The sequence below is a fragment of the Callospermophilus lateralis genome, chromosome 13 (genome assembly GCF_048772815.1).
Source record: "Callospermophilus lateralis isolate mCalLat2 chromosome 13, mCalLat2.hap1, whole genome shotgun sequence".
Classification (NCBI taxonomy): Eukaryota; Metazoa; Chordata; class Mammalia; order Rodentia; family Sciuridae; genus Callospermophilus; species Callospermophilus lateralis.
Genome location: NC_135317.1, coordinates 97,096,267 through 97,157,214, shown reverse-complemented (window position 1 = coordinate 97,157,214; position 60,948 = coordinate 97,096,267). Strand labels below are relative to the sequence as shown.

At 48.0% G+C, this 60,948-nt stretch overlaps 1 protein-coding gene across 1 annotated transcript; it reads left to right on the top strand.

Moving 5' to 3' along the window:
* The first annotated feature begins 20,608 nt into the window (after positions 1 to 20,608).
* On the top strand, positions 20,609 to 23,265 carry Ier5 (immediate early response 5). The gene has a single exon (XM_076831542.2). It carries the CDS (start codon positions 20,812 to 20,814, stop codon positions 21,748 to 21,750), a length of 939 nt encoding a protein of 312 aa, XP_076687657.2. The 5' UTR covers positions 20,609 to 20,811; the 3' UTR covers positions 21,751 to 23,265.
* The last annotated feature ends 37,683 nt before the right edge of the window (positions 23,266 to 60,948 follow it).

Below are 60,948 nucleotides of genomic sequence, written 5' to 3'. Positions count from 1 at the left end.
AGCGCATAACCCAACATGGTAGCTCTAACCAAACCATTAGAAAATAGATGGAAATTGGCCGTCTGCTGTACGCTAAAATGAATGAATTATTTTGGAAGAGAGGGGAAATAGAGGAAAAACAAACAAACAGGTCAATTCATCCAAAATGGCAGAATTAGAGCCCCATGTAGTCTATACAAAGAGTTAAAATCATCTAAAAGGCCTTACATAATCCTATCACAGTGTTTATTTATGGCAATCTATTTTAAAAATGTTTATGTAATATTACACAGTCTGCATGATGCCTTGTATGTCGTAGAAACTCACTAAATACTTCTTGAATGAACCAGTACAGTATTTTAATTAGTAAGTCTTCTTGTACCAGTGCAGAAGAACAGTGTCATCTTACCGGTGAAGTCATGGAAGGGAAATAGCCCACCGGGATCATGTGTCATTCCGGGTGCCCAGGATGAACCATTCACAGACTAAGCTGAATTCTTCAAAGTTTTCAGCAGTATTAACATTTTTTTTGAGATGTTGATGGACCTTTATGTTATTCATTTATTTATATGTGGTGCTGAGAATCGATCCCAGGGCCTCACACATGCTAGGCAAGTGCTCTACCACTGAGCCATATCCCCAGCCCAGCATTAACATTTTGTTTAATAAACTTTATATGTCATTGTAGTGTCTGTGCGTGATTAAGCACCCCAAACATTCTAGGGACCTCCCACCCCACCCCCTACATATTAAGGACAAGTATATAATTCACAGATTCTTGTATGAGGCACCACTATTCTTGAGAGCTGTAAGAAGAGGTGCTGAGATATGAATTCTCAGCCATCTTGGGGGTCCAAATATCTGGTACTTTACTTATGTTTGTTATTCCCAAGGCCTCAGAGCTCTAAGTTCAGTCTGGATTTTCTTTTCTGTCATCATTGGAGTCTTTGGTTAATGAAAGTTCTTTGAATACAAATTTTACTAATTCTTATCAATCTGCTTAAGCTAGGAGGTCTATGAAGTGGCTTCTTCCAGGAAGAATTGGTTCTGTATGCTTTTTCTTTTTTCACTCCTTTACCTGAACCTAACAAGGGCTTCTGCCTTTATCTCCTGGGTGTGAGGGGATGTTTGGAGGCAGAAGGTTGAGTCCCTTGGTGCTGAGCTGAGTGGCAGCTGGAAGGCCTGGAGTCCCTGGCAAGGGGAGGCCAACCTGGGCCTGAGGCAAGAAGCAGAGCAGGTCCAGGGAGGGAACTGAGGAGAAGGAACTCCTGAGGGAACAGCCTCACCTCCAAAACTCAGTCAAGGGGAGGGGCTCCAAGGACGTCCTGGGAAGCCACCACAGGGGAGAAGGAAGTGAGAGCAAGGGAGAAATGAGACAGGCACCCCAAGGTTGAAGCTGACTCTGCTGGGTTTTTTTTTTTTCTTCCTGGGGTGCCAGAGCAGATCCTAAGGATACCTGAGCTCAGTGAAAGTTCTATATTTTTCCTTGGGGAAATGGAGAATTCCGGGAACACTGTGAGAAGACACATGCTCTAAAAGGTGACAATCCGAGGGACGTGTGAAAACCTGGAATATTAAAAAGGGCAAGATTTGGAGTCCTGTGAGCTGCTGAAATAGAAACCTCTCGTGGACTAAAGCAAAAAATACCCAGAAGCATGTACTCCGCATGTTTTGCACAGAACAGCTACAAATACACAATCTGCGCATGACACAGGGCAGGAAGTTCCAACCCAGCCCTAACCCCCAGGGGCTGCACGCCTGGCTGCCTTCCACCCTACTTTCAAAAAACGGAGTCAGTCACTGATCCCTGAGCATCCGCGAAGAGCAAAGACGAGCTGCTTTAATTCAACTCCGGCCTTCGCCACTGAAATCCAGATCACATTTCAAAGGTCTGTAAAGTAGCCCTGCTTCATAGACTTGAAACCGGTCTACAAGATGACCTGTTTATAGAGCCAATGATGACGTCTTCAAACTGCCTCCTGCCACAAGGAATTAGCAGTTTCTCTGTGTGGCTCGATTTTCATTAAAGCGGCAAAGCTTTATACTCCGATTTTTTTATTAATGATAGGCGATAGCTATTGATATTCAAATTAAGTTCTATGGCCTTTATGAGTTAATCAGCCATTTGTCAAACGCATGTTCCACGAGGTCTGAGACTGCAGAGTCTCGTGCATGGAGGATATTCAACACGTGTGCAAACCAACTGAATGAACCCCATGACACCTACCAGGAGCAGGCTGTAGAGGCATAAAGCCCAGAGGCGTTCTGAAAGTGAATAAGGGCAAAAATGGCCCAGACAGAGGCTCACATCTGAGAAAATCAACTTAGAGAAGGCAATCTAGAATATATTTCAATAAAATAAACGCTGGGTTTTGTGTTAGCAGAAGAAATAACAGTTCTGGCAGTGAGCTTTAGTGGTCATGCTAAAAAAAAAAAAAAAAACAAAACAGAGATTGATAGAGCTTTAGAGTGAAATGAGAGAGCCTGCAGGCAAATATGCCACCAATCAAAGAGGGGGTGTGTGAAGAGCTGAGCGCTGTGCCCCTCCCTGCAGCAGCTGGACTGGGCTTCCAGGACCAACAGGCAGCTGCAGTGGTGACAGCGAGGAACTCAGAGTTGTTCTGCAAAACAGTGAGCTCTAATCCTCTGTTTCCTTTTGCGCCTCCCCACCGGCAACTGCCTGATTTTCAAGAATAACTCCTTCGCTGAACTCCTAAATGCTTTTTGGCTCTGTGCCTAACTGACTTTGGCTACTCTGTGTGGGTATTCATCTGTTTCTGCACAGCTTATCTCTGGCTAGGCTGGGAACCTCTTAAGAGTGCAGCTTGAATTCCATCTCCTTCACTTAGTATCAGGGTGATCTTAAGTTATTCCACTTCTCTGAACCTCAGTTTTATCAAAACAGGACGAGTAGATGCCTGTCTCCCAAAGTTCATGGGGAACTCAGAGTGTTTGTGTGGGAAACACAAACTGGCACTTTGCACAACCGCCAGTTATTGAGTGCTCACTGTGACCTAAGCACTTCACATACATCATCACTATTGCTCATGACGACTTTGCCAGTGGATATTACTGTCCCCATATTGCAGAAGTTCAGTTAAATTGAGTTTCTTAACAAGGTCACACAGCATCATGGTTCGCAAGCTGTCTGTCCCCTAAAAGGTTCATGTGTTGGGAGCTTGTTCCCACCAAGCTGGGAGGCGGTGTAGAACTTTTAAGAGCCTGGGCCTAGCGGGAGGTTCTTTAGGTCCATGGATGCTGTATCCTTGGAAGGATTAAGGCATTTCTGATAGGGTCCTTGCTAGCTCTGGGGAGAGGGTTGTTACAGAAACTTGAGCCTGTCCCCACCCAGCCTCTCTGGCTCCCTGTTTGGCAATGTAATTCCTTGCTTCTATACATGCTCCCACCGTGACACCATGAGGTCTCCCTAGAGCCATGCTATGGGCATCAGCACCATGCCCTTGAACCTTCAGAACTAAATATACCTCTTTTCTTCAAAAGCAGCTTGCCTCAACTATTTCATTATAGTAATGACAAATGATCTAGCACACACAGTTAATAAGTGGCACAATTTGGGGGTCCAAATATCTGGTACTTATGTTTGTGGCACAAGCATGAATTAAGTCCAACTTTCTTCCTGTATACAACTGTGCTCTTTACAGAACACCATCTTATCTGCACACAGTAGGCATTCAATTGATGCTCAACCAAAATTTTGAGGTATCCACTCAAAATTATGCTCTATAGTGAACCTTGGGAACAAAGGAATTCAAATGTCTTTTCAATGAATCAGAAAATTAATAAAGTCCCTTATAATTTGTGAAAGACTTTTGCTTAGGCTTGAATGATGTGACCTGAATGCTAAATACAGCCTGGAGGGCCAAATGAAGTTACCGCACATTTCATGGAAATGTCAGTGAAGCTCCTGGATAAGATTCATTGCTTGTCAATTCTCAGCAGATGAGGATAACTGAGGTACAAAGGCAAAACTGAAAACTTCTCATCTTGCAAACAAATTCTCTCTGGACAAATCCATGGGTACATAGAGCTATAGAGCTGCAGAGCCCATTATATATCCCATATAGCTCAGTTTTCTTATTAAACACATGAGACTATTGAGGCTTGCAGGGAGTAAAATGACTTGCCAAGAGAAGCCCCGAAACCAACTGTTGTGGTTTAGATATGAGGTGTCCCCCAAAAGCTCAGGCATGAGGCAATGCAAGAACTTTCAGAAGTGAAATGATTAGATTCTGAGATCTGTAACCTAATCAGTGGATTAATCCACTAATTAGTTGATTAGTCAATTAATGTGGCTGGAAGAGGTAGGTTGCTGGGGGTGTGCCTTTGGGTCTATATTTTGTCCCTGGTGAGCGGAGCTCTCTCTGCTTCCTGTTTCCATGTCCTGAGCTGCTTTCCTCCACTGCTCCCTTCTGCCCTGATGTTCTGCCTCACTCGACGCCCAGAGCAATGGAAACTACGGACAGAGACTTCTGTAACTGGAAGGGCCAAATCAACTTTCCCTCCTCTGTGTTGTTCCTGTCGGGTCTTTTGATCACAGCAGTGAAGAAGCTGACTAAAACACCAACCATAAACTTCATAACTTGACATAGATATTTGCAATATTACTAGTCGTTAGGGAAATGAAAACTAAGACCACAATGAGTGATCATTACACATTTAGAAAAATAGCTAAAGGTAAAAAAATTAAAATAAAAGTGACCATACCAAATATGGGCAAGGACATAGAGAAATTCAATCTTTCATTCATTGTTTTGTTTTGCATTTTTTTGTGGGAGGTGGGGTACTGGCAATTGAATCTAGGTGTACTCAAACACTGAGCCTTTTACTTTTAATTTTTATCTATTTATTTCTTAAATTTTGAGACAGGATCTTGCTAAGTTTCTTGGGGCCTCACTAAGTTACTGAGGCTGGCCTAGAACTTGCCATCCTCCTCCCTCAGACTCCTAGGTCGCTGGGATTACAGGTGTGTTCACCACACCTGCCTATACATTGTTGATGGGAATATAAAATGGTGCAGCCACTCCACAGTTTGGTCATTAAAAACAAACAAACAAACAACAACAACAAAAAAAAACCCAACAACTCAATATATATTTAACCAACAATTTTCACACCTGGGCATTTATTATAAAGAAATGAAAACTTATGTCTATATAAGAATATGTACATGAATGTTCACAGTAGATTTATTTATAATAGCTCCAAACTGGAAACACCCAGTTGATAGGTGGTGAATGCTTAAACAATAGTACACCATTCTACCTCCTATCTCTTTGGGCTTGACTCTCCTAGGCACCCCATGTGGAATCACAGGGCATTTGTCTTTTTACGACTGGCTTATCCACTTAGCATCGTGTTCTCAAGGTTCATCCTGTTGCACCGTATCATGAGCAAGTTTTAAAATATCTTCAAACTCCAGTTTCCTCACATATAAGTCCCTTGCCTCCCCAAGAGTAGTTGGGGGGATTAAATACGCTGGGAATTCAGCGTGAATTAATTCCCCTTTCCCCTCCCTGGGGCCTTCCTGTGCACAAGGACTCCTTGGGCTCTTGTCCTTTAACAAATCTCTCTCAACTTTCATGACCTCCCAAGTTCATGAATTTCTCTCTCTACCAGAGAACTTTCCCCATCTCCACAGTCACAGTTCTTAAGAGACAGTTGTCTGATATCTGTCTCTCCTCACTTCCCCATCACTCTTCAATGCTCTGCAGAGATTATGGGAAACTCAATCTATGCCCCATCTATTTCTCAGTCTGACTTCACTTGCCCCCTCCTGCAAGAGATGCTGTGAATGAACATCACTGAATAGTCCTTTGTTGAGATGCCCTTCCTCGGCTTCTGACGGCACTGAGGCATTTGAAACTGGTCAAAAAGACAGTTTAAAGATGAGCATGATAGCGCACACTTGTAACCCCAGTTTTCAGGAGGCTGAGGAAAGAGGATGGAAGTTTAAGGCCAGACTCAGCAGCTAAGTGGAACCCAAGCAACGAAGTGAGACCCTGTCTCCAAATAAAAAGGGCTGGGGGTGTGACTCAGTAGTTAAGCACCCCTGGGGTCAATCTCTAGAACCAAGAAGAAAGGAAGAAAAAGAAAGAAAAAGGAAAAAAAGCAGTTCAAGGATAAGGAACAGAAGCTGTATGCCAATGTAGCATTTTTATTCATCCATTCAACAAATATCTTGGAAAGCTTATTTATTTATTTATTTATTCATGGTACTGGGATTGGACCCAGTACACTTTACCACTGAGCCACATCCCAAGTCCTTCTTATTTTGATACAGTCTGTGTAAGTTGCCCAGGCTGGCCTGAACTTGGGATCCTCCTGCCCCAGCCACTTGCATCACTAGGATTTCAGGCATGTGTCACCATGCCTAGTTTGGAGCACTGTTCTGTCAGCCGATGTCCTAGGTGCTAAAGAAACTGCAGTCAACAACTGAGCAAATGTGGTGCCCTAAGCACATTTAGGGGGACAGAGGAGATTCATCAAGATTTGGAGGCGATGGGACCTCACCCTACCTTTCTGCAGTCTCTTCTTCTGCAGCTAGAAGAAAAATAACTCAAGCCTCTTTCTTTAACAATATGAGCTGTGGGCCCAGTTCCCCTCACCCCACGGCCAGTATCACCAGAGTTTTCCCTCCCTGCCTGTGTGTGTGTGTGTATGTGTTTGTGTGTGTGTGTGTTTTGCTGGGGGTTTGAACCCAGGGCCTCACACGCAAGGCAAGCACTCTAACACGGAGCAACATCCTCAGCCCTTCTTATTTTGAGGCAGGGTCTCACTAAGTTGCCAGGCTGGCCTCAAACTTGCTATCCTCCTGCCTCAGGCTCCAAGCAGCTGGATTATAAGTGTACACCATGGTGCCTAACTTCCTTTTCCACTTTCAACTCACCCTGGTCCTGCTCACAGTCCCACTGAAGAACTGATTGCAGTGCATTTGTGTTGTATCCTTACCTTTCTGTCTCCTTTAGAAGGTGAGCTTCACGTAGGCCCCAGTGGGTGGGGCCGTGCTCCTCCTGGTATTTCCAGGGACTGGTGTAGGGCCCAGCACATGAAAAGCAATCACTGAGTCTTCATTGGATGAGTGAAGTCAAATAACCCATTTTTAAAGTTAATTAACTAGAATGTGGTGATGGACCTTTTGTCCCCTTGTATTTTGTTGGTTGAGACTCTGAACTTCAGAGATTATAATAAGCACCAGAAACACTTAGGAAGCAGCTCCTTTTTCCTTTAAATATCCGTCTACTACTTCAGAGGAGGCAAGGAACCATGATGATGCCCAGACCAAACCGCAGGTTTTCTAAGCAGGGAAGAAAGAACCAATTAAATGTTCCCGATGCATACTTTCAATCTAATTTGGCAAATAAAGTTGGACTATTCAAGGTCTTCTCCATTGGCCTTTTTTTCTAGTACATTGAACTGGGAGGAACTGGATGAACATCCTCATTTCACAGAGTAAGAACCTGAGGACCCTGAAGTGCCCTGGCTTGCACAGGGTCATACCTGACTGGCAGCAGAACCCCTTTCTAGAATCTTCTTTCTACTACCCACTATTATAACTCAAATCTTCAAAGCAACAAACTTCATTTGGTAGCATGAATTCCACTGGAGAGACAGATGTTGAAAAAGAGGTTCCTACCTGGAATCGTTTCATAATCTAGTGAGGAAGGAAGATATGCCTGCAGAACATTATAGAAATACATGCAGAAAATAAGGTACGTGCAAAATCCACACAGCCATGAGCTTTGACTCCAAGGACTGGCAGATGGCTTTGGAGTGTGAAGGTGGCATCTTAGCTGCAGGTCTCTCCCTTTTCCTCTGGGACAGTGGTGATAAATGTGTGGAGATGGGGGCTCACATCTCCTGTTCCCGGGGGGCATTTCCAGTACACCTGTCGGGGTGGATTGCTGACTGCTCACTTCTCACCCTGTGCTTATGGGAGAGGTGAGGAACCATGATGTCCAGACCAGTCGCAAGTTTTCTGAGCAGAGAAGAAAGAACCAACCTGAATATTTCACATACATATTTACAACCTGTCTTTTCTTAACCTGAAATCTTCCTGAACAAGGAACTCTGAGCCAAGAATCTCAGTTTGCAATTCTAGTCAATGTGACTTGATTTTGTAAAACCACCTCCAGGATATTAAGTGATCCGGGACTGCAGAGAACAGTCAGTAGAATCAATGTGTTAATGAGGTACTAACACAGCTTTGCTTGGGATTAACACATTCAGGAGCCAACCAATTAACTGCCCTTTCTGATACCTTCTAGGCATTTTCTGTGTTCCGAACTTGGTAAGGCTGCAGGCCTATGTAAATCTCAGCTCTCCTATACTCTTTTTTTTTTTTTTTTTTTTTTGCAGGGTGGGAGGACTGGAGGAGAGTTGAAGAATATCCTTAAATCTAGATGAAGGCTGGGGGTATAGTTCACATAGAGCACTGGCCTAACAGGTGTGAGGCCCTGGGTTTAATCCCAGGGGCAGGGCGGAGACAAGGGTCTGGGGGAAGTCAGCTGAATGACAAATCCCAGCCTGAGCTTATCTTGTCCTTCGACTAAATGTTGATCATATACATGCACAATCATGTGTCTGCTTAGGGTCACCCAAGTCCTTCACGGAGCCGCCCCCCGCCTCCCGGCCCCTACTCCCTCATTGAGGTTGCAACTGAAGCAGCGATGTCCAGGCTGCAAGTGGTCTATTCTGCCTACTGTTCTTCCTCCCTGATGAATATCCTTGGTTGTACAGAATCTTTGCCAAATAAAAAGAATATAAGCCTCTCTGGATCTCAACACCAAACAGCTGAGTCGGCCACAGACTTCTGCATAGGAGGGGACTTTGGGAATGCCACATCACACACTCCTGGCAGTAAGAGTTCTTCCAACTCCTCCCAAATAGCCCTTCTCTTCCTGAGGTTTTCTCTTCTATTAGATGTTCCTCAGAACAAGGCTGGAGAAACACTGTCATAAAATGCTCTAGATTGGCACCACTGCATACTGCCCCTTCTTTCTCCTCCCAGGAAATCTTTTCCTCAAAGGAGAATCACTATTTTTTTGTTTTTTATTTTTTTGTTTTTCTCCTGTAACTCGGTGTATACTATCTATAGCACTAGATGCTGAAGAGGATATATGAGGAGCAAGTCTTGCTGGAAAACCAAAGTTAATCATATCATTTCTCTATTATTTCTTCTGCCCCGTCAGAAGAAAGTTTGGCAATTATATATTCCCTTTTCTAGACAATTGAGAGAAAAAGAGATGATTTAGAATATTCCAAATGTCCTCCTCTGCCATCTAATCATCCACCCATTCACCCACCTCCTACCCATCCACCATCCATCCATCCATTTATCCATCCATCCATCCATTTATCCATCCATCCATCCACTCACCTTAACACTTTAAAAGCCCTTCTAACATTTGATAGCCTCCTTTGGACCAAGTGTTGTGCAGGGAACTGAGGACATACCAATTGAACAAGACCTGCCCTTTGCCCCCAGGGAAGTCCCAGTCCAGAGGGCTGCTGTCCTATGATCAGACCGGGAACTAGAACGTCACTGCTAGAGTGGGAACATGTTCCTGGTGCCAAGGAATCAAGCCCCTGGTTTGGACAGCTAAGGCTGATTGTGAGCTAATTTGTGGAACATTTTTTTTTTCATTTGCTGATTGCTTTAATTCCCCTTGGGTATATTTTCAAGGAATTTTAAAAACAGCAAAATCTAGAATCCAATTTGAGATGTATAATCTTTCAATCCCTTGGGGGCACATTTTGGTCCCTGCATTTCTCTACCTTCCTGCTTATCTCCAGGCTCCTGACAGTTCTGGAAGGCAAGCTGCTGTCGGATCCCTTTGTTCAGCTCCACATGCGCTTTCCCTTCCCAGGCACAGCCCCACCCGTGTGACAGGAGACTTTCAGGACCCCAGAGAGCCTGGGATGGCAGAACACATTGACCTGGGGGACTGTGAGAGGCAGCTATCAGAGAAAATGAAGAGGAAGAGGTCAAAGTGGCAGTCACAGAGAGCAGGACACGGAGCAAGGGGAGTGAGAAAGGGTGAGGCAGAGAAGGCAGAAGGAGGAGAAGGAGGAGAACACGGGCTCTAATCCTCCGACCTCTAGGAGACCTGGCGCTGAGCAATGGCTGTGACTGGGAATTAGGTCCAGGAAAGGGCTGGCTGTGACAGTCCTTCCAAATATGGGGTGAGGCAGAGCAGAATTACAGGAATACCAGACGACCTGGGTCATCCACTGAGCCATGTCTTGAAGAGTGATTTCCCTTCAAAATAAACTGGGGGTGTCATGGGGGGAGACAACCCTCCCAACATCCATCATGTGTTGCTTTTGAAAATTATTATTTTGGAGCACAAGCTGTTTCCTGTCTTTAAAGCCTATTATCTATTTCCCTTCCAGGTGGAGCCTGGGCTGCCTGCTAATTTAATCCCCTGGGTTTCCTCTCTGCCTTCAAGATCTCACAGATATTCAGGCTTCATGAAGAGAGCACCTTTGTGTCCCTCTCCCCTGAACGCCCCCATCGACTCTGGCAGCAGAGGAGATGCTATTTTGGGAAACAGCAGCTGAGTAGGGAGGGTTGTTAATTGTTTGTCAAACCCTTCCAGTCCAGTTAGATCCCAGGGAAAAAGCAGGGAAAGAAGAGCAGACCGAGGCCGAGCCTTCGCTGTTTTACTCCCCCATCGGTGACAGGGTGGGGGAAAGGGCTCCTTTGCCTCCTCACACAGAGACGCCTGCGCTCATTTTTCAAATAATAAACCCAATTCTTCTACCCAATTAGAAACACATAAACAAACATAGCGCAGGCCCAGGAACCAATCAAAATAGTTTAAAAAAACACTCATAAGACTCAAAAAAACGAAGCAAAACAGAAACAGAAACAACCCCACAAAATACCCTGTCATGTCTGAAAGGAGACACCAGAGGCTCTGGCATCCATTCTGGCCACAGTGTGTACTTAAACCACTGGGTTCAAACCGGTGAGCAGACCCCAGGCCCTGCCACACCACCCCAGGGACACGCTGGAGAACAGACCTGCCCAGGCACATCCCCCAGAACCTTCGTGGTGACACATCTGCTTGTCATGGCCTGGACCAACTCAAAGCAAACGGAAAATGACCCAGAAGAAGCTCCAGGGTCTTTGACCCAGGGCCTCGTTGTGACTCTGAAACTTTCTAAGCATGAGGTCAGCTTGTGAAGGGAAGGGGGGTGGGGACTGGGAACCAACACATTCTTTTTCTTAAAAGGGCAACACGTCAGTCCTTTCTTGACCAATTCTCCTATGAATGAATGTCTAGTCCCACTTGCTTTTAAAGGACACTGTTTTTATTTTTGTCGTTGTTGTAAATATATATATATATATATATATATATATATATATATATAATTTTGGTATTTTCAGGGAACACTAAAAGGAATTCTCTTATCAACAGAGAAGTTGAATTCAGAGAGCTTATAAGCGACCCTGGTGAAGGGAAGGACATGAGAGTCCTATACTTTATAATCGTACTTTCCTCAGTGGAGCTCAGGATGCCTCATAAACATAGGTTTCCTAATCCACACCCTCGCTCTGGCTAGACAGCAGATCTGAAACTCCCTTTCACACTGAGGGAAGTTCTGTATAAATACTCACTCAGAATCTGCTTAGTCAAAATGAACACCAGATGGGTTAGTGATTGATTTTTGTGTGTGTGTGGGGGGGGAGGTACCGGGGATTGAACTCAGGGACACTCAACCACTGAGTCACATCCCCAGCCCTATTTTGTATTTTATTTAGAGACAGAGTCTTACTGAGTTGCTCAGTGCCTTGCAGTCACTGAGGCTGGCTTTGAACTGGCCATCTTCCTGCCTCAGCCTCCTGAGCTGCTGGGATTACAGGCTTGTGCCACAGTGCCCTGCATGACTTGGGATTTTTGAACTGATGAGCATTCATGTTAGAATTGAGAGCCACTGCACTGATCTAGAGTGGACATGTTTTATCAGCTACAGCAGCTAGAATGAGAGAGAAAGAGGCACCAGATTTTCTTATTGGTTAGAGGTATGTTGTTTGCCCCTGGATGAGGTGCTTATACTCAGTAGGGTTTTCAGAACAGGGCAGGCAAGCCATGACGTTCTCAGTAATAAAGTCATTCATTTGTAAACAGCTTGGTAGAAAAAGCAAACTGTCTAAAATCAACTTATTTTATATGGATAGTAACTTTTATAGGGAAATGATACAGCTTAGAGTCATGACTAATTATGAGGTAGGGTAAAATAAATGTATTTGTGGTGATAGTTTGGTTAGTACACTACTAGAATAATTTATGTAATGTACTCTTTTTTTATTCTCTAGTTGGCTGTGTTTGAATAGATTAGTTTCAAATTTGGGGAACCTATTAATTAATTTATCAAGTAGTTATTTGTTGATACCCACATAGCTGAGAATAAGAGAGGTGGGATGGGAAAAAATGCCAAGTTGCCTTTCCCAGCACTTTATAATGTTTCTGGGAAGTAAGAAATTCATCCACACAAAAGTGAAGTTATATGTGAGGAAATAGAATACAAAAAAGAAACGTGAGGGATGTGGTGGGATGGTGAGTGACCTTGTAGTTTTAAATAACAATTGACTGTTGAATTAAGAGAGTGTGCATGTGTGCGAGTGAGCAGACTCAAACACCAATAGGCACAGAGGCTTCTGGAAGAAGTGATGTGCAGAGCTGGGACAGGAAGTAAGAAGGTATTTTGTTGAGGAAACAGGAGATGAGATGTATGTATACTTTGTTTTGTTTTTGTTTTCTGGTAGTGGGGATTGAACCCAGGGCCTCATGCACGCAGAGCTACAACCTTAGCCCTAGCTACAACCTTAGCCCTAGGAGATAGACTTTTTTGTTTCTCCACATTATAGTTGTACATAATATTAGTTATATGTATGTAATGAATTACATACCATTAGTACATGCACATGGCATGGCAATATAATTTGACCATTATCCATCCCTAGCACTTCTTCCCCATCTCCCTGGTCCCTTTCCTCTATTTCATAAGGTCACCCCACACACACCTTTCTTTTCCTTTTTCTAGGTATACTTTTGATGAGACCTGCCTAGCTGGGAAAGAGGTGAAGCATTTATGTTCCCCATAGTAGTCATAGACAAAGTGGAAAAGTTTGCTTAGAGTCAAAGAATAATGGAATTTTAAACCTAAAATAATTCCCACCTAGTTGGGCCACTGGTTCTCAAATATGGCTGCATAGTGTAATCACCTGTGGAGCTATTAAAAATTCTGATGCCTGAGTCTCACCCCAGAGACTCTAGGTCATCTGGTCAGGCCTGGGTGTCTGTATATTTAACGGCTCCCCAGGCAATTCCATAGTTTGAGGATTACTGATTTAGTCCAACTCCCCAAATTTACAAATAAAGACCACCTCCTGGTTTGCCCCTAGCCAGCTAGTGAGAGTGGCCAGGATGCCCACCGAGCACCTGCTCTGTTCAAGCTCCCAGCAGTCTGTCTTCGACAGTGTATTGTGTGGTACTCTGGAGAAGAGGACAGAGATTTGGATTTTTGCCATAAAGGTCATGGGAAGCCATTGAAGATACTTTTGTGTGCAAGAATATGGCACATTGAAAACAAACAGTCCTGCAACTTCCAGTTGGACATCAGAATTGACAAGAGTAACTGAACCCTAACAATCCAGGAGAAAGATGTCATCCAAGGGAGTACTGTCTCTGAAAGTGGTTTGCATGTTTATATTTTGAATTAAGATATAATATTATGATGATTTCTGTGTCATTGGATCCAGATAAGCAGAATGGTGTTTTGTTTTGTTTTATTTTTAGCTTTGTGGTGACTCAGTTCTAGAAAGAACTTTCTTCTGTCCAATTAGTTTTTTTACATTTTTCTTTGATTTTCTCCTTAACTCTACAATTAAGTATAAATTATTATTTTTATTTTGGATTTCACTTTCTATTTACTATATTTTTCCTGTCCTTCCTCTATTCTTCAATCAAGGACATTTGTTAATTGCCCACAATATGCTCATGCATATTTATATGTCTACACCTCCCTATCCCTTTATTGTCCCTAGAGCAGTTTGCCCAATAGAAATATAATTTGAGTCACATATATAAAAAGAAACTGCTAATTTCATTCAGTATATCTCAAATTACATCATTTTAATACATAAAATGATTAAGGAAATACATTACATTCTCTTTTTAATACTAAGTCTTTGAAACCTGGTATGTATTTTATACTTTTAAGCACAGATCAACTGGGACTTCAAAGATATGACCATAAAGTTGGGCTTCAGGAAGCACATTTATCCTGTTGCAATTTTTAGTTTAAATTGATTAAAGTTAAGTAAAATTAAAAGCTGAGTTCCTCATTTGTACTAGCCATATTCTTCATGTGCTGGATAGCCACAAGGGGCTAGTGGCCACCTTATTGAACAAGCAGGCCTAATGTGTTTTTTTTTTTTTTTAATTTATTTTTATTTTTATTTTGCAGTACTGGAATTGAACCCAGGGCCTATACATATGCTAGGCAAGCACTCTTCCACTGAGCTACAGCCCCCATTTTTATTTTGATAAAGGGGTCTAGCTAAGTTGTCAGGCTGGCCTTGAACTTGAGATCCTCGACCCTCAGCCTCCAGAGTAGCTGGGACTATAGGCATATGCCACAGTGCCCAGGTGGACCTGAGGTTTTATATGGGGGCGTTTTTTAATTCTACAGCTTTAGAAGATACTGGGCTCATTGTAATGAGTTTGATTGCTCATCTAATTGAGGAATCTGTTTTCTCTGTGAGTTTTAAAGAAGTCAGGGTGAAAAAAAAATGATCATTAAAAAAAACAATTTGAGGTTTTCCAAGCAAAGATAAAATTTAGGGCAAGAATGAGGCTGGGGCTGTAAGTAAAGGAAATATGGAAGAGGGAAGAGTTGTGGTGCCCATCCCAAGTCAAACACTATTTGAATATAAAGAAATTCTAGAGAAGTCAAACAACCAGAAAGATGTAAAATATTTCAGAATAGTGAGAGAGAAAAGGGATGAATTAAAACTGGACTTGTCTTTTAGAAGAGAAAGAAGATTATTACTTACATAAAGTGTGTGTATGTGTATATATGTATATATATATATATGTGTGTGAATATTTTCTTTATTTGATGATACTGGGAATTGAATCCAGGAATGCTCTACCACTGTGCTACATCCCCAGTCTTTTTATATTTTTAGTTTTCATTAGGTTGCTCAGGCTGGCTTTGAACTTGGGATCCTCTTGCCTCAATCCCCTGAGTCACTAGGAATACAGGGATGTGCCACTGTGCCCATCTAATAATGTATTTTTTTTTTAATTTTCTTTTTTTTTCTTTTATTTTTTTCATCTTTCATACATTTGATTCAAGTGAGTTATGCACTTCCATTTTTACCCCAAATACAAATTGCAGAATCACATCAGTTACACATTCACAATGTTTACATAATGCCATATTAGTGACTGTTGTATTCTGCTGCCTTTCCTATCCCCTACTATCCCCCCTCCCCTCCCCTCCCATCTTCCCTCTCTACCTCATCTGTTGTTGTTCAGTTCTTTCCCTTCCCACCCCCCTTTCCCCTCACAACCTAAATAATGTATTTTTAAAAAATATTTTTAGTTGTGGATGGACCTTAATTTTATCTATTTATTTTTTATGTGGTGCTGCTGATTGAACCCAGTGCCTCACACATGCCTGGCTCTACCACTCAGCTACACCTCCAGCTCCTAATAATGTACTCTTATAGAGCTTTTCCCTTAAGGAATATGGATGTCATATAAATGGTTATTCGATTGCACAAGGAACCTTGGCAAATTATTAAAATTAAAACTCCAAATGTCACCACATTAAAAAATAGAGACAGTGCTTTTCTCATGCACCCTCTTCACACTAACTGCAACATCTCACGTAGCTATTATGTTTATATCTATAGTGGGTTTGCATTGCTCTTATATAGACCAGACTCAATTGAAGGCAATATAAATTGCTTTATCAACTGATAATGATACTTGGCTTTCAGTTACTTGTATAAACAGGGGGGCAAGAAATAAAGTCAACGACAGTGGACAGACAGACTGGCCCTGTGCTGAAAGGAATCCTGAGGCCCAAGCACAAATAGTGTTTAAGTGCTTCAGATATTTGTGGGAACAGTGGGGCTGACACTCCCAGTACTAACCTTTCTGTGCCAGGTGGAGGAAACTGGGGCAAGTCCCTGCTACTTCCAATCCTGCTACCAATCTTTTTTTTTTTTTTTTTTTAGTTGTAGTTGGCCACAATACCTTTATTTCACTTATTTATTTTTATGTGGTGCTGAGGATCAAACCCAGGGTCTCGCACATTCGAGGCAAGCGCTCTACCGCTGAGCCACAACCCCAGCCCTACCAATTTTTTTTTAACTGAAAAAAAAATCTCAAAGATTGGTTACAGCAAATTCTAGCTTGCTTATCTGTTGCTAAAGTTTTGAAGAATCTTCTTTCTATCTTCCCGCTTTGGTAGTGGAGGTAAAGTTTTCTGATCATAAGAGCCCAGGGTCTCCAGAGATGAATTCTAAAAATTCCATTTTATTGGCTCAGAATTAGGGGAAACCCTGATTATAATTGTGGTTATTAATAATTTCAAATCAGCAGACATTTATTAGGTACCCACTATGTGGTATATTAGGAAAAGCATTCCAAATTCAACAAGTACTGACATGTACTTACCACATGTTTAGTACTGTGCTAGGTGGTGGAGTAATAATAACCACATTCATAACAACAACCAAAACAAAAACAAAGACTTAGTTAGGTGCTTAGATGGTGATAGGGACTGTATAAGCAATTTAGTATATTTATTATTTCTATCTTACGCAGTAGACTGAGGCACGGGGGGTTAAATAACCTACCCATGTCATAAAACTAGGACACAGTTTTCTCATTTTACCTAGAGGTGAAACAACTTTCCACAGATCTCACACCAAGAGGTGGAGCCAGGCAATCTAACCAAGAGCCCCAAACTTAAGCTTTAAATAAGTTTGGAATTGAATCCTACCCTCTCCATGACTTTGGGAGACTTTGGGAGACTCACGTAACCTCTCAGAGTCCTAGTTCGCTTACCTGTAAATGAAGGTAATGAGACCTCCTCCTTTCAGAACTTCATGAGGATGCTGAATAATACATGTGAAGTGACCAGCCTGGTGCTTGGTAGACACTGTCGTCACTAAGGATCCATCAGTCCCAGTGCATTATCACTCCAGATGTTAAAACACTGAAGTGCTTCCATGCCTGTTGGCAGAACTTCTTTCCCCAGCCCTTTGAATGCTCCTGTTCCTGCCTTCCAGTCCCTTCTGCAGGAACCCTCCACGATCCCTGGCACTGTACCCTGCTTTGAGGGTTAGTACCCAACTGTGCCATATTTTCACTGTCTCCTGGTGGCAGATGTGAGACAGGCTCCTGCCTTTGATGAGTGTGTGGTCCAGAAGGGCCCCTGGGAAGAACAGGAGAAAGTGGCGAGGGCAGTGATGGGTAGTGGGACAGCTGAGTTCGTGTGGTGAGAAAGGGGTCACTAAGGCAAGAGTGGGTCAATAACCTGCTTCCCAGAGCGAGTGTGTGTATGTGTGTGTGTGTGTGTGTGTTGGGGGTGATGGGGGTGGGGGGAGTCCCTGTTCATCACTAAAGTTCTTTTTGTCTCTTGGTTTTTTCATTCTTACTTCCTCCAACTAGTTCAAGCCTCATGACACTTTGCCTAAATGCTCAGAAGAGCTTTCAAATTTCAGCATTCTGAGTACCAATTGTTCTAGAATCCATTCTGTGTTCTTTCGCTCAACAACCTTCAGTAGGTCCCTGTAGCCCTAACTCCTCCCTGAGTTATCAACAATCCACATCAGCGTCCCCACCACACCTGCAAAATGAGATATTCCCTGCAAAATGAGGTAGATGTTCCCTGCACCAGATCCTTGTCCACTGCTTAAAACTTGTGGAACCTCCCTCAGGGGTTTCCAACACCCTCCTCAAATATACTTTCTTTGATAAAACTTTCCCTCATCTGTGTTTCTTCCTTTTTTGTTCTCCTCTCCCATCTCAAGTTCATGCATAGGATAACATGTTATAATAAGTAATATATATATTGATCACTTACTACATGTCAGCTGCCATTCTAAGAGTTTTGAATGTGTTACCTTGTTTGTTCTTCACAAAAACTCTTAAGAGGTAAGTGTTTGTGTTCAAGCAAGGCTGGAACAAATCTCCAAAACAGCACACAGCAAGAAAAAGGCAGAGCTGAGATTCCAACCCAGGAAGCTGGTGTTCTTAAGCATTGTTTTTATAGGGAATCAAACCTAAAGAAAGAAAACAACAAAAGAAAAAAAAATTCTCATGTGTTATGGTTTGGATCTTGAATGCCCCCGAAAAGCTCGTTTTAATTAATGCAAGAATGATCAGAGGTGTAACCTCATTAGCAGATTCATCTATTTGATAGCTTAATGAATGGTCTACTGGGTGGTAACTGTATGTAGGTGGGGTGTGGCTGGAGGAAGTAGGTCACTGGGGGTGTGCCCTCCGACTACATCTTGTCCTTGGTTCCTCTCCACCTCCTGGCTGCTGTGAGCTCACAGCTTTCCTCCACCAGGCCCTTTTGCCATGACATTCTGCCTCACCTCAGGCCTAGAGCATCAGAGTTGGCCAACCATGGACTAAGACCTCTAAACTGTGAGACCCAAATAAACTTTTCCTCTTCTAATTCGCTCTTGTTTAGGTATTTGGGGCACAGAGATGAACAGCTGACTAGCACATCATGTTATTGCTCAACATATGCTGCCAGGTTTTGTAATAATTCTTATGATTATTTATCTCCTTCTTTATGTGGACTGAAAATTCCTAGAGCAAAGGAACTCTAGGTCTCATGGTCTGTGTTTCAGTTACCAGCAATAAACTGTGGGCAAAAATAAGATTACTGGTGGGGCTTGGTGGCACAAACCTACAATGCCAGCCACTTGGGAAGCTGAGCCAAGAAGATTGAAAGTTAAGAGATCATCCTCGGCAACTTAGCCAGACCCTATCTCAAAAAAAAAAAAAAAAAAAAAAAGTGACATTATGGAGGCATCAAGTCCTCTGGAAGCATACTGATTGTGAACTGGCCGTGTTAAAGTCCACCTTTCATTAGTATTTCTCCTAAAGAAACTTGGTCAAATCCTGATGCAGGACCGGGCCAATTGTTTGTATTCCAACAAAGTTATTTTTATTCAGATTGTAGCTGAGAGTTGTCATTTGTCTTCTGCATATTAAGGTAGACATATAAGAGACATCTCAGACATATTAGATTTGAAGAAACTCAAAGGTCCTCAGGTTATTTACACAGACTCATAAGGCAGGTCTGTGATGGAGCTTAGGTGGGTCTACCTCGGACTGACTCTTCACCTTCCCAGTTCAGGACCCTGTTATAACTCTGTGGTGATTTTAACCTTATGCCATGGACTTGTAAGAATCGGTAGATGGAGTCTCCTGCAATTCCAGCGACCCAGTGGCTGAGGCAGGAGGATCCCAAGTTCAAGGCCAGTCTCAACAACTCTGAGACCCTCAGCAACTTTGTGAGACCCTGTTTCAAAATAAAGAGAACTGGGAATGCAGCTCTGTTGATAAAGTACCCCTGGGTCTAATCCCCAGGACCTAAAAAGTAAAAATAAAAAATAAATCAGTAGACAGATTTTTGTTGACTGGCCAAAAAATTCTAGAACACCCTTCCTCCACATAAATAAAAATATGACATCATTATGGGAACCCAGAGCTTCTCTATTTGTATTTTTAGAACTTGCTAGATTTTCCCAAGGGCAGATTAGTCAGTTCTTGCGTCGAAGAAAAAATCGCTGTGGAGAAATGTGTAACATCTTCCATTTAACTGGCAACTGGGTTTGTTCTACATTCTAGGGAACAAGTGACAGATGCTGACTTTAGTGGAGAACCAATAACTTTGGACCTCGACAGAATTCCTTGATAAGAGGCCAGAAAGTTGAGAACTTCTAGAATCCCCCTTTTCTTTGAGGTTAGAATCATTAGCTCCTAAGAGTGTGTGACTCCAGTGAGCAAGGGGCTCTTCCACAAATACCTGCCAAATGCCCTGTGTAACACGCTTCTATCTCCTGCCGTGTATTGCCATCATCTCCATTTTTGTCAGAGTGGCCTTGGTTTATGGGGTGTACAACTGGAAATGGTGGCAAGGCGGGGAGGGCACCGTTGACCTGGGAAGGATCAGGACTTTATGGTAGAGCAAAGTCCACCACCATACTCAGATGAAAGTTCAAAGGTTCCATTCGCTTTGGTTCTGGCAAGCCAGCACACAACCCAGAATCTTTAACTACAAACACCACTGCGAGCCCCCACGCCCCAGCACCGCCGTCGATTCCAGGCCCCACCGGCACTGCTCGGTGGCCGCCAGCCGTCGCCCCCTTTAAGAGCCTGCTCCGCGGGACTAACGTTCGAACCGGCCCTGACGCTCCTCCTCCGCCTCCGATTGGCAGCGCGCGGCGCACGAGGGCGCGCAGGCCAGCCCAGAACGGTTGGCGGCGCTTCGTGATTGGCGTTCGCGGAGTCTATATAAACCGCGGGGCGGCCCGGCAGTCTCAGTTTAGCGACCGGACCCGAAACTAGGTGGTGGTTAGATGAGGATAGAGTTAGACAGCAGCGCGCGTCCCCGGAGTGGTTTCTCTTTGGAGCCCTAAATTATCGAGGCTGTACCCCTGGGGCGGGCTTGTTTACGCTTCCCGACCCTCTCCCAGCTTCTGAACCTGAGCCGGGGCTCACCCTCGACCCCTCGGTGTCCGCCCAGTGCAGGGGAGGCAGGATGGAGTTCAAGCTGGAGGCTCACCGCATCGTCAGCATCTCCCTGGGCAAGATCTACAACTCGCGGGTCCAGCGCGGCGGCATCAAGCTGCACAAGAACCTCCTGGTCTCGCTGGTGCTGCGCAGCGCCCGCCAGGTCTACTTGAGTGACCCGTGTCCCGGCTTCTACCTGGCCGGTTCCACCGAGACCCCAGTGCCGCCGCCGCAGCAGCCCGGGGAGCCGGCGGCCGGGCCCCCTGCCGGCTGGGGGGAGCCACCTCCGCCCACCGCCCTTGCCGCCTGGCGGGAGACCCAGCCGCAGCCAGAGCGCCCAGCCATCCCAGACGCGCCGCGGGCGGGAGACGCGGAACCAGCGGGAGCGGTGGCCGGAGCTGGGGACGCTCCTCCGGGCCGAGAGGCGGACGCAACGGAGGCTACCTGGGGCCGCGTGGCAGCGGCCGGGGGAGTCTCGGACTTTCTCCCGGAGAGGCTGTGCGCTGCGCGACGCCCCTGCGGCTGCCCCGCAGGAGGGGAGGACCAGCCGGGCGCGTCCCCCGGCGCCGACTGCTGCTGCGCGCGGCGGCCCGTCGAGGAGGAGCCCCCCGCGCCGCCTGCGGTGTGCCCCAGGAAGCGCGGCGCGGCGGGGGCAGGCGGCAGCCACGCGGGCTGCCCGGCGCCGGACTCGACCCCGCTGAAGAAGCCGCGCCGGAACTTGGAGGAGCAGCCGAGCGCGGGCGAGCAGGACGGCGAGGAGGAGATGGAGACCGGGAACGTGGCTAACCTCATTAGCATCTTCGGTTCCAGCTTCTCGGGACTCTTGCGGAAAAGCCCCGGGGGCGGCCGGGAGAAAGAAGAGGCAGAGGAGAGCGGTGCGGAAGCCGCCGAGCCCGGGCAGATCTGCTGCGATAAGCCGGTGCTGAGAGACATTAACCCTTGGAGCACAGCCATCGTGGCCTTCTGAGCCCCGGCCCCGCGCGGGGTGAGGTTGAACCGCGGCGTCCCCAAAGCGAGCGCCGGGCCGCTCCGGGCCGCGGGGACGCCCCAGGGACCGCAGGCGCTGAGCGCGTTGGGGAGACTGCTGCTGCCGGGCAGCGCGCAGTGTCCCCGGCTGGGCAGCCGGGCTGTGCCGACACTCCCAAGTCTCATCCTGAGACCTGGAGTTGGAGGCTTATTGGAAGAGGACGATCGTTAATTTTTGTGTATGTGTATGTCCGTGTGTCTGTAAGTTTGTCTTGTTGAATTAAGACTTGTTTTGTCCTTCTGGAATGCACCACCCCTTCCCCGGGGGGCAGACAGGGACTTTCCTCTGCCGGCAGCACAGAGAAGGAAGCGGCTGCGAGGCTCGGGGCCGGGGAGTTCCCCACTCGTTCTCCGGGGAGGGAGGGACTTTACACACACCCCTCTCACGAAAGCTAGGACCACACCAGGGCCAGGAGTGGCGTTTCCTCCCAGGATTTCCTCAGACTAGAGGGACTTGGTCTGGAGCGGAGACGTGTAGTACTTCTCTTCCTCCCCACCATTCTCCAGCACAGAAGAAACGATTATACCCTGTGATCCCTCTGGGAAAGGGGACTATTAAGGGACCTTTGCTTCCCCACAGGGGGAGAAAGCTTGACGAACTTCACGAAAGAGTTCAAGCTTGGAAATATGGAGTTTATAAAGAAGAGATATATTTTTAAAAGCTCTAGCTCAGAACTACTACACAGTGCTTTTAAAAAGTGTTTAATGAAACAAAGTTTACAGACAAAAGCCCTAAGTGGAAAGACCTTATGGTTTTGTAGATATGGTGACTCCAGTCTTTGTTGTATAAAGGTTGGGGGAGCTGATAAGGTTTTTGTACAGTATTTTCTCCTTCGTTGTATTGATTTTTGTATAAAAAAAAAAAATGTAACTTTACGTGTCTAACACGTATTAAATATTTTGAAGCAACTTCACTGCCTCCTTTTCTAATCACCTGCCTGGGTTTTGTGGTAAGCTAAGGCCTGGGCTAGAAAATTTAAGGTGTGGTTCCTCACTATCAGTCATTCACAGACTGTGAGGACATTGTTTACTGACTTCACTGAGTATCAAAAGGGACAACCTTAAGGTTTTACGCCTCAACATCCTAGGACTGCTATTAGATACCAGCATCAGTGACAGCCAGTGGCTTGAAACCTGCCACTACAGCTGCCTTTTCTCAAGTTAATTTAGGTCAATTTGATTTTCTACAGCCCAATCTGACAGGGTCTAATATTAAGTAAGTGCTAACTTTTGAAGCCCTTCCTAACCACGTTCCATAAAAATTCTTCTAGTTTCCTGTTGCTAATGCCATGGGTCATCTTTTAGCTTTGTGTTGAAAGGGGAAAAGTTAGTAGCTTTCTCTAAAAGCCCATTAGAACCTCACAAAAGGCTAATGAGGCTGACTTGTCCAAATGGCCAGATCCATCTCAGCATTCCACTAGATGCCAGGATGGAAATTCTTTTTTTTTTTTTTTTTCCTCTTCCCTTTTTCTGGTATAGCCATAGAAAGTAAATGAATTGGTGAAAGTGAAATTGAAATTACATGTGTCAAACCAGAAAAGGAAGGAGACCAAGGAAGACTAGGTAAATTCTCATTTAGCAAAACTTGATTTGCTTTTGTCACCTAGACAATGACATCAGCATTTGGATCATGATCAACACTGAAGTGATGACAGCCAAGTCATTTTACTAAGATTACTACTTTTAAGGGAACTTTGTGTCTAAAGCAAAATGTTCAATATCTGAAAGGTATTCAGTAATCTCAGAAGCTAACCATTTAGTGAGTGATGTTTTAAAACGTGGTTCCCAGAACTTTAAAAGATGGTATTGGTTTTTAAATAAAGGTTTTGATCTTTAAGCAAAGAGAGCATATATGGATGATGCTTTGACTTTAGCTTAAGTCCCAATTATAAGAATGTCTATCATAACTGAGTAGGCTATCCCTTTGATATTTCTGCAAATCTTATTAGTGGTTCCTTAAGCATAGGGGAACTTTTACATTATGCTCCATCAGTATGCACAGAATAAAAATTGTCTAATTAGAGTTTTGTTAAATTGACTTGTTTTTCTTCCAGAGATTAGCTACTTAAGTTCTGTAATAGCCACCCAAGATCAATTGAATGCTTACTGCTTAAACTGAAGTTGTCAGATATTTCCTGTTGCTAGAAAGTAATTATTATGCTTGAACAGCTATCTCTGTATTTTTATATTTGAAAGGGGGTAACATTTGGTGTGTTAAAGAGAGCTGTATGTTTTGGATGAGTCTAAAGTTCCTGTTGATCCTTGGTATCACATTAAGATGAACCATGGGACCATGTGTCTGCTTAATTTAGAGAATGCAAATTGGCATATTTGATAGGGGAATAAATCTGTGCAGGAAATTTGAAAAAAAAATCTTTTTGTTGCAGAAGCAGTATAGTATAATGGTTAGAGCGTGGGCTCTGGAGCCTGGCTGCCTAGATTTTTGTATTTCAGCTCCAAAACCTTGGACAAGTTGCTCCATCTCTGTGCCTCAGTTTTTTCAAATGTGAAATTGAAATGATTGTACCTTCCTCATAGGGTTGTGAAAATTAATGAGTTAATGGTCTGAGAAAAGGACCTCATACATAGTAAGCACTCAATTGTTAATGTAAAAGTGAATTCAGTGTAGGAAAGGAGGGGAAGGGAAGATCTATTTTTAAATTCTATCCAGTGCTAGGTTCTTTAATTCTGTTTTGCTCTGGACACTTGGCAGTCATGAACCTTTGTTCTAGCAGCATAATTTTGTTGCTATGTATGTCTCAGACCAACCCTGTGACTCCTGGATTGTATCAAACAACTCTATTTGCAGGGAGGAGTAAGCAGGAATGAAAACTCCCAAGGAGCAAAGTTCTTGTTGACATACAAATGTGGATGAGTAAAGAAAAAAATAGCTCAGCTATTTTTTTAGCCTGAATTTCTTGGGCATAGAATGTTTCATAAGCCACGCTTACTGATAGGCCTTGGAAAAGTGCCTTCCTGATGTCAGGACTAAATTGGATGCAGTGTGACTAGAAACAAAGCCACAAGTTGTTTTGTTTTTGTTTTGTTTTTTTTAGTGGGGTTTTTTTGTTTGTTTTGCTTTTTCTTTGTTCGTTTATTATTTTATTAGAGCTTTATAGTTATATATGGTAGTTGGGTTCATCCGACAAAAAAAAGTCATAGTTTTAACATCCATTTTTGGATCACTCTGGGAATACCTGGTCTCTTGATCAAATGAACCATAGCTCTGGTCTGGAAAAAAAAATTATTTTGTGGTTCTGGACATCAAACACAAGACCTTACAAATGTTAGGCAAGCTCTCTATCCCTGAACTACTTCTTCAGCCTGAGGGAAAATTATTTTTTTGGACTGCTACATAAAAGCCAGATGTTTAATGTGCTTTTGACAAGTATTCAAGATCATATTAGTAGGAAATAAAGGTGATAGATTTTAGTATTTCTCAACCATGTGGCTTTAAACCTGTCTTCCATTTCAGAAATCATCAATTGTATTTGGGAAAAAGAACTTTTTAAGTATTGAAAGCTTGAACTGCCCATCCAAAGCGACTGGGTCTTCTCTGTGGCACCTAATAACCCTGCCATTCCCCCTGTCCATCAATGATTCGATCTGGGGAGGAGAGGTGGGAGGCAGGGGGTCATTGAACAACTTCTGCAGTTGATACTGAGAATGAAGTTAATGATGACAAAACAGCTCCCTGGTAGCATTGGGCTAATCTAAGTCTCTTCAACTCACTGGGCATGACAACCTGGCTTAGAGCCTGTAAGACCAAGTCTAAAGGCTGATACTGTGACATGGAGTTTGATGGACCTTTATTTCCTACACTTTTTTTTTTTTTTAAGCAGAGTTAGTTCAGTTCACTGAATAACCAAAGGATTTCTGATCTCTTGCCCTAAATATTTTATTCTTGTCCTGTTTGTGAATTTTTTATTCACCTAGGCTCCCTTTTATCCCAGCAGTTCCTGAAAGAAGATGGCAATGAAAAGAAATGCTGATCCAACCTTCCCGTGACTCTGAAAGAAACCCTTACCATGAGGTGCAGTGCTCTGGTGGGGAGCGAGGTCGGCTTCCCAGGATTTCTGGCACTCTTTCCAGTAATGAGCAGTTTGTCTCTCAGCCTTTGAACCATTGTTCACATTTAAAATTCTACCCAGTGCAAAGTCTTAGGAGGAAAAAAAAAAAAAAAAAAAAGGAGCAGAGTTGATGTTAGGAATTGCTGCAATCTAAACTCATGCCCTTAAGAGTTTTTCAGTAACAATTCTTGAGGGTATCATGAAGAATGAATATGAAAGAAAAGAAAGTGTAAAATACTGCTATTGAATGCCTCCTTCCTGATCCAAACAGACCCTCTGAACGCCAGCCACCACCACCACCCTCCCCCAGTGGGGATGAAGTTTTTAAACATAAAATCTCTGTAGAAATTTCTCTCTCCCAGAGGAATATAGCCCAGAGCGACTTTGCTGGACTTCAGCCTGGGGTTTGTCTCAAGCCTTTGGAATCCTGCAGGCAGGGAGGCAGAAGCCTCCAGGGACTGCATTCTTGAACTGGCCTTTCCCTCTCCCCTACCCTGCAGTTTCACAGCAGCCTCCACTGCTGGATACTGCTCACTTATGGGCAGGTGAGAAAGATAATTAGCTACCAGCTTTTGGAAACTGCAGGAAGAAAAGCTGGTTGCTACCACTGCCACTGAGCATCTCCAGCAGGTGACTGTGTTGGGGGACTGACAGTGTATGCCTATGATGCTTGTTGGCAAATCTACTTAGTTTTATATAATGAAGTGTTCTGGGACCTGGTCATAAGAAGCCCCTAGGCCTGTGATAAGCCATATCCCTAAGGAAGAGGACGGAGGTGAGAATCAGTTGCCTCTTTCCCACCCACTTAGCACCAAGTCAGCCCCTGCCCAAGCCCTCTGCTTTTTCCCTATGAACTGGGCCTCTGCCAGGTTTCCCCAGCCTGTCATTCCACCAGATGCCAAGGCAAGGCTTCTTTCCATTTTTCTAGAAACTCATGTGTTCCTACTGCTTATTCTTCAACCCATTCTACCTCTTAAGCCTTGAGGCAGGGCAGCAGCTGGTAAACAAAAACAACAAAAATCCTGTTCCCTCTGCCAGTCTTGTTCCTTCTGCTCAGAGCACAGAAGTCTGAGGTACAGAGTTTCCTGAGCAGCTCTCCACACTCCATTCCCTTCCTAAACCCATCAGAGTGTCTCTCCGAGTTGATCCTCGAGTCCTTGCTATTTCTAGTATCCCCTAGCCTTTGTAGAATAGGTGTTCCATCTGTACTCTGGCTGATTTGTCTTTCCATTTCTGTCTGGAGCTTTCTGTTTGTTTGGGGGCAGTACTGGGGATTAATCCTAGGGCCCAGCACATGCGAGGCAAGTGCTTTACTCCTGAGCTATATAACTGGCACTTATTTATTTTTCTTTCTCACTAAAGTATCCATGCCAGCTTTGAACTTGCAATCCTTCTGCCTCAGCCTTCTGACTGGCTGGGATTGCAGGTGTTCTCTGGGTTGGGCCTAAGTTTCCTTTCCACCTTCTGAGGATACTTCATTGCTTGCCTGGGGGAGAGTCTGATTGTAAGGGAAAGATCTATAGTTGGGCATAGGACAGCCCCTGAAAAGGAGTGAAGATTAAGGTTTTCCTGACCATGAGACTTGCAGAGTCTCCAGATACTCTGGACCTCAGAGATCAAGCCACATCTGTGGTAGCTTCAAGTCATCCTCTCCCTGTGCCTCGTCAGACCCCCAATTCCATGATAATGGGGCGGGCAGGGGAGGATACATACTGGAAACATGAGCAGCAGCTGGAAGCTGGCTTGGCTGGTGGCCAGATGCAGGAAGGGAGAGGCAAAGCCAGGGGAGCCCGAATGTGGGCTACACAGTATTTCTGCTCCTCCTTTCTTCACAGAACTGTATGTCCCGCTTTCTAGAACAGATAATGAATCACAGAACCACTCAAATGGAGAAATCCAAAAGTGCCTCTTTGCCTTCCTGCTCTAGCCTTTGATTAACAGAGACTTACTCCAATGAGTTACTAGAAGTGGGAGAAGGGAGCAGCTCTTTGACATTGCACAACAGAGATGACCAACAGGAGGTGAGCTGAGGGCTGAGCGGGTGGGGGAGGTCATCAGAAGGACCTGCCACTGTGGCAAGTGCTCCAGGTCAGCCCTGGGCCGAGTGCACGGAAGGGAGGACACCCCACCCACTGTTTTCTCCCCAGATTTTCTTAAGCTGTATCTCTCATTTTCTTCAGGCAATTTCCAAGTTTTATTTTTGGTTTGGAAAGGGGTGAAAGTGCCTTGGCATCTGCATTTATCAGCTCGCACTCTCTCCCTCTCGCTCTCCCCCCCTCCCTGTGTGACCTACTTTAGAGACTAGAGTGGCTTTTATTTTTATGGCCATGGGAGAAATTACTAAAAGCAAAGACTCCGTTTCAGAAGCTGAAGTTGAGGTACACGGGACGCTCTGCTGGGGTGGTTATTGCTCTATAATTTCTGTCGCTTTCTCCCCGCACCCTACTCTGTCTTCAAAATGTCTTTTAAAAGGCGCTCCTCGTCAGCACCACTGAGAGCAGCTGTAAAGATGTGGTGTGGGGGCGATTCTGGCATGGGGGCCGGCCCAGCTGTCTGCCTCCCAACCTTCCAGTCACTTCAGTGTCAGGCTCTGGCCTCCTAGCACAGAGCTTAGGGCTCCTTAGGGCTCCTGAATGCCCTCATGAGAGGAGTCAGGGAGTCTCCTACTCCTCACAGCAAGAGTACATGAGGTCCAGAGCCTGAGGGTGGACCACCTAGAGGAGGCCTTCAGAGTCACCCCCCACCTGCTTCCTTGAGACCCCTCTGAGCAAGGAGCTGTGAACTCAAATCTGAATATGTGGCTCATCACCTGGAAAGTCACTCATCTTACTTGGTTTATTTATTTTCTCTTTTCTTTTTTTTTCCCCCAAGTATTTACTTGCCTCACAATTGTGATTAGAAGATAAAGTGTTGGTAAAGCAAAGCTTAAAAATAAACTGTAAACAACTCGTCCCTGGGTCCCATTAATTATTTACAGGCACACTCAGAAGGAACTCATTAATGGAAAATACAAAGATCCAGAGGACAGAATCCTGGCCCTCAAGGCGATTATATTCCAGAGGAGATGCAAAAACAAGACAGAAACCCCCAGAAAATCTGATGGTAGATGAAATGGAGTCGAGTCCCCTGCCTCTCAAAGTATGGTACATCACTATCTGGGAGCTTATCGGAAATACAGAATCTCAGGCCCTACTCCAGACAAGATCTCTGGATGATTGGTATATACATTAAAGTTTAGAGAGAAGATATTTCCACCTATCTCAGGATCAAGTGTGAATGTCTCAGCTTTAGGTCACTGGAGGCCTAAGTCTCTCTTGACATTCCTTTTCTGTCGGCTTCTGGGCCTTTCCATATGTTCCACTGATGAGTTCAGCTGTGAGAATAAATATCCCTCCAGGGGAGAGAGAGGGCAGGAAGCTGAGACCTAGTGAGAGGGAGACCAGGTTGGGGCTGGAGTAGGAACAGTGTGTGGGAAGGCAGGAGTCCAGCCAGGTCATTGCCAAGGGACTTAGACAGCTGAAAAGTCAAGGAAACCGAGAACAAAATGTCACTGAGCAAGGAAAGAAGGGTGTGGAGGCTCTAACTATACCCCCTTCCCCAAGAAATCTGGTGTGAAGAGAATCAAGATGACAGCTAGAAAGGCTCTTGGGTCAGTTGAAAGGGCCTGCACACATCTTAAGACAGACTCAATGGGTGCAGGAACAGCGATAATGAGGGCGAATGGGGTTTGAATATATATATCTCAACTCCTAAGTATGTGACTCTTATCAGGAGAAATATACACTTTCTTTTCCTCCTTCTGTCAAATAAAAGGAGACCAGAGACACTAATAAATTACTCCAGGGACCTTGTTAGTTTCAGCAGCCTGCAATCTCTTCCTCACTCCCAGCCCACAAAGACCCTCGCAGCTTAAACTCCAACATAGCAGTTGGCAAGGTAACAAACTGCTAGAGGATCCTGGAGAATAAAAGGATCACTCCCTGAAACCCTAGTGCTGCCACTCACTCATCTTAAGATGGAGATTTCTGATGCTTCATCCCTTTTACATATTAGGAGTTTGAAACATATTGGATTGCAGGCATGTGCTATAAGGATAGCAGGATCTGGTGTTCTTGTAAGCAAAAAAAAAAAAAAACACAAAAAACACGTGTGCATGTGTGTGTGCACACACACTTGTAGTCCGTGCTCATTTGGAAAGCCAGTTATGAATGAGCACGGTTTCCTGGATTAAAAAAAAAAAAAAATTCTCTTCTTTCCCTTCCCACCAAGTCTGACCTCATCTGTCTTTTTCAGTGTTATGGAGGATTAATCTGAGGCTGAAAACAGGTTGAGACACGTCCAACAAAGAGGCTCCGGATACAGAGAGTAGAAGGAGAGCAGCCAAGCAGTTTTAGGTCTCTTAAGGCAAATGGAGAGAGGATAAGGAGATGGAAGTAGGAGTAGGAGAGAGCGGGTGGACCGAGGGGGAAGACAAGAGAGACAGATGTCTGTGAGGACTTAAAGAGAAACAGAAGACTAAAATAAACTCAGAGTCAGAAAACAGGAAGAATGTGAGAAGCAGCAAAAGGTACTGGACTGAGAACTGCAGAGTATTTGATAAAACACAACCCAGTCCAGATGGAGAAACAGCATTACCCCCAGCAACGTCCCATGGGAGAAAATGCAGAAGAATTAATACACTACTGGCTTGGGATGATTTCATGTTCAACTATGACAGTGATTTATAAACCAACATCATTAGTGGGCCTTTGTCACACTTTTCTAAAAGGATATGGTGAGGCCCTAACTTGCTGGTCTTTGCATGCCTAGACCATCCAGACACAAAACTCAGCCCAGAGCTCCAAATTCCTCCAGTCTGTTTGCTTTCGGTTCTAATTAGCCGAAGCTATTTCTGAAAACAAACAGATCATCTCTCTCCATGTTCCCTAGCAGGCCTTTCCATATTCCCATCTGCACCAGGGCCTTCTCCTGACCATGGTCTGGTCCTCCGGCTTTCACTCTGCAGCACCAGAGCTGCACATCTTGGCTTCACCTCTCCCCTCCCCCACAGCCCTCTTGCCAACACATCCCAAATTCTTGTTAAACTTGCAGCATTGCCTAGCTCATTTCCATTCTGCTCTCCAGCTTTCACTGTTATTGTCTTTGTTCTTGAGTCATGCTTGAGTCTCTTCTCCCCTTTACCCCTCCTCTCCTCTGCCCCAGCCCTACCTTATAAAGTAATAGGTCACTCATCTGACAGTACAGTTTTGGTTTTGTTATCAGTTTCTGACTCAAAAGCCTCTAATGGGGCTGGGGGTGTAGCTCAATGACATAGCACTTGCCTAGCATGCATGAGGCCCTGGATTCGATCTCTAATGATTTCCCATATTCTGCCTGCCTAGTCAAGGTTTCATTCAACCATCCTTTGTCTACTGTGTTCTAAGCACTGGGTACAAGGGTAAGTAAGAAACTTGATGTCTAGAAAGTAAAGGCATGGGAAACCAATCTAACCAGGGTTAATACCATGGTGATATAGGAATATTGACAAGGGGTATTTAACCCAGAGAGGTTACTAGGGTCCTAAGATAAGGAGACTGTTTCTAGACTGAGTTCCATTTGGAGTTAGTCAAGTTTGGAATCTGGGGGAAATCGTTCCAGATGGATGGAGCTGCTTGTGCAAAAACCCTGAGGCCAAAGAGTGAGTAGTAACTAGATATCTCAAACAACATCCACTTTATGGAATGGGGCATGGCCCTAGAATGAAGAGGGGCAGACTACATAAGGCTAGGCATGCTGTGCTGAGGTGTTTGGCTTTATCTTTAAAGATGTGGGATGGTTGGGGGGCACAGCTCAGTGTAGCTGTAGCTGAAGGCCCTGTGTTCTATCTCCAGGACTAGAAAAAAATGTGGGAGAGCCAAGGAAAGCTTTTAAGAAATGGTGGGATCCAATCAGATTTGAATTTAGATTTATCACTGGCTGAAGTACAGGACTAAGGGTGAGAGGAGAGGAAAGACTGGGGGCAAGGACAAGATGAGCAGTCAGAAGGCTAGTCAATAAACCAAGTGAAGAATTCCTGGGGCCAATAGCAGCAGGGGACTCCGGAGCCATCTACCTTATGCTGCCTCGCATTGTTATTTATGTCCATGTTGCTTAACTCCCTGAAATTACTTACCTCTCCCTTCCCCACTGAACTGCAAACTCTTTGAAGATAAGCCCAGGACCTTAATCTTATCTACATAGAGGCCTTTCCGTGCCTGGATCTGCATTGATGTCAGCAGAACCAGAGAAAGTGAAAAACACAGGGACTAACCTAGGAGCGGTAGCAGGAGGCAGCTCCAAGCCAGAGGAGGCAGGAATGGGAGGTTTCGTTCACCCGATCCCACACTTCCTGCAGCCCAGCTGGGTTCCCGCTCCAGTTTCTAAGAAGCAAATTCTGAGTCACCTCGATCTTGCTAAGCTCCCCACAGCAGGATTTGAGGGCTTAGGGTTTTGGAGCACCATCTCATTCCTTCTCCCTTCTCCCAATATAGGCAAAGCCAAGAAGAGTCTGGCCAGATATCACTGCCTGCCTCTCACCCTGGGACCTGGCCCCACCGGGATGGAATTTCACCTGGAAAGTGGGCAGAGGGAGGTGAAACCAGCCCCTGAGAAGCTGGATGGGAGGAGGGCTTGAGGGAAGGCAGACGTCCTCTCTCGGGCAGGGAATGGATCAAATGACTTCAGCCCCTTCTCTGGTTACCCGCTCGGCTCTCTTGGTAATTGCTTGTTTACTTACTTCCGGGTCCTCAGAAGCTGCTGGACTCCGGCTGCTCTGGGGGTGGTGGGTTTACCCGATCCCCTCCTTTCCCTCCTCCTCCCCCTGTGCAGAACCCGCTGGGAAGGAACAAAGACCAGAGTTCAAGTCCTAATGAGGTCTCCTGTGAGGTAGAGGCCATAGTCTTCATTCAGTCCCAGGCAGAGGGAAGCTGAAATCCCCAAGCCAGCCCTTAAATTGGCTGTTGGCCCGGTGCTCAGAATGAGTACCCTTGGGCCGTGGGGGTAGGTGGGTGGGGGTGTCTCTGGAACCTGGTTTCTGGGAGAGGAACTTTAAGAGCAAGTAGCCCTGTTGGACCTGATTCTTCCCTTCTCCAGAGGGGGTGTTTGAGTGAGTGATTTAACAAATCCCTGAAAGACAGAATGGGTTAAAGACATGATAAACACAGGTATGCAAATTGTACCCACAAAGAAAGCAGCAGAGGTGCATCCTTGTATCTGACTGTGACTGATAAGAGTTTGTATTCATGCTCTCTAAGGAGGACAGATGTTAGTCCCTTCATTAATTAAGGTCCTTATCAGCATTCCCATTGAAAGGGATGAACATGTATTTGTTTTAAGGAAGACTTTGTGCCTCTGGAGACCAGCGTTTCTGTGAAAACACTGACTAGGGGTAGGACCTTGCTAGGAAAAGCCCTAAGTATGTGATTCACATCTTCTAATTAGAGCACATTATCACTTACTTACAAATGGTTAGGGCTGTAACAAACTAACCCTTAGGAGACCCCAGGTCAAACAAAGGTAATTTACTAAAGAAGTGTCAACATGAACCTAAGTGAAGTGGTTACTGTTGTTTTCCTTAGGCACATCGGGTCCCTAAGGACTCAGCCTTGATCTCTGAGTTCTCCCCTTTGGGCCAGGGCCTGGGGGAGGCCATCAAGAGTCCTTGGCAGGGGGAGGCCTAGTCATATCTCCAATGGTGTGAGGGCATCTCTACCCCTTCCTTTTATCCACTGAACCCTAACTTCAGCAATGCCTGTGGCTGCCCCCAAAGCCGTGTTTCCCCACCTTTCCTCTGCCTGGACTGCTCTCCCTGCTGAGCCAACCTTCTGCAGTCATTCCTCCACAGTTCCTTCTCCTGACCAGACTGTGCCCTCTCCACCTGTAAATCACATTTCATCTTCCTCTTCCCATAACCTAGCCCAAAATCTGGTACTGGCTAAGGATGAGCTGTTGTCTGGGGAGACTCAAGTCCTGGTTCAGTTATTCACAGTCTGTATGACTTTCAGCAAATCATTTCATCTTTTGGAGTCCTAGCTTTTTCATTTTAAAATAAATCCTGCCAATTCCAACTCACACGGTTACGAATTAAAAATGAGACAACTGTGGAAGTGCTGAACAAAACGCCAGGTGGTGGAGGTGGTAGGAGGGGCGCTTAGCTCCAAGGGAAGACATATTTGTCTTAGTTTGCTGGAACTGCCATAATGAAATAAACTATGTGGTTTAAGCAACGGAACTTTTATTTTCTCACAGTTCTAGAGATTGGAAGTCTGAGATCAGGGTACCAGAATGGTGGGGTTCTAATCAGAGCTCTCTCCCTCACTTCTCACTACTTTCTTAGCAGATCTCTCTCACTCTCTCTCTCTTATAAGGCCACAGTTCTATCAGATTAGGGCCACACCTTTGTGACCTCACTTAATAGTCATATTCTAAAGACTATATCTCCAGATAGTCACGTGAGGTGTTAGAGCTTCAACATACGAATCTGCAGGGAAGCACAGTTCAATACATAGCAAGCACTATTAAGGGACCTTCATTAACATATAGAACACTTCTGCCCTGGCCCCACTTGCCCTGACTTGCAGATCTGGAACCCTCTTCCCTCTCCATTTTGTAGCTACAGTATATGAATCATGACTTGTCCACCAGTTTATAGATGTCCCAGTAACTAAAGTATTTGTATGACATGTCATATAGCTTATGAAGAACATTTCTTTCATACACAATCTCACCTTATCATCATAGCCACCGTTTCACAGACTAGGAAACTGAGGCCTAACTGGACCAGCCCAGACTTACTCCTAAGGGTTCTGTTTATTTCCAAACTCTTTCCATCATACCAATACAGGGCTCTAGGAACGGTAAAATTGAAGCTCTTTAAATCCCTCCACTATGGCTCTATGCCAGCTGTTGAGAAGCTTCACTTTTAATGTGCCCTCATATGAATCCTTTCTTCCTGCTTAGAACTTTATACAGTTTTAAGTCAAAAATATATAAGGAACGAGGTAACATTCTTAGAAGAACTTGCAAATACACAGTCATAATATTTTATTATGCTTGTTTGATTTGAGGCTGAATTTAAGGCACACCGCACACTAAGCTTATTCCTTTAGGATGTCCTGCCCATCCAAGACAACTGTATGAGGCACGTTCTCATTTTAATTGTACCCATTCACTAAACTTTAACTTCGTTTACCATCTTCCCTGTGTCAGAGCTTTAGCCTTGCAGGAGCTCATATTCCAAATGTCAGGTGTAGACTGCCCCTTGAGAAGGAGGGTATAAATTGAATTTTCTCTGGTCTGCTTCATGCTTCCCACTCCCCGACGCCAAAGAAGTCAATAGCCAAAGATCGACACCCTGGGAGCTGGAGACCCTCTTTTCGGGAATCTGCAATACTCTTTCCTCAACCAAACCAAACCAACACAAGGAAACGCGCGAGGGCCATGCATGGTGGAAACATTTCTCCCAGGGTGGGGGTCATCGCAGTAGAGAGACACAGGGAGCTGTGTTCAACGGGTCATTGCACGGGGCGGGAGGACTAAGGGTCCCTGGAATGCACGACCCCGGATCCCGAGAGCGATTCCTCCCGCACTTCTTCCCTCTGGCCCAGCGCCGCCTGGCCCCCGGCCCTCAAGCAGAAGGAGGTTTTATTTCCCTAGTCCCTCTTTCATCCGGCCACGCAGGCTGGGGACCCTCGGCCAAGGTCTCCTCCCATCCCTAGAGGAAGGGCGGGTGATCCGGGGAGGATTCAAAGAGGCCCGGAGGTCAGTCGGGGCCGGGAGAGGCTGCGGCACAGCGGCCGGGCCGCAGCCGGGTCTCCGCGGGGCTTCCTCCCGGCTCCCGCCTTTCCGGGCCGGGCGCGGGGGGGAGGGGAAGCTCCAGGCCCGCGGGCCCCGGGGCCGCCCCGCCCCAGCGCAGGCCGAGGCCAGGCCGAGCCGGGCGCGCCGCGGGCGGGCGGCAGGGGCGGGGCCGGGGCCGCGGTCGGAGTCGCCTCCCGCGCGCCGCAGCCGCCGTTGCCAGGGTTACCGGGGCGCTCCGGGCGGGGGGAGCGCAGCGGGCGGGGCGGGGGCGGGAGTCGCTGCCTCGTCGCCATGGGAACGGCGCAGTTATTTCCAACCCCCGGGCCGTGCCAGTGGCGCGGTGCCAGGGTGCGAGGGTATTGTAGGACAGCGGCAATCTGCTGCGGCCGGGGACGTAACAATGCGCCGCTTCTGCAGCGCGGGCCCCGCCGGCAAGAGGTCCCGGCTAATCGGAGGGGCCGCGGCCGCCCCCGCGCGCCGAGCCTCCTCCCGGGCGCTCCGCGGCGGGGAGCTGGCAGCCCGGGGCGCTCCCGGCTGCACGTGCTGCCCCCGCCGCCGCCCTCGCCAGACAAAGCGGGGCCCTCCCGGGCGCGCTTCCTAGGCCCCCTTCCCTCGGCGAACCCTTTGATTCCTCCCGGCTCCGGTCTTCATCTCGCTCTTGGTCCCACCCCTCTCAACTGCTTCCTGGAGTGCCTGCTTTGTGCTCGCCACCTCAACTTTGGCCTTCCTTCCAAGGCTTTGCCTTTAAAAGCGACTCCATCTGACCCCTCCCCCACTCGTCTCCTTTGGCAGCTCAGTCCATTTGTTGTAAGGGCGACCGCTCCCTGCTCTTGGGCATTTTTCAGCTCCACGTTACCTTTTCTATTGTCCTCTCCCCTTCTCTCAGAACCTTCTTTCTGTCCTCAGCCCTTTAAAGACTTTTCCAGAAACTCTCCTGGCATTGTCTCTTTCCCGGGTTGTGGGTCAGCTAGAGGGATTGCAAATATCCACCTAGATTGAGTCCCCTTTGTATCTCGCTGTCACCACCTTTTCCCCCGTGTCACTCTGAAGTCACATTATTGGGCACCATGATTGGGGATACGGGGGTTCCGCTGCTGTTGTGCCCATTGACCGTCTCCGCTTGTAAATTCAAGTAAAGGAAGCTACTGGGAACTGGCCAGAGACCCTTGAAATGCGACTTGAGTATTAAGCATTCTCTCTTACCCCCTCTCTGTGACGCCTTGCTTTGTTTTACCCACCACATGCATCGCCCCACCTCTGGACACCGCCACCCCTAGCAGCCACATTGTTCATCCTTTGGCACCAGCTCTGGAGTAGGAAAGGGCAGGGCCTCCTCTCCAGGAGGGAAGGTGGGGCAGAGTAGCTCCTGCAGGAAGGGAAGGAAAAAGGAGGGAAGGAAGGAAGTGGCCAACAGAAGAAGGTGGAATCCGGTGGGAGGGCTTTTCATTGTTTCAACTTCTTTCCTTTTTAGTTCTGGAAAGTCAAGCCCAAGGCCATCCCAAGAACCGAGGTTCTGCTGCCATCTCCCAGAACCCTGGCATGGACTCCCTGCCTGAGCTTGGAGCAGGCAGAGGTTTTGGTGGGCAGAGTTGAATGTATGTTGCAAATAGTAAGCACTTACATCATTAATGTATGCATTTCCTTTTTCTTTTCTGTTCAACAAAATCACTTTTATCTTGCTTTTTCTTAAAAAAGAAAAAGAAAAAAAAAAAAGGTGCCCCAGGGTTAGAACTATGCTTCAGGTGAAAAAAAAAATGTATCTCACGTTTCCTGAGGACCTTTTATGTATATCTGCTCTTATATTGGTACTACTTCACATTTACATAGGGCTTTGTAGTTATACAGAGCTCCCACCTACACTACTTCGTTTCAGCCATTATCATCACTCCTACTTTGGTTCCTTTCAGCCCCTAACTTTATTTTATTTGGTGCTGGAGATTCTACCCAGGGCCTGCTGGGCAAGTACTCTATCACTGAGCTACCCACCTCTACCTGTAAGGCCTAGGCCCAGGGCCAAATGCAGACCTCAGAAACACCAGCAAGGAAGTGCTTTGGTCATTCTAGACTTACATAGTGGAACTTTGCATACTCAAATGGGTTGGAAGTTACCAGCTACTTTTCTTTTTATTTTTTAAGATATTTATTTTTTAGTTGTAGTTGGACACAATACCTTTGTTTTATTTATTTATTTTTATGTGGTGCTGGGGATCGAACCCAGGGCCTCATACATGCCAGGCGAGCGCTCTACCGCTGAGCCACAACCCCCGCCCCTACCAGCTACTTTTCTGACTTTGTTGTCATCTTATTTCTTGAAAGCCCCAGAATGAAAAGGAAAAAAAAAAAATCTGTTTTAAAAGATTTTGTCTGAAATGAGTCCAAAGTTAACCAGTTATTTGTCTTCTCACCTTCTGAATTAGTTAACAGAATCCTGAATGCTCAGTGCAGAGGCCTGAGGAAGGGTGTCAAAGCTCACCTTTGTTCTGAGAGAGTGTGACCAACATTTCAAGAGCTGGTGGGGAGGGTGGGAATGAGAATCAAGAAGGGGGACCAACAGCACTAGATCCTTTTATTATTTTTTAATTGCTGATGTGTTGGTTGAAGAAGGTGTGAAGAAATGGACACTGGACTATATGAATTTGGGACAAAAAAGTGCACATAGAGTTATCAGGACTTGGCTTCCCTTCCTTCTGTGATCTTCCCAGTGAACAATATTGCTTTAAAGGGATTTTGCTACCACCTTCAATCAGCAGGAGGATCTCAAGTTCTAAGCTAGCCTCAGCAATTTAGTGATACCCTTAGCAACCTGCAAGTTAGTTTCTCCTGGACACAAGTCAGGTTGTTGAGTTGAGTATCTCTGGGCCTTGGACTCTACCGGAAAATACAAGCCCTGTGCATGGCTCTGTGGTTATTGTGTGTGGGATGCAGAGGTGGGGAGGGCAGATTTCTGGTAAACGGAAGAGAGGATTTTCTCATAAACAGAAATGTCAACTCTGAGAGGGTTGGGCTTCCTTAGACATTCGTGGTCATGGGGATGGCTAAGGGGCCTAGGCTAGAAGCCCACCTCTCAGGAGTTCTGCAGTTTGTGGTCCTGTGCTAGGTGGGTCATGAATTTATGACATCCAGGGTCCCTTCTGACTTTAAGATTCTGCAGTTTTGATTGCTGTGGTGGCAGGAACCTATAATCCCAGAGGCTTGGAGAGGCTGAGGCAGGAGGATTGCAAGTTCTAGGCTAGCGTCAGCAATTTAGTGAGACCCTTAGCAACTTAACAAGTCTCTGTTAAAAAAAAAAAAAAAAAAAAGGGTCTGGGATGTAGCTCAGTGGTAAAGCATCCCTGGGTTCAATCTCCAGTGCGGGGGTGGGCAGATCTGCAGTTTTGAGATATAATAATGATACTAGGCAGCATGCAATGAATAACTGCAGCTTTACTAGGGATTCCATTCGTCAAATATGTATTGAGTGTGTACTTTGTACTGTTGTTCTGCTGAATCTGGGAGATTCAGAGATGTGAATAGTGGGGTTTAAGATCTTAAACTCTACTTGGAATAAAGTGATTCAGGAAGGATTCCAGGCCACAACAAGTGGTCCTGTCCCATACTCAATCAAAGCCCAGAGGGTCAGCATCCTCTCACACCATTTCGCAGTGATTGGTTTCTTCCTGACATGCTGGATTCCAGGAATGTGTGGCTTTGATCTGTGTGGGAGGGGCCGGAGAGAGGAATGGTATTCTTAGAGAAGGGCAGAGTGTCTGCAAGGGTGAACACTGAGTGAAGATAGAGCTCACCCTGCCAGGATATGCTGGGATGGGGACAGGAATGAGAACCACAAGGACAATGAGGTGGAAATGAATGGGCCCCTATGGGAGAGGTAATGAGGTGAATCCGAAAAAATCTGTCACTGAGATCCAAGAAGAGACGGAGGGTTAATCTCTCTTGGTGCTTTGGAAAGATGAGCTGAGTTAGTTAGAGGCCTGGACTTATGAAGACAGATCTGTTGTGCTGGCTTCTAGCAGGAGTCTGGGGATGAGTAGGTGGGGGCTTGCCATGCTGCTGTGAAAGATGATAAGATCTGAGCACCCGGGCAGCGTGGAATCAGCTCCAGGGCCCTTCTCTCTTTTGGCCACCTTTGGTAAGAGGAGTCTGATAAGCCCCAAGAACTCCTGCCCTGGCCAGTGCTCACCACCTCAGCCTCCCCATCAGCAGCCACTGCAGGGTGGTGGGTGTCTGGGGAAGTGGAGAGGCTCCTGAGGATTCACATTGGCTCTTCTCTTCAGGAGTATTTCATTGGAGTCTGTAGCAACCTTGGGGATTAAAAAAAGTTTTTTGTTTTCTGTTCTCTGTGTGTCCTGGAATAACCTCCTTCTTCCACAGTCATAGACACTCAGAATCTTAGGCCTAGAATGTCCTTCAGGGGATCATTTCTAGCACCTGGAGAAGGGCTTGGGTATGCTTTGAAGGTTTTCTTTTGGGGGGGGGCCCTCACATCCCCTGGTTAGCCTGCAGCTTCTTTTGGCACTGGTCTAGGTGCTCTCTACCACTGAACCACATTCCTAGCCTTTTTTTTTTTTTTTTCCAAGGCCAGTCTCACTAAGTTGCTGAGACTGGCCTTGAACTTTCAACTTCCTCAGAATCCCAGGTTGCTGGGATTCCTGTATACCACTATGCCCAGTTTTTAATTTTTTTTAAAAAAAATTTTTAAGTGCTAGGGATTGAACCCAGGGTGTTGTACATGCTAGACAAACTCTCTCTACCTCACCCAATATCCACAGCCCTGGGTTTAGTTGCAGAGCGCCTGTGGATCACTGCCAGCTATACGGAGCAGAAGAGTAGGCATAGAAGAGAGCCTCCCGGGTCAGACCAGGAGTCTGAAGGGAAGGGACCTTGGGGCATTTTGATGAGGTGGGGATGGATCCAGGGAGAGAAGTCAGATACAAAGGTTAGGCCTAGACCCCTCTTCCCTGGTGAGCTGAAGGGCTCTGGAGTTGCCTCCGGTTCTAATTGCAGGCTAGAGATGCTCAGCCACCTTTGAAGGATAGGGCCTGTGGACCTGTGTCGCTTGAGTTATCTGAGAACCTCTGGAGGCAGGTGGGTGAGGAGTGGGATTCATTCTGCCCTGAATTTGAGAAGAAAAGACTGCTTCTGGGAGTTTTGCTCTTGTTTGCATTCAGATCCTCTCAGGGTTCTTTACTTTGAAGAATGAACAGAAGCCAGGGGCTCAGTTTGACAAGGGCTCTGCAGGGGAATGGCGGGACGCGGCTGTGAGCTGCGGGAAGCTCTTCTCCTGCCCGGATGATGGATGTGACAGGCCTCTGCGAGAGAGTCAGCCAGATGCCAGTTGCTTTTCTGGTATTAGCTCTTGCTGGTGGGGTTCAGCTGGAAAGCCCTGGCAGGTACTATATGGACGCCAAAGGGGGGCCAGAGGCAGCTTGTTTGATTCAGGGTCCTCGAGGCCCTGGACACTTGGGAGGCAGCTCTTGGAGTTCTGCCTGTACAGGACCTGGCTATAAAGAGGAGAGGTTGAGTTGGGGACTGAAGAGCCCAGGTGCAGATCAATTCAGAGGATCTGATCTTATGCCTGGTGCACTAGGCGGAGTGACCAGAGAGAGCCCTTGTGCCCAGTGGGCCTCATCAAGCTTTGAGAGCTTGGACACGTAACCCAGGCAACTCAGGTCTAGCCATTCTTGGATTCTCCAAAGCCACTGGGCCTTCCCTGTGAACCCCCCTGCACTCCCCAACCCTATCTGCCAGTCTCTGTGTTGGATTGTTTGGTTTTATCTTGATCCTTGGCTGAGATGTTCAGGAGCTAGCTGGGCTTAGAGGACTAAAAGGCAAAGAGGCTTACCTTCACTTTCAGGATCACATCCAAATCCTCCTGTAGCAGGTGTTCAAGCCTTTGTGTCTGCTCCCTGCCTGCCTTTCCCACCTCGCTTTTTGACAACATCCAGCAGATATGGCACTTCAGTTGTACTTTTCCAGAATGTGCGGTGCTCTTGTGCCTTTGTGTCTCTGCCCATGCAGAGCACACCCTTCCCTTCCCCCAATCCAGAGATGCCTGGCTCATCCTCTGAGGCCTTCCAAGCAGTTTAGGCCTCATCTGTTCTAGAGATCCTTTCCTAGCTCTCTAATCTGAAGTAAAATGTACCTTCTCTGTTCTCCCAGAGGAGTGTGCAGGTGCCCCAGTCACCATATTCAGTAGTGGTATTTTGTGCTTTGTCTTCCCAACAAGGAAACAATTTCTTCTGGGGTTTCCAAGTTCTCAACATAGTGCCCGATATGGAATCAGTACTTGTTTATTTGTTCAGTTGCTAATCTGTCTATGTCATCCCACCCCCAGTAGAATTTAAGCTTTATGAGAGCAAGGATCTTGTCTTTCGTTTATTATCCAACTCCAATGTCTAACAAAGTCTCCAGTAAATATTTGTTGAATGAATGCATGGAAGTCATGGGCTGTGATTCACATTTTGTTTTCCCCTGGCTGCCCCAGTGACCTCATGTGAGCTCCTCAGCATACCCAGCATGGTGTGGTGGGACTGTGTCCAGCACACAGCCCTAATGCAGTGCTTCTAGTCTTCGCTGCTGGCATCTTGCTCCTGTGACCAGTTCTCTCCAGGACTCCCAGCCTTGTGCCCGGGCAACTCTCAAGTACAGAGGAGTCAACTGTGGGTAGGTAAGTCTTGGGAAACCAGAACCAATGGGTAAATGCTCTTCTCCTTCTTCCCCTTGTTGATTAACCTGAGATCCACTTCAGAGTTTTCCTGTGGCACTGGTTGACCAGCTGACACTTGGTGGTAGACAGCTTCATAGGAATCGCTGGATTGGCTCTCCTCCTCTGCTTCTGCCTCCTGGGATCACATCCTCAAATGTACTTCTTGCACAAAAGCCTTTGTCCCAGGCTCTGCTTTGGGGGGGAATCCAGGTGATGGTAACTAGGTTCCCCTCCTGGCTCTGCCACTTCATAGTCCTGTCTTTGGGTAAAACTCTGTAATCTCAATGCTTCTGTTTCCTCACCTGAAAAGGGAGTATGGAAACACCACTGCAGAGGATTCTGTGATGCTGGATAACATGGTATGTGGTGGGTGAGCGTGTTGGACTCAGTACCTGCGTGTATCATCGGGCTCTCACTAAAGATTTCTTTCCTTCCTGCCTGTTTTTGTAAAAGGCAGGTTGGGGAAGTATGCTTGGCCTCCTGGCTGGCAAGGCCTGTGAACAAATGTTGCTGAGCGTGATCTCCACTCTGGTGGGAAAACCAGAGCAGAGGAGCAAAGGGTGACTAGGCCAGATGAGTCAGGGATTTGGCAACTGGGTCATTCTTCTTTGGAGCATTCTGTAAACATTGGTCAATGGACTCTTGCAACATGCCTGGCAGGTGGAAGCGGGAAGGAGTGAGGGTGTGGAGGATGTGGAGGCCGGGAGAGGCCAAACACATTGCTCACAGGGGCCAATGTCAGCATGTCTGAGATGCTTTTCCAGAACACTGGTATGAGGCATCTTCGTGGAGGGGGCTGGGATGGTGATGAGTTCTCAGGATCTCTTTTTGTCCCCACTTCCTTCCTATCAACTCTGTAGCCTCTCCCAGATGGCATTCTTTTGCTGCAAAGAACAATCCCAGACTTCTTCATGCTCCTGTGCCCAAAATAGCTGAAGACCCAAAGCAATGAAAACTTCAGAGAACGGTTTCTGGCCTTACCATAGGGATGGGAGAGGGATCTGGGGGCCGGGCTCCGCCAGGCTCCCTCTTAGCTTATGCACCGTATGCCTCCTCAGCCTGTGGGGAAGGTAGGTTCTGGGTGCATTTTGCCCCTTGGCCACTGGGATGCTCTTTGGGAAGTGACTCAGGAGGGATGGGTCAGCTTTCTTAGTGTTTAATCATTACATCTGGGAGCAGAAGCCCTCTGCTTCCCACTCTCCCTGGCAGTCACAGCAGATAGCTGAGAACAGCCTTGCTCATGGATCTGCAGAGGGATGAGACAAGGGGAGATGGGGCCGGGTGATTGGCTGGCGGATACCCCTCCACAGAAGTGGCTCCCTCTCTCAGAGCCATCCTCTTCCACCACCCAAGAGTCTAGATTCCTGCCCTCCTGGAAATCTGCAGACATCTGGTCCTGGCTGGCCCCTGCTGAAGGACCTCAGGAAGGGAAAGGGCATCCTTCAGCAAATGATGGCCTTTCCGAGGCCACACTGTTGTGTCTACTGCCCCTCTGCCTCCCTGACCTCACCCCATGCCTTCCTTTCTGACAGTGGGGACCAGAGGCCCAAGCCCCCTGGCCCTCTTGTATCTGGCCAGAGAGTCCTGCTCCCTGAGCATGCTGCACCTGCCTTCAGGCCCCTGTGCCTGGCCATCAGCTCACTTGGAGACCTGTGCTCACACACATTGCACTGCCAGTGACCTCCTTTCCTGGCCCCTAGTCAGCTGCTGGCTGTGGAGGTACTAGCAGAGTGAGCCAAAGATATGGGAACTTTCTCTACAGGGAAGTTGCTGCAAGGGGAGGGAAGAGGAAGAGTGAAAACCGGGGAGGACGCAGGCAGTGAGAACTGCCAACTAAACTGCCAGGGGATTTCATCTGGAGGCTCCTAATTCCCAAATTGCTACACTCATCTGAGGGTGAACATAGGAATGGTTACACTGGTCTACGTTGTTGCACACGCAGAAGCCAGCGTAGGTGGCTGGTCAAACAGGTTCCCAGCCCTAACCCTCCTTTCCAACTTCTGGGCCTGTCTGCACTCCATTCCCTCGTGGATTGGATTGGATGAGTTGTCTTTTATCACGGTGGTTCTCAAAGTGTGGTTCCTGGACCTGAAGCATCAGCCTCACTTGGGAACTTGAAATGCAAATTTCATAAATGGAGCCCAGGCCCACGGCATCCAGCTCTCAGGATGCAGCCCAGCCATCTGGGCTTAGCAAGCCCTCTGAGCGATTCTGAGGCTCTCTGAGCCACAAGATCTCTAGAGTTTGAGTAAAGAAATCCTTGTCCAGAGCAGAGAGGCCAAGGCAGGGGTCAGGGCCAGGCTTCCTGGAGAACAAGGCACTGGTGGCACACCCCCCACCCAAGCAATGACAACGGAGCCACCTAGCACCCAGGGTGCTGAGTGGGTACTTTTCACTTACATTTCTCCTCACAGGGAAGGGAAACCACAGAGGTAGAAAGGCTTTTCCACCAAGGATGTGGAGAAACTGGGAGAAAGGGCAGTGAAAAGAGAAAGAGAAGAAAGGAAAGAAGAGGGGAAAATGGTTTCCCTCAGAGGCAGCTCTCAGAGAACCAGTGATTGCTAAAGAAAGCAGCTCAGCATTAAAAGGCAGTGGCAGGCCAGTCATGGTGGCCCATGCCTGTAATCCCAGCTACTCAGGAGGCTGAGGCAGGAGGGTCACAAGTTCAAGGCCAGCCTGGGCAACTTGGCAAGATCCTGTCTCAAAAAAAAAAAAAAATAATAATAATAATAAAAAGGGTTGGGGTTGTAGCTCGGTGGTAGAGCATTTTCCTAGCATATGGGAGGCCCTGGATTCAATCTCCAGCACCAGATTAAAGAAGGAGAAAGAGGAGGAGAAGAAACTTACGGAGGTATGGAGCACAGCAGAAGGAACCCTGGAGAGAGGTGAGGAAAAATAACTCTTCTCCCACTTTTGACACATCCTTATTGAAACTTGAGGCAACTCCTTCTGGCCTGTTTCCCCAACTCTACAATAAAGTTCTCAATTTCATCAATTTGAAAACAATGCTATGTGTATAGGATAAGATCTTTGTAAAAATTTTGAAAAGTGCCGGGCATGGTGGATTATATGCCTATAATCCCAGCATCTCGGGAGGCTGAAGCAGGAGGATCCAAATTCAAAGCCAGCCTTAGCAACCTAGCGAGGCCCTAAGCAATTCAGCGACCCTGTTTCTAAATAAAATATAAAAAAGGGTCAGGGATGTGGCCCAGTTGTAAAGTGCTCCTGGGTTCAAACCTTGTTGGAAAAAAAAAGAAAAAACTGGAAAGATCTAAGTGTCAGGCATTTAACAATGCGAGGATTAAAAAAACAAACAAACAAAAAAAGAGGCAGGTTGGTATGTTGGAAAGAACAATTGAGTATAAGTGAGGAAGGCTGGGCCCTGATTTCAGTTCTGTTATTAACCAGCAATGCAATCATGGGTCAAGCACCTTCCCTCTCTGGGCCTCAATTTCCTTGTCTATGAAACGGGACATTAGATCATATCTAATGGCATGCTAAGATTTAACAGTCTGTGAATCCATGACTTTGATTAGTTGGTCCGTAGGGTCTGGATTCCCAGGTGGGCACCATGGTGTTCTGGCCCTTGCCTCATGGAGAGAGAGGAACCAGAGAAAAGAGGTGGGGCATCCTGTTGTTAGATGCAGGATTCAGTACCAGGGCCTGGAGGAGGGAGACGGAAAGCAGAGTGAGAAGGCTCTCCAAAAGATTGACACACCACTCGCAGAGAGACAAATGTGCTCCAAGTCTGTCTGTTTTTGTTTTGTGTTTTTATTTTCCACCCATGAAGCTCAGGTCAGCAGCTCATCACAAGGGAGTTCCCAAGAAAGAGGAGCAGGAGGACTGGCTCAAGACCTCTGTTCTTCCTCCCTGGCTTCATGACACTGGAGATTTGAATTCCCCTTTTCTCTTCCCCACCGCGGTTGACAAAGCTGGAGAGTGGAGACCAGAAGGGAGGTGGCTTGACATTCTCAACTCCTGAGTTAGCCTGGCCTTAGGGAGGCAGCTCAGAAAGGAGGCCAGAGAGCAGACCCCGGGCTTCAGGCAGGGAGAGGAAGAAAGCCAAGCATTCTTTTAACAAGACCAGCTCTCTGGCTGTCCCAAGCATCCTCTGGTTCTACTACTGGATGCCCCTGCCCCCACTCAGGCCAGGGGTGTGTGCCCTGAGCCTCACTCATCTTCTTCCTCTTTGGGGACCACGCTTAGCATTGGGGAGCAGCTTAAGTGGCAGAACCGGTATCAGGGCGCCCTGGGGCTCTATGAGGCTGTAGCTCCTACTCCTGGGAACGGCTGGAGGCTATTTCTACTCCTTAGTCAGCACAGGGTGGGAAGGGTGAGGGCCTGGGAAAGGCCAGTGGCGTGAGCTTCTGTAAGCAATTGCTCCTTCGTAAACACAGTAATAGCAGGCCTGGGATTGTGGCTGTCACCCCTGATAATTATCAGCTGCAGCGCCTTCCCCCCTAGGTGGGCCACCAAGCTCATCACTACACAGGGGTCTACAGAATAAGCTCCAGACTTCCAGATCGCTTCTTCCGGTTGCTAAGCAACTGGGAGTCTGTGCTGGAAGGGGTGGATCTCATTTAGGAAAATCTCTCCAGGTCTCCGGAATCTCTGAAGTCTAAATCAGTTGTTTTCCAAGTGGAGATAGATGACTGGCTGCTCCCCTGAGGGTCAGAGGCTGGTCCAAATGCAAAGGTAGTCCAGCCTGGTAATATGTGAGGGACCCCGCTGGCCCTGGGAAATTGGAGGAGGGGAGTCTGCTCTGGGAGCAACCCTTTTGCTGACACTCCTTAACTGTTAATTATGTAGGGCATGGGGCTGAAAATATCATGCTGGGTCAAAGTTAACAGGATCTTGGGCCAACAGTCCCTGCTGTCTCCTTTAGCAGGTTGGGATAAGAAGCAGCCCATAGGTGTCTGCCTTGGTACTGGTCACTGAAGTTCAAGAGGTGAAGAGGGTGGGAAGGCAGGTTAGTGTTAGTTGGCCTGTTTTTGGTGGCAAGAACCTGTGTTAGGGAACAGGCCCTGGTACCTTTTGCTCCTTTGCAGAGCTCCCTGGTTCAGTTGTGAGACCTTGGGGAGGAGAAAGCTCTTGGGGCTGCCTTCATTTCTTGCTGAAGGAGATGTAATTTGGGGGTTGGTGAATCCAATCTTATCTGCCTGTGAATCTACTGTGTTGTCTCAGGCAAGACTCAGGAATCCACTCCTGAGGTACTTGGTCACTGTCATAGGCTGGGACAGGTCCAGAATTGGAGGGAGAGGAGAGGGAGGAGCAGAAGGCCGTAGGGTCTATTGGCCCTGGATTCTGTTACCCTTGACCCAGTATGATGTTTTCCTATTGAGTTCTGAGGAGTGTGTCCACCTCTGCTTTCCTGGTTGGAGACCCTAACTTAAAGAGAAACCAAAGACAAAGGATTTTAATACATCCAACTAACCTTCCTTGACCATGAACTCAGATAGGAGGTGCAGGGGCCAGGAGGGAAAGGAGGATCTGTGTGACCCAGTTCCTGGTCTCAGGAAGCTCACAGTCTGGCCAGGGAGGTGTCCCATGTACTCTCACAACTCGAGGTCATTCTTCTTCCTGGGAATGAGGTTCTCAGAGCAGTCAGAGATTGAGGCTTTGCCGAAGGTGGAGGTAATAAAAACCGGTTTATCTTCCCAGAGCAAGACTTGCCTCAGGGTCCTGCTTGTAGATTGCCTGAGTCAGGGCGCTGGGGAGCACCTCCTAGTCTTTGGAATCTGGTTGAGGTGGGGCATCTGTGTAGGAGGAAGAGGGGGTGAGGTGCGTCCCTCAGGTGGGAGCTGAGGAGGTGGACGTGAAGGGCTCCCTGTGCAGCAGCTGGCTGCCTAGCAATCTTGACCACATCCTCTTCACCTTCAAGAGACAGGAGACAGCAGAGGAAAGAAAAAGCCAGCCACCACTCCTGGTCGTCCATCACGGTCACCGTCAGGTTCAACAAATATTCATGGGGTTCCCACCATGTGCCAGCTAGGGGGCTTGGTGCTTCTTGGTAGCCGTCTTATTCAGTCTACCTTCTCTCAAGAATTCCGTGAAGTAGGTATCAGCTTCACTCTACTTGACAAAAAGGAACTTGAGAGGATTAAGACTTCATGTTGAGTACACTTCAGATTTGGGCTGAGCTCAGTCTTGCTTGCAAGTTCTAGTATTTCACTCTCATTTTATCTAAAACCAAGTTCACTATCTATTCTTCCCTCCTGGCTTCCCTATCTCAGCCACTGGTCCTGCGGCCTGGGACATGGAGGTGTTCCTGGGCGTCTCCCTTTCTCTCCTTCCCACTTTCTGCACTTGTTTTTCTTAGTATCCAAACTTCTCTTGACTCCGCGTCCTCTTTTCCATTGCTGGGTCATTGGCCTGATGCAGGCGGTGATCATTTATCAGCCTGTCGTCCAGTGGCCTCTAGACTGGTCTCCCTGCCTGGAGCCTTCTCACCCTCTTTCATCCAACCTGAAACTAGAAGTGCCTCTCTGTACCTTCAAGATAAATGCAAGCCCATTATTTTCAAGAAAACTCCCTTTCCAGGTGGATCTTGATTGTCTGTAGTGCCCAGCTCCCTTCACATCTTCACACCCTCTCCTGTGCCCCCCGCACACCACCTGCCTTCAGTTCCCAAGTGTGCCACAAGCCCGTCACCGATTTTGCTCAAGCTGTTCATTCTTTCTGGGCTGCCCTTGCCGTCACTCACCTCCACTCGCCTCGCAACTCCTATCTATGTCTTCTCACCCAGCCCAGGGCTCCCTGGTTTTTGTTAGCATTTCTAGATACCCCGGTGGAAATATTGCCCCTACAAAATGCTGCCTATTCCCAGAACAGAGCTTGGGCCTCTGCTGAAGAGAAATGGAATTATCTGATGCTTGACAACAGTATTTGTTATTTTTACCTGGAGGAGATACAGCCACATCCCAATTACAAAAAGAAATTTTGTGAAGCCATATGTATATGTGACATAGTTCCTTATTCAAAGGAATGGAGTCAGCTTTTGTCAAAGCCATTGCTGCCTCCAGCCTCCACTGCTGCCTGCTGCCTTTCCTAGTTAGGGGCAGGTTGTGTAGCATGGAGATTTTCTTTGGGCTATTGGAACTGCCACAAGGAAAGGGACAAGGGATAGGGGTCCCAGGACAAGAGGATCAGCAATGGTCAGATCCCACAACTCGACACCCTCTTCACGTGGCTCTCCTCATTCCCTCTGTCCTGAAGCACAAGTCCCACAGTAGCATTGCCACAAGGCAGCCTCAAGGCTGAGGTCACTGCAACTCCTACCAGGATCAGGCATGTCTGGCCCATGCCCAGATGGCCATCATTAGCATGGAGAGAAGAGGAACAGAGCTGGGGTGTGGGGCCTCCCAGGACCCCTGGAGGAAGGCCTGTGCACTCACTGGTCTCTGCTCCAGCAGAGCACCGGGCCCCAGCTGGGCTCAGCACAGGGTTGTTGCATGAATGAAAGAGTGATCGGGCACATTCCAGAATACCACGCTTTCCCGGAAGGAGAGGGGAGTGTTTTCCCACTTTCTTGAGTATACATCCCTAAGGTCCTGGACATTTCCACCATGAGACACTCCAAGTGCCCCCTCCATCCTTCTCACCTTCCTTTTATTTTTATATTTTTGTAGTACTGGATATTGATGTGCTAGAGCCCTTGCACTGAACTATATCCTCGCCTCCAGCCCTTTTTTATTTTATTTTGAGACAGGGTCTAAATTGCCAGGTTTGTCTTGAACTTGGGATCCTCCTGCCTCAGCCTCCTGAAGAGCTGCAGTTACAGGTGTGTGCCCCTGTGCTTGCCTGCCCTTCTCTTCATCTCCCTTCCAAAACCCTTGAGCCTCTTATGGTGCCACCTGGGTAATTAGAGCCTCTCCCCGCCCCCCAGTCCTGGAGGCTGAACCCAGGGCCCCTCACATGCTAGGCAAGTGCTCTACCACTGAGCTACATTCTCAGCATATTATTTTTTCCAAGCTTTGTGGTTCCCCTTGAGAATGATTTATTCAGCATTTTTTGGTGCCTTCTCTATGCTCAGCAGGGGTGAGGCTCTGCAGAGGAGGGAGCTCAAGTACAGCGGGGCAGCCAGATGGGTCAACAGTTATAGTGGTGTTTGATTGGTGGTGAGAGCAGTAAGGGATAGCCAGCATTACTTGGGTGGATGGAGTTCAGGGAGGGCTTCCTGGAGGTGGTAACAGCTGAACCAAGTGCTGGGCTCTTGCACCACCCTGGGAGTGAGGAGTGCCTCCTGACCCTTGGAATGTGGGCATCTACTTTGCTTCACCTTAGTCCCAGCCCCAGTTCTGAGAATGGGTGGGGGTTGTAGGAAAGGGGAGGTGGTGATGGAGAGTAGCCAGGATGTGTATTCCCCGGTAAAGGATCTGCCTTCTGCAGAGGGCTGAGGGTGTAGCCCCAAGTCCCTTCATCCTCCTCTCTGGAGCAGGCAGGGTGAGGGTAGTGCCTGAAGCTCATCAGTCATGCCCAGGAGCCAGATTGCTGTCCCCATCTCCCAGTGGTACCAATGCTTTTGTGGAGACAGGGCAGCACCTGGTGACATGGTGTGGGGAATGACAGGCCCTGCAATCTGTCATGGAACTTCTCAACTTTCCCAGAGCAAAAAATAGCTGACACTTCCCTAGGGCCAGGCACTGTTCTAAGCACTTTATGCACGTGAACTGAGGTACTATTACTATCAGCCCAAATTCACAGATGGGGAAACCGATGCACAGAGTGGTTGAGTAACTGGTCCAACCGTCTCGGAGCCCACACACCCAACCACGACACTCCTCTTCCTAGTGATCGCTCTGAACAACAGGGAGAGTAAATATCCTTTGGGCTGTTTATAGCAACTCCTATAGGTGTGAAATTCATGAGAGACTCACATTTTGTGTTAAAAATTTATGTACATTTTGCATCTCTTGCAAAATAAAATTCCTGTTTAATAAAAACAATGGTTCCCGCCAAATAATCAAGTCAAATTGATGCTTCAGAGAGACGGGCCCCATTTATCCCGAGGTATCGAGTATCCTCAGGGACACAGGCTGTAGCAGGGGAAGCCAGCCAGGCCAAGGTTTCCAAACAGGGAGGGCCTGGGGCTGCAGGGAGGGACCCGGTTGTGTTTTCCAGGGGGCTGGGTTGCCTTCCATTCTCTGCCCTCTCACCCTGTCTACACTCGGTCTCTGAGCTCAGGGTGCATTCTGGGAACATCCGCCTGTGAGCCTCACTGTCTCAGAAGGTGGAGGTCTTGTGTCAGGGGCTATTTACAGTCCGGGGAGCTACGGTCTCCCCGCTCCTCCTTCCCCTCCTCTCTTGTTTTCTTCTGGAAGAGACCTACCCGAGGGTCCCAGGAGCCCACATGCAGGAGATCAAGCTTCGGGAACCTCTTTCAGTTTAGCTCACAACATTTAGTTCCCTCCATTTTTCTGGTTCCTCTATTTTCTAGAAGTTTTGGTGTTTGTTCATGTTGAGCCTCTGCAGAATTCCCCACGAGTCGTCCTAAAACAATAACAACCACCACCACAAACCCAACATCTCCATCCTCTTCCTTAACCCTTCCCATTTCCAGGGCGTCCCTTCTCCTTGGCAGAGCCTGGGCTGTCTTCCGTGGTTCCAGGCTCGAGTCGCACTCTCCGGCCGCTGCCCACAAAGCTCCGCAGGGCCATTTCCACACCGCAGGTGAAGTCGCCCAGTTCCCCTCCTCTGATGCTTTCACGCATCTCCTCTGAAGTCTCCTTAGTGTCCTTTATTCACCCAGTGGGTCATTGCTGACTCCTGCTGTGGGCTTACGCTACCCAGCAAAGGCAAGCAAAAGGAATAAAAAAGGGTCACCCAGGAAGTCAATAAAGAGTATGCTTTCAGATAGAAGTGCTATGAAGAAATAAAATAGGGCATGATACAAAGTGACAAGAGAAGAGAAGAAACATCAAGTGCAGAGATCCCGGGGTAGGAAAGAAGAAGGAAAAAGGAGGCCAGTGTGGCCATAGTGTGGTGGCTGAGAGGACGCAAAGTGCCAGATGAGAAGGGAGAGGGACAGGGACCAGATCTCGTCAAGTTTGATATTCCACACACAGGAGTTGGGTCTTCTTTTCCATGCAGTAGGGTGTGACGTGGTCACTCATGAAAAGGTCAGCGCTGGCTGTTGTGAAAATGGGTGATGGGACCAAGAAGGGGAACCAGGAGAGCAATCAGGAGGCACATGAGTGCCCAGGTGAGTGGCGGTGGGGGCTTGGATGGTGCACCTCTGATGGGGACAACACAGAGGGAGGGAAATAGATTCAAGATGATCTTAGGGGCAGCCACGGTGAAGTAGAGAATGCTCTAGTCCGGGACCCAGAAGTCCTGGGACCCAGAAGTCCTGGGATCGAGTCCAGAGCTCGCCACCTGGCAGCTGTGAATGACCTCACATTTCAGTCCCTCATCTGCACAGTGAAGGTAAATGGCATCTGCCTCCCAATTTCTCAGGAGGGGGAGATGGAGAAAGTGCAGTGCCCAGCCCATGTCACCTGTGAGAAGGAAGGTAGGTTGGGGGACGGGGGTGGCTCAGCATTGTAGCTCCTCTCTACTAGATGGATGAAAAAGAGAGTCCCCCCAACTTCTGGGAGTGGGGCCACCCTCAAGGTGACTCGCGCCAACTCGGTGTCAGCCGGGGGTGTGGAATTGGAGGCCATGTGTTGCCTTTCAAAGCAGGGAAGAGGGTTTTGGGGTGCTGGGTGATGCCTAGGCTGGTGGGAGAGGATGGTCTGAGGGCTGAAGGTGGCTGACCAGGGCGGGAGGGTCACCACCTGGGTCAAGCCTGTCACTGTCCTAGGGGCTGGTCTCGGTGCCTTTGGGCGTCTGAGAGGAGGGAGGCTGGGAACAGCTTGAAGACGGAGAGGTTTCCAGAAACCCTCGGCAAGTCTGGATGTTGACCTTTAGTGGTGAAGCAGGCCTGTTTCGAGTCCTTTCTATGAAAGTCTGGAGCGCAGAGTCCGGCTCCTGGAAATCCCCGCTCTCTGTTCCTTGTTCCTGTGTTTCTCTGGCCGCACGCTGGCTTGTTGTGGGTCTGTGCTGGGGCTCTGTGGGAGGCGGTGATGGGGGGGATGGGGAAGGCCTGGAATTTTATTAAGGCATGAGTCAAAGGTCAGTGGAACAAGAGCAATGTTCCCTTTCGCTCTCTGAAGTGTGGACTCTGGAACCTCAGGCCCACGGGGAAGTGAGGGGACCTAACTTCAGTAGGGCACCTGGGTGTGTCCGGCCATAGGCCAAGCCCTGACATGTTCACAGCACGCGGGTGAAGAAAACCTCACCTCCATTTTTTTTTTTTATTCTAGGAACCAGAGGCTCTGAGGGATGCCTCAGTTTCCTGCTCCTACACAAGTGATTCCAGAAAGGCGCGTGTACCTCAGAACCTCCAGAGGAGGGGCCTAGAAGAGTGAAGCTTAAAAAGGTCCCCGGGCAGCTGATGGGCCACCAGGGCCGGAGGTGTCTTCCCCGCCCTGAGCAACTTTCCTGCAGGCCTTAGTGGGTATCTGTAGGAGCCCATTACCTTAGCAGGATTTATGGAATCTTACTGGATGAGCTATGATGCTCGGGGCAAGTCATTTAACCTCCTCTGAACCTCGGTTTCTTTGTCTGTAAAATGGAGATCAAAATGCTAACCCTGCAGGACTGTTGAAGGGTTAGGAATATTGCAGTAAGTGACTCTGCGCAGCACCTGGTTCTGCTGTGCACTGGCACATAGGGGAGCCATTTGCATCCTACATGGTGTTATTCAGTCATCTTTGTGTGGGGCGAGCTGTGGGATAGCTGCTCCTCTGTGGCTCATGCACCCCTTGCTGAGGCCTCTCCTTGTCACAGCCTGTTCCACTGAAAAAGCAGAGTGCTGGTCACTCCTCTCCACCCTCCTGGAAAGCCCGGGTCCCCACAGCCATTGGGCATTTGCCCCTGGTGTGCAAGGCCCAGACACTTGGTGACACCCTCTGCTCTTCAGCTGGCAGCCCTGCCCCTCCCTGGGTTGGCCTGGGCTGGCTGGGCAGGGGAGCTGGCCTCGTGCTGCGGAGGCTGGCCCTGTGCCCTGCTCCTCTGCCAGCTGGGCGGCTGGGCCGGCAGCAGCTTGGATGGCTCCAAGGCCCGGCGGGGGCCGCTGTGGGCGGCAGCCTCCCTGAGCCCCTCTGTTAGCATCGGGCCATCTGGTGCCTCTGTCCCTTTTTGTGTGCCTGGAGGGAGAGGCTGGGCGGCAAAGGGGGAGGACAGGGGTGTCTCGCCTGGTGTTCTTCTGAATTGAGGAAGGAGGAGTGTGAGAGGAGCAGAGCCGGAAAAGGAGGATGCAGGAGGAAGGACAGAGGGAGCCTGGACAGACGGGGCGGGCAGAAAGCCAGAGACTTGCCTGGGAGAGCTGGGAGGAAGGGGACGACAAGGCAGGAGGGAGAAACCAGAAGAGAGAGCTCTGTGGGGAGGAGAAAGTGAGTGTGAGAGGGAACAAGTCCTCAGAAGAGCAGGCTGGAGGAGCGGGAGGAGCGGCAGAGCAGGCTCCACGTCGGGCCCCCTCTGTTCCAGGAAAGGGGAAGTGAGAGCGTGTGGGCCGAGTCCTTCCTGTCCTGTCCAGGCGTAGGTGAAGGAGGGCGGCCTGGTTGCAGGTGGCATCCCAGCATCCTGGGCCCCGCCACCCTGCCCAGCCTCTAGCTGCAGACTATTAGGAATATGGAGTTGGTCCCTGGGACTGAGGAGAACAGGCCCAGGGACACACAAGCCCTTCCATGTGCTTCGCTTGGGGTGTAAAGATGTGCATTCACAGGGCTCCGAGAGGGGCCGTGAGGCATTTCACCTTTGGGATTTTACCGCAGCAAGGCCCAGCCCGAGTGGCAAGGACACAGACGTAACAACCACAAGGATCCCATTCTGCATTCGCTGAGGTCACAAAGGGCCCCACGGATGGGCTCTTTTCTCCTGGGAGACTATACAAAGTGACCTTGGGTCGGAAGCATCCCTTCCTCCAAGGGTCAGAGGACGCTACCCCGAGCTGAGCTCGCCTCCCTCCTGGGCTTTTCCAGGCAGGGCCCCAGCGCTCAGGGCTGTCCCCTGTCCTGAGGTACAGTGAGCCTCTTGCTGTCCCCGAATATCCCCTGTCCTTGGCATAAGGCTTTGTCAGCATCTGTCTTCTGGTCCCATGTGGAAAGCGGTCTCATCACTGTTACTGTCCTTGAAGAAGGACATCCTCACTAAATCCGTGCCTGAGGGTCTGGGAGGGCACCTGGGGCTGCAGCAGAGCCGGTGTGATGGCACCAGCGCATCAGGTCCATTCAGCATCAACCAAGTGCCAGGGTGTTTTTTTCTTCCACCATTAAAGTCACTTGAAGAGCTAGGGTTGACAGCTCTGGGAAGCACTTTGCAGCTTGGGTTGGGGGAGGGGCGGTGGCGGCAATGCATCCTGCCCCCAAATGGATGTGCAAGTCAGCTTCGGAGGGGTCTGCCTCGGTTGAGGATGGGATCAACGAGGAGGCCGGGGAGTGTTTCCAGCCACAGAGGCACATTCACCTTGAAGGTCCTCAGGCTGTGGTTCAGAAAGTCCCCAAGGTCACTGGAGGCAGCAGGGCTTGACAGAGATGTCCATTCAAGTGTGTCTACAGATGCGCTGACAGCTGGCTCAGCTGAGCCTCTTGAAGAAGGGACAGAGGTGACTTTATTTATTTTTTCTTTTTTAGTACCAGGGATTGAACTCAGGGACACTCAACCACTGAGCCACATCCCCAGCCCTATTTTGTATTTTATTTAGAGACAGGGTCTCACTGAGTGGCTTAGCACCTCGTCCTTGCTGAAGCTGGTCTTGGAACTCATGATCCTTCTGCCTCAGCCTCAGCTGGGATTATAGGTATGTGCCACAGTGCCCAGCTCAGAGGTGACTTTAGTAAACTGCTATTTATTGAGCACTTAAAATGTGCTGGGGCTGGGGATGTGGCTCAGGGCGGTGGCACTCGCCTGGCGTGCATGCAGCCTGGGTTCGATCCTCAGCACCACATACAAATAAAGATGTTGTGTCCGCCGAAAACTAAAAAATAAATATTAAAAAAACTCTCTCTCTCTCTCTCTCTCTCTCTCTCTCTCTCTCTCTCTAAAAAAAAAAAAAAAAAAATGTGCTGGGCACTGTGCTACAGGTTGTCACGATTAGTACTCTCAGCAACCCTGAAAGGCATGAGCCTATGCCCAGAGAGGCTGAGGCAATTAACTTGCCATCACACAGCTAGTAAAGGACAATGCCACTGTTTAAACTGTGACCAGGGTACAACAGAGGCTGGGGACTCTCTACTGAGCCATACTGCTAGCTAGGCATTATGGGGATGCAAGGAAGGAGAGGCACTGGTGTTGGGGATGCTGTTGGGGTCAGCAGTGGCTGCCAGGGAAGACCACAAAGAATGAGCAGGATTCTGACATTTGAAAGATGACATTTCTTCCAAATGGAGAACACAGCAGACACAAAAGCACAGGGCTGTTTGGGGATCTGAGCAGAGCACAGAATATGGACCAGTGTTTGGAGATCAGGCCATGGAGGAAAGTGGGGGCCACTTTGTGGAGTCTGAATGTCACCATGGGAGGAGGTATTTTCTTCAATTACCGTGGGGTCCCCTGAAAACTTTGATGAGTGGAGTCGCAGGGTCAGGACTGTCCTGGTCCAAAAGAGAAATTAATGGGAAGAGGGTGGTGTGGGGCCAAGGTGGAAGGCCACTGCACAGAGTGGGGGTAGAGAGGAGGGTGAAGGGGCCGTGTCTACTCAAGGTCACTTTGTATAGGGATGCTGTGTGGGGAGGGTGGGGGACAAGTGGGTGAGAATTGGGAGGAATAAAAAAAGGACTGACTGTTGGCTGGGAGGATGGCGGGTCATTTATAGAAATGAGGAAGTCACAGAGAGGTGGTGCTTTCGGGGAGGGGAGGGAGCGGAAAGGAGAAGCGGGGAGGGGATTTTGATTGGGAGTCTGTTGAGGGTCCATTGTTGGCTGGGCATCAGGGCCAGTGGGGCTCACTGATTGATCCTCAACCCCAATCAAGGCGTGTGTTTGGCCTTTCTGCTGCTCCCCGGGCGCTGAGCTCACTGTCTGGACCCTCGTCTTACCTCTGAGCCTCCCACAGCACCAGAGCCTGGGGCTCCCAGGAGCTGCAGGGCTGGAGTGGCCGCTGGTGCTGAGGGTCAGAGGCACCTGGGTGGACCCTGCCTGCTGGGGACTTAACTACAGTCCCCAATGTGGGTCCCTTGGACCTTCAGGGAAGTCACATTTTTCAAAAAAATATATATTTTAGTGATAGATGGATACAATATCTTTATTATTATTTTTTATGTGGTGCTGAGGGTGGAACCCAGTGCCTCACGCATGCCAGGCAAGTGCTCAACCACTGAGCCACAACCCAGCCCCAGGGACGTCACATTTAAAGAATTTCCTTCCGCAGGACCCATCAGGGCCTACTGGCTCTTCCCCAGGGAAGACCTCGCCCATCCTTCTGCGGCCTTGCCTGGTGCCAGGGGCCACAGGGGCCCAATACGGAGGCCGGCTGCAGGGAGTGGGGAGACAGTTTGGTGGGGAGACAGTTCAAGAGGCCATAACAAAGGCTGGCTGGGTACGAAGCCCCCATCCTGCCTAGTGATGATTCCTCCTCCCTCTACTCACCCATCCGTGGCCCCTTCTCGAACACTCCACTTGCACAAGGAAAAACCCTTTTAAATTCAAATTATAGATTTGGATTAATTCCAAGTCCTAGTGAAAAGATAGACCTCTAGGAAGAAGCAAACTGTAATGGAAATAAGATTTTTTTTTTTTTTTTTAAATCTGATTAATACAATAGCTAGGCTCCAATCCCCACCCCAAGGAGTCAAGAGTCAGGGCAGGGTCCGGTGGGTAAGCAGGCAAGACAGCAGAGGAGGGGCCCATGTCCAGACTTGGGGAACTTGTCCCCACAGAGGCAATGCCTCAACCAAGACGGGGGTAAGTAGGCAATTGTCCCAGAAAGGTGGGGGGCAGGGAACAGTTCTGGGATACAGGAATAGCAGGAGAAAGGCCAGGAGAGGGTGCCCTGGTCCACGGAGGCACCAAAACGCCATCCTCCCGAGAGACCAGGTGTTTTACAATGCATGTCCAGCCGGGCACAGTGGTGCATGCCTGGCATCCTAGCCACTCGAGAGGCTGAGGTGGGAGGATCCCCAAGTTTGAGGCCAGCCTTAGTAACGTAGCTAGACTCTTGTTTCAAAAGAAAAAGGACCAGGGATGTATCTCAGTGGCAAAAGAACCATGCATTGAATCCCCAGTACAAAAACAACAAAAAAAGCCTGCCTAGTGGGTCTCAATGTTGACCATGTCTTAGAATCACCTGGGAGCTTAAAAAATAAAAATAAAACTGCAGCCACCTGGGCCCCACCCCCAGAGGCTGTGATTTACTGGGTCTGGAGAAGGGCTTGGGCCTTGGCATTTTGAAAGTTCTCCAGATGGTTCCAGTGGCTGGGGACTCTTAGGCTGTTCTTCAAGGGAGCAAGGACTAGAAGCTGCAGAGCAGAGTGGCAAGCGGGGAACAGTGGCCCTTATTTCTTTTCTGTGGCGCTGGGGATGGACCCGGGCCTTGCACCTGCTAGGCGGAACCAGGGTCTGTGAAGTTCGCCTGCCTGATGTGCAGTGGGGTCTTAGGCAATGGCACACACTTAGGCCGGCTTCCCTTCATTTCCTCTCCCTCCTCCTCTCTATTCCTGCTGCCACCACCCTGTGCTGGCCCCTGTGCCTCTCCAGATTTCTGCAGTGCTCTGCAGCATACCCCTGCTGCCTGACTGGCCCTGTGGGAAAGCCAGTGTGACATTTGCCCTAAAGCACAGGGGCCTCCGGTGGTCCCCTCCTTCTCACCTGGTGCTCGGGCTTCACCTCCCCCTTCTCCATAAGGAGAGCCTCTTGTAATGCCCTCCCCATCTTTGTTTCCCCACCTTCTCCACCTGAGCTCCCTGTAGTTCCTGGGTAGAGGCTTTGCCTTGGCTCCCAGCATTCCCTGTGCCCCTGGCCTGCACTGTATGGTGCCCACGACTCCAGTGGAACCGAGAGGTGAGACTCCAACAAACTCTGGCCTTTGTTCCCCAGGCCCGATGGCTCTGGCACACAGTGGGCTCTCAGGGAGACAGCGATGAGTTCGTGAGCACAGCTCCGGTGAAGACATGGCCAAGGTCTCTCTCAGAGGAACATGGGATGTGCCCTGCTGCTCTTGATGAGGAGATTGTGGTTTGCTGGATGATGGGAGAGACTTGTCAAAGTCACTCTGCGAATGACAGAGTCGGCTTATAGGTCTCAGGTTTGGGAATGCCACTACAAGTATTTTTCTGGCTTCATGTTGAGGAGGGACTTTCATCGTGTAGGAAATTGGGGGGACTGTTGTTTGCTCTTCTACCCCAAATCTTTTCTTCGGTCTGTCTGATTTTACCCCAGGTGTTCTGCCTTTGGCTTTCATGAGTGTAATTTTAGAGACTCCTGGGAAGGCTCCTGCTTTTAATTGTCATTTCTAAACTGGGCGTGGTGGTGCATGACTGTAATTCCGTCCACTTGGGAGGCTGAGGCAAGAGAATGGTGAATTTGAGGCCAGCTGGGTCAATTTATCAAGACCCTGTCTGAAAATAAAACTGCAAATAAGGACTGGGGATGTAGCTCAGTGGTAGAGCACTCGCCTAGCCTGTGCAAGGGCCTGTGTTCAGTCCCCAGCACCTAACCAAAGAAACAAGAAAACAAACATACAAAACACCTGCAGGAGCCATCCCCGTCAGGAGCCAGTTTCTTCAGCCCTTGGTCTCCTGTCTTGGGGGTCAGGGGGTGGGATGCCCTGCAGAGGGGGTCACCCAGGGACATGAGGGGCAAGTCTGCCAGAGATGTGCTTCTGCCTGTGTCCCTGCATGTCTGCATGTGGCAACAGCCCAGTGTGAGGGTGAGGGCCACATGCCTGGGCATGTCCTGTGGGGTAGGCTGGCTGGGAGCCCAGATGCATGAAGACCAAGGGATCCTTGGGAGCAGTGACTGGCTTCTGCAGCAGGCACTCTGAGGGTCAGGGACGAGAGATCTGCTGGGGAGCAGCGATGGATATTGACAATGGTGGCAGCGGCAGCAGCATTTATTGAACACCCACTCAGTGCCTGGCCCTCTGCTTAGGTCCTTTATACATACGAGGTCATTTTATCCCATAGCTTGGTAAGACACCCACTTTTCAGTTTGCATTTTTAGTTTACAGACAAGCAAACTGAGTGTCCTGCACCAACCATCTTGGGAGCTCCCATCAGTCTGAGCCCTGATCTCGAGAATCCTTCTAGGGACCTCGGGAAATACTGGGTGGGGTTTGACAAGAGGGGGACTAGAGCAGGGGAGGCTCGGAACTAGCCAAATGCAGGTTCTATTATTCTTGCTCTGGGGCTGGCAGGGGTGGGGAGATCTCAGGTTACATTCATAGACCTTTAAAAGATGGAATTGTTTTACCCTGGACTTACAAGACAATATTTCTTTCTCTTTTTATTTTTTAGTTGTAGATGGACACAATATCTTTATTTTTATTCTTATGTGGTGCTGAGGATCAAACCCAGTGC

Excerpts from the sequence above, each read along its gene's own strand:
- Ier5 (XM_076831542.2), top strand. The coding sequence starts at position 20,812 with ATGGAGTTCAAGCTGGAGGCTCACCGCATCGTCAGCATCTCCCTGGGC.